Source organism: Marmota monax, unplaced genomic scaffold (assembly GCF_021218885.2).
Source record: "Marmota monax isolate L192 unplaced genomic scaffold, Marmota_monax_Labrador192_F-V1.1 WCK01_AAM20220418_F8-fsc00020, whole genome shotgun sequence".
NCBI classification, from domain to species: Eukaryota; Metazoa; Chordata; class Mammalia; order Rodentia; family Sciuridae; genus Marmota; species Marmota monax.
Window position 1 is genome coordinate 16,110,837 of NW_026692912.1, and position 72,089 is coordinate 16,182,925.

The window sequence follows — 72,089 nt, forward strand, 5'->3', positions numbered from 1 at the left end:
CTGTCCCTTGTCTTTACTCCCCTAAAGGACTTTTAGGAAAACCTTCTCAATTTCATTTAAAATTCCATTTGGATCATATTAAAAATGTACAAGCTTAACTGATTTGAGAAGAATTGGCATTTGTGCATATAGAATTTTATTTTTCAGGAATATTGTATCTCCCTTTCTTCAGACCATCTTTGTATTCTGTTATGTGTTATTCAAAGAGTCCTGGCTTCTTTTTTGTTTTTTGTTTTTTTAATTTTCTTTTTCTTTTTAAAATTTGTTTTCGGGGGTGTGGGATTTTTTTTAGTTTGGTTTTTGTCCTTCAGGTTTATTCCCAACATTCTTCAGCCTTTCTTCCCATTTTTAAACATTTCTCCCAGTACTTTTTCTCATACAGGAGAATATTAATGTTGTGAGGTTTATCTTATACCTAATCACTTGGATGGAATCTTCATAGGTTTTAAAAGGTTTTCAGGTGCTTAATTGGATTTCCTTAGTACACAATCTTATCACTTAAAAAGAATAGCAAATCCATCCTTTATAGGAGGTCTACCTTCTATTTCTTTCATTTTCTTTTTCACTGTTTAGCCACCATCGAAACAATATGGTTAATACAAGACATGGGGCTGTCCTTGCTATATCTTTTCCATGCTATTGTTGGGAGTGGAACTCTAACATTCTAAAGTTCATAATCCTATACTATTTGAATACTTAGATTGAGGACATCATATAGTTTGGTCATCAAAAAAAATACTGTATCTTCGGAACTTATTAACATAGGCTACTCCTAGGAGTGCTGAGGGCCTCTCTGAAACAAAATTTTATAAAATATCCAGATACTATTATTCAAACACAAATGTTTAAATATATATTAAGCAAGTTGTGGTCTGAAGTCAAAGAGGTTCTCATCTGAATTCTGTATCAAAAAGCATTAATTCTTCTGCTCATTACTATACTATCCCCACTAGCAGCACCATCTCCAGGACTATGGAAAGAAGACTCTGAATGAGAGGACCTCGTTCCTGGGAACCCCAACTGATACTAGACAGACTCAGCATCTCTGTCTCTAAAGGAGGAGGAGGAGGAGGAGGAGAAGGAGGAGAATTGGTTAAGAAACAATCTAAAAAGAACTTTTAAAAGGGAAATGACAAGAATTCAAACAAATCACCCCACATAGATGTTCCAAAAAACACATGGAAAACCATCATTTTCAAATTTAGTAAGAATCTTGGAGTGTTCAGATTTGATCCCTGATCAATTTTACTTATTTGTCTTGAATTCCATAAAATGAACATATTTTTAAATGACTAAAAATTGGCACTGGGCTGTGTTTATAGGCCTGAGGTCAGGGGAGAAGCAGTCCTGAGAGGTTGCCCTGCGCATCTGTCCCACGACTCCTCCAAATCCTGTCCAGAGACATGGAGTTAAAGAACCAGAGCAGCAGCACCTCGGGCTTCATCCTCCTGGGCCTCTCCTCCAACCCGCACCTGCAGAAGCCCCTCTTCGCCATCTTCCTCAGCATGTACCTGGTCACCCTCGTGGGGAACATGCTCATCATCCTGGCCATCCGCTCTGACTCCAGGCTCCACACACCCATGTACTTTTTTCTCAGCAACTTGTCCTTCATGGACATCTGCTTCACAACAGTCGTTGTGCCCAAGATGCTGGCGAATTTGCTGTCAGAGACAAAGGGCATCTCCTATGTAGGCTGCCTGGTCCAGATGTATTTCTTCATGGCCTTTGGGAACACTGACAGCTACCTGCTGGCTGCCATGGCTATCGACCGGCTGGTGGCCATCTGCAACCCCTTCCTCTATGATGTGGCCATGCGCCCACGTCGCTGCCTCCTCATGCTGCTGGGTTCTTGCACCATCTCCCACCTGCACTCCCTCTTCCGGGTGCTACTCATGTCTCGCCTCTCTTTCTGTGCCTCCCATGTCATTAAGCACTTTTTCTGTGACACCCAGCCTGTGCTAAAGCTGTCCTGCTCTGATACATCCTCCAGCCAGACTGTGATCATGGTTGAGACCCTGGCTGTCATCTCAACCCCCTGCCTTTGCATCCTCTTCTCTTATCTGCGAATCATTGTGACTGTGCTCAGAATCCCCTCTGCAGCCGGCAAGTGGAAAGCTTTCTCTACCTGTGGCTCCCACCTCACTGTAGTGGCCCTGTTCTATGGGAGTGTCATCTATGTCTATTTTAGGCCCGTATCCATGTACTCAGTGGAGGACCAAGTAGCCACTGTCATGTACACAGTAGTGACTCCTATGCTGAACCCTTTCATCTACAGCCTGAGGAACAAAGATATGAAGAGAGGCTTAAGGAAATTAAGGGAGAGAATACACTCATAGAAAGAATGAAATGATACAATAGCACAATTGGAAGATGACCTAAAAGATGATCAGGTTATCTTTCCTCCTAACCATTTTCCACAAGGTCATGAGTGGTGGTGATGCTGGATACCAGTGAGGATACTGGATGGGAACAAAACACTTGGTTTCTGTCCATAACATTGACCAAAAACACTCAATACCAAGATAGGTGTTACTGGAAATCTATATGTCAGGAAAACAGTTTTTGCAATCCTCTATAGACTAGTAACTAAACAAAGGAATAATGTATCTCCCAATAACTCTTCTCAAGGAGTTGTAAATCCTGTTTGTTTTCAGAAGAAGAGATTACATGGACCTGGTAAGAATTTGAAAAGGCATCTTGGGTGAATGACCTAAGGCCCCTGAAAACTGGACCGAACACTGACAGAGGAAGCTTCAAAAGATAAGGAAATGGCCACAAGCAATGACACACACCTGTAATCCCAGTGGCTTGGGAGGCTGAGGCAGAACGATCATGAATTCAAAGACAGGCTCAGCAATTTAGTGAGAACTTAAGCAACTCTGCAAGGTCTGGTCTCTAAGTAAAATATTTAAAAAGGGACTGGAAATGTAGTGCAGTGGTTAAATGCCTCTGGGTTCAACCCCAATACAAAAAAAAAAAAAGGATAAAGAAGTGGGCAGAGCATTTCAAATATCGGAAACCAACCTATCTCGCAGAGACAACAAACATAGTATTCTGTTTGAGTGACAGGGAAAAGCCCTGTGAGGTGTGAGACTTCTTTGGTTTAAAGGAAAGAGAAAGACAGAAGAAACTGCAAACATATTTACCCTTCTCACTCACACTGAGATATCATGACAGGTGGATCCTTGGCCATGAGAATCAGTCCTTCTCCCAGCCCCCTTAACTCTTCCTTTGTCCTCACGTCCAGCATCCACTAAGCTGTCCTTCCATGTGCTTTAAAAAGCAATATCTATCAGGCAGCCTCAGCTCAGTTGTGCTATGGAAATAGTAACTTCAAAACCTTAGGACCACAAAGCCAAAGCTTTACTTCTCATTTACACTAAATGTCACCATAGAATAATGTAAGGGTGCTGTTCATTTTAAACACTCAGGGACACAAGACTACGGGTCAGCCACCATTATAAACATTAGTCTTCCCTTTGTCAGAAGCTGAGAAATGCTGCTGAAGAATTTACATGTCCAGATAAATACTCTATCCCAAGAGTGACCCACATGACTTCTGACTAGAACTCATTGTCCGTAAATAACCTCATGACCCCACCCAAACACTGCGAGCCAGAAGGCATGACCCACCATGTACCTGCAATATCAAGAGCCAGAGAGTTTGATGAACAGAATTCATGATGACTACACATCTAGAACAACATTCAAACACCTCAGTGTACTAGTTGCTTCATAAAGTCTTTTGACTATGCTACTGTCAATAACAATAGTAATGCAAAACTGACACTCTCTCTAGGTCCTTCTTCCTCAAACATTTCATCACATTCTCTCACTCAAATGGTAAAACACTGACTGCAAACTCATCCTTACCTATGATTTTCTGGAAATCTTCAGTGCTTCCCAAAGTGTTCTTGGTGCTTCCCACAATGTCTAACTGAAATTCTAACAGTGCAGAACTCACTGAAGTCATCAATTACCTTGAATATACACAACCCAGGAAGAAGAGTCACTCAACAAATTGGAAACCAGTACACCTGACAGGAAGGAATGATCTGAGACCACATTTCATGTGGGAGGTGGGAGCAGAGCATATGAGGGGACCAGAGAGGTAAAGAGAAGTGGGGAGAAATGTAGAGACCTGGAGGAGATCATTTCAGCAGAGAGATGAAGAGTCAGCCCTCAAAATCAAAAAAGGAACTATCCCAAGCCCTCTTCTAGTTTCAGTGATTCTGCATTCTTCCACAACCCAGAACTGCTAGTCTCTGGTTGCTCTGAGAACGAGTCTTTCCCAAGGTTAATCCGGTCAAGCGTCACATCGGGAGATGCATCCTGGATGAAAGAGAGATGCTGAGGTCTGAGGAAGCTGGATGGTACACTATCTTGGTTCCAGTGAAAATTGAGTCCTTTCATGAATGATACAGTTTGCACTTTGGGCCCCATTGAGGGGTCTTAATTCAATTTACCATACAGGAATAGCATTGTAGAATATCTGATAAATGACTGTTATCCAAATGTCCATAGAAGATTTTTAGCTTTAATAGTAAGAAACAAACAACCGAATTGAAAAATTGGCAAAAGCTGAAACACATACCTCACCAAAGAAAACACACTGATGGAGAGTAAGCATTTAAAAAATGTTCCATGTCATTTGTCATTAAGTAAATGCAACTTAAGACAACATTGAGATACCACTACACAGCTATTAGAATGGCCAAAATCCAGAACATTAATAATAATAACAAATGCTGGAGAGAACTCAAAACAGGAATTCTCTTTGTTAGTTGGAATGCAGCCCATCACAATCGTTTTGAAAGAGAATTTGACAATGTCTTCCAAACCTTAACATACTCTTACCAGACAATCTAGCAATTGTACCCCTTGCTATTTATTCAAGTGTGTTAAAAATTTATGTCCACACAAAAACCCGCACATAGATATTTGTAGCAGCTTTATTCATAATTGAGAAAACATAAAATAGAAGTAATCAATATCCCCCTTTATAAATAAACTTTGAACATGCAGACAATGAAGTCGTGTTTAGTGCTATAAAGAAGAATATTAAGCCATAAAAACATATGGGAACAGCTTAAATGTGTATTACTAGGCAAAAGAAGCCAATCTAAAAACCACTTATACTGTGTGAGTCTAACTATACTACACTTTGGAAAAGGCAAAACTATGCAGGCAGAAGCTAGGGGCAGGCAGGGGTGAACAGATGAAGCACATAGAAATTTTAGAAAAATAAAACAATTCTTTGTGGTAGTGTGGTGGCAGATACAGGTCCTTATATTTGTCCAAACCTACAGAATGTACAACACCAAGAGTGAATCCTAATGCAACTATGAACTTAGGTGATAATGATGTCTAAGTAAACGTTCATCAGTGGGAACAAATGTACCAGCTGTGGTGGGGATGTTGGTAGTGGTGATCTAGGAGCAGGGAGCAGATGGGAACTCTGTATTTTGTAATAAATTTTTTGTGCACGTAAAACTTCTCTAAAAAATAGAGTCTTCTTAAAAGGAAAATTGTTTTTTAAATCTATTTAAAACTGTGATTATGGTGCCATTTACAGATGAGGACACTATACATAAGTGAGGCTAAATAACTTGCCAAAATCCACCCATTCAAAATCGGGGGAACTGGGATTCCAGTATAAGCCATCTGCCCTGAGAAACTGAGGTAATAAAATGTTTTGGAAAGGCAGATGGAAAACAAAAGAAATATTGAGGCTCACAAAGGTTAAATATTCGTCAAAGCTACAAGCTTGTAAGACTCAGGAATCTCCTCAATCTGACTCCCAGGCCTACACTTTCAAACCTTTTCCCAAAACATTTTGGATGCAGAAACCCTTGGGGATATCAGGGGCCATTGCCTGTCCTTCCAGGTAGGTACACCTAAGCCTAAACACAGGTATGCACAAACAGAAACACACATGTACATAGAGAACACACGTGTCTAACACACCTCCACCCCTGTTGCTCCATGGTTCCAATTCCCTTCCCAGGTGTAAGAGGCTCACCTCTGGAGCCAGCTTCCCCAAGGTGATGTTCTCCCCTCCTGGGAAGACCACAGCCCAATCCCCACTCCTGCCCCCTGGGCTCTGGCATGCAGACAGGATAGGCCCCTGGGTCTCCCTTCCTATCACCAATTCCCACTGTTGGTAGGAAAAAATCAACACACTTCTGAGGTTAGATCAGCACCTCAAAAGGCCTCCTTCTTCAGAGATTTGGAGTCTGACTTTACACACCTTGCAAACCACAGCCTGTTCTGGACCCTGAATCTCCCCTTCATGCCCAGGTAGGTAACAGACTGAGGGTCTTTCGTAACTTGGACTGGGGGACCGACATCTTCATATGATTCTCCCACCTCTCCCTGATCCTATCTTCTCTCCTCCATCTCAAAACCCAGGAAACACCATCTCTCCCTCTATTTTGTCCTCTTTCTCAAACAGCAGGACTGTGAAGCACCTGCTCTGTGCAGGACACAGTCATAAGCACTGGCCCCTGTCTTGAAGGGTATAGCCCACATCCTGCAGCCCAAGACCCACAGACTGGTCTCCTCCAGGGAACTGGCTGAGCAGAGGACCAAGGGAACAGGACAGTGAGAAAGGTGCAGGGGTCAAGAGCACATGCTCCCCAGCTGGACTCCACCAGCCTCTGGCTATGTCCAGTGACTCAGTTCTCTGTACCTCAACTGTGTTACCTGTACATTAGGGTGTTGTACAGATGAAATCGCTTACTGTATGCAAAGCCCCTAGACAAGTGCCTGTCACATGTGAGCACTGTTTAAATAGCAGCTCTTATATCACCACAATTGAGAATATCCATAGGAAGGGGCTGCAATGAAGTGGGCATTTCCATACAAAAGGCATCTGGGTGAGGCACTGCCAGCTCAGCAGAGCAAGACACAAGATCGACTGCAGAAAGTCCCTTGCTAAGCACCTTCAGTTGATCAGACTCATATCAAAGGTTAGTTAAGGCAGAAGGAAGACAAGTATTCACAAAAGGAGTCTCAGGAGCATATGTTCATTGCCATTTGCCCTGGGGTGTAGGTTTTCACAGCTAGGAAAGGCCAGGGAGCTCATCTTAATCTTCCTGGCATGGCTACTAGGGAGGAGGCAAATTGCTCATGGCAGAGCTGGAACCAGGAACATGCTCCTGACTTTGGGTCCTATCCTCAACCCAACTGCCCCAGGGAAGCCCATTATGAAGTGTCCCACTAATTCCCAGAATCTATCCGTATTTATATATGAATATGTGTATTTATTTGTGTATATGTGTGTATATATGTGAATGTATGTGTGTATAAATGTGTATATGTATGAATATGTAAAGAATTTTTGATTTTTTATAAGTTGAATATATACATTAACAGGCATATAAATTATATATAACATATAATATATATATATATAATTTATACTATATATACACACACCTACTCACATATTGTAATAGTCTGTGTGTAAAAAAAAAGCATTGTGGATGATATGATCCTGATCCTGTATATAGTGTGCATATAAATCTATGCAGAAAATAAAAACACTCCAAAATATGTGTAATACCCTCATTCTGTGGGAAGTGAAATTATAGGGAAACTTCAAATTATAAAATTCATAGAAAGACTCATGCTCCCATTAGTTTGTTTTTTTAAAAGAGAGAGAGAGAGAATTTTTTAATATTTACTTTTTAGTTTTCAGTGGACACAATGTCTTTATTTTATTTTTTATGTGGTGCTGAAGATCGAACCCAGCACCCCACGCATGCCAGGCGAGCGCGCTACCGCTTGAGCCACATCTCCAGCCCCTCCCATTAGTTTTTAAATGCAAACAACACAATCCCACCACAAAAATAGTATGTAAGATACTACATATTAATTAGCTCTATTTAGCCATTCCATAATGCATACACAGTTCAAAATATCATGTTACATAACATAAAAATATAAGTTTTACACTTATTCTTTCAGTTAGATAAGAAAGAGAGTAAGAAGAAAAGAAAGGAAGGAAAGGGAAGAGAGGGGGAGATAAAACATAAAATATGGAAGTCACTCCTCACTCCAACTCTCTAAGGTCACTTCAAAAGGCAACAACATACACATAACCATAGCAACCATAACATATAAAAAAGATGTCTTCACTACAACAATGGGGGTATAGTACGTGCATTCTGTCACACTTGCTTTGGTACAGTAACAGTGGTAACACAGCTTAGCATTGAAAGGCTCCAGCCCTGTCACCCACGGCCTGAACTCAAATCCCAGCTCTGACACTAACTGCCAGAACAGGTAAGTCACTTACCTCCACTAAACCCTGATTTTTTATCTGTAAAATAAGGAAAATAATAGTAACCTCTTTCTTAGGATTTGGAGGGGAAATATGGTAAAAGACGTGCAAATGCCTACTTTAATGTGTGGCACGTTCTGTGCTAGCAAATGTTGGCTGACATTAGCCATCTTATTCCTTTAGACACAGGCGAGATTTGGTAAAACAATACACTAAAAGTTGTTGATGAGTTCAACTATATGTGCATATGTAGGTTATTTGTGGATTATTATTAGCTGTTGGTTTGATATTATAAGCAACACATAATAAAGATCGGGACGTCCCTGTCTTTGTGACACACATTAATGATTATTTCTAAAGGACAGATTTCTTTAAGCAGAATTATTGGATAAAGATGTGTAGATCTTCAATCCTGACAGAGATTACCAAAGGTCCATGCCTATTTGCCCTCTCATTCACAGCATGTGAAGATCTGTTTACTTTTGGGTATTAGAAAAGGAAATTATTGCCAATCTGATAAGTGAAAATTGTGTTTCAGTCTAATCTGTGTTTTCTGATTACCAAGTATGAACATCTTGCCATGCGTCTTCGTAATAACTGTGTTGCAGATATTTTCTGTGAGTCAAGAACTTATATTCTAGCTGCTGTTTTCTCCTTGCTGATCATCTCTTGGTGTTTCTTTCACAGTTTTCGAATCATTCTTCCTTCTGCATTTCACTTCTTGCTTGGAATGCTCTTCCCATCCTGACACCACAGAAATATGCCTCTTTAATTTTAGCTATTTATTTCAAAGTACCTAATTTTTTACTTCTAGATTTTTCCTTCGTCTGGGTTTTATTTCTGTGCCTGGGATATATAGAAAGTTTATTTTCTGGAAATGTTCCGGTTGTTATCAACCCAAACTGTCTTCATTGTGATTTAGTGAACTTTTATTATTTATTAGGGTCAACATAGATCAAAACACATGTATACAACATATGTACAAAGTTATTAATTTTTGTCCATTCTAGATTTTTATGTGTATGTGCCATTATTTTATTCTTTGGAATTATTCTGTGCTTTGGTTTGGGATTAGGAAACCTCCCATCACTATTATAACATTTTATAATTACCTTCTCTGTCCCTAGTCTTTACTCCCCTAAATGACTTTTAGGCAAACCTTCTCAATTTCATTTAAAATTCCATTAGGATCATATTAAAGATGTACAGGCTTTAACTGAACTGGCATCTGTACATATAGAATTTTATTTTTCAGGAATATTGTATCTCCCTTTCTTCAGACCATCATTTTGTATTCTGTTGTGTGTTATTTGAAGAGTCCTGACTTCTTTTATTTTTTTTATTTTCTTTTTCTTGCTTTTTAAAATTTGTTGTTGGGGGGTTGTGGTTTGTATTTGTCCTTCAGGTTTATTCCCAACATTCTTCAGCCTTTCTTCCCATTTTTAAACATTTCTCCCAGTACCTTTTCTCATACAGGAGAATATTAATGTTGTGAGGTTTATCTTATACCTAATCACTTGGATGGAATCTTCATAGGTTTTAAAAGGTTTTCAGGTGATTATCTTGGATTTCCTTAGTACACAATCTTATCACTTAAAAAGAATGGCAATTCCATCCTTTATAAGAGGTCTACCTTCTATTTCTTTCATTTTCTTTTTCACTGTTTATCCACCATCGAAACAATATGGTTAATGCAAGACATGGGGCTGTCCTTGCTATATCTTTTCCATGCTATTGTTGGGAATGGAACTCTAACATTCTAAAGTTCATAATATTTGAATGCTTAGAATGAGGACATCATATAGTTTGGTCATCAAAAACATATTGTATTTAAGGAACTCATTAACATAGGCTATTCATAGGAGTGCTCCTATTTTGTAGGCCTCTCTGAATCAAAATTTTATAAAATATCCAGATACTAGTATTCAAACACAGATGTTTACATATATATATAGTTCTGGTCTGAAGTCAAAGAAATTCTCGTCTAAATTCTGCATCAAAGAGCATTAATTAATTCTGCTGTTTATTACTATACTATCCCCAATAGTAGCACCACCTCCAGCCCCATGGAAAGAAGACTCTGAATGAGAGGACCTCATTCCTGGGAACCCCAACTGATACCAGAAAGACTCAGCGTCTCTGTCTCTTAAAAAGGAAGAAGAAGAAGAAGCAGCAGCAGCTATAAAGAATTGGTCAAGAAACAATCTAAAAAGAACTTCTAAAAGTGAAATGACAAGAATTCAGACAAATCAGCCCAAATAGATGTTCCAAAAAACACATGGAAACCATCATTTTCTAAATAGTAAGAATCTCGGAGTGTTCGAATTTGATCCCTGATCAATTTTACTTATTTGTCTTGAATGCCATAAAATGAACATATTTTTAAATGACTAACAAATGCCACTGGGCTGTGTTTATAGGCCTGAGGTCAGGGGAGAAGCAGTCCTGAGAGGTTGCCCTGCGCATCTGTCCCACGACTCCTCCAAATCCTGTCCAGACACATGGAGTTAAAGAACCAGAGCAGCAGCACCTCGGGCTTCATCCTCCTGGGCCTCTCCTCCAACCCGCACCTGCAGAAGCCCCTCTTCGCCATCTTCCTCAGCATGTACCTGGTCACCCTCGTGGGGAACATGCTCATCATCCTGGCCATCCGCTCTGACTCCAGGCTCCACACACCCATGTACTTTTTTCTCAGCAACTTGTCCTTCATGGACATCTGCTTCACAACAGTCGTTGTGCCCAAGATGCTGGTGAATTTGCTGTCAGAGACAAAGGGCATCTCCTATGTAGGCTGCCTGGTCCAGATGTATTTCTTCATGGCCTTTGGGAACACTCACAGCTACCTGCTGGCCGCCATGGCCATCGACCGGCTGGTGGCCATCTGCAACCCCTGCACTATGATGTGGCCATGCGCCCACGTCACTGCCTCCTCATGCTGCTAGGTTCTTGCACCATCTCCCACCTGCACGCCCTCTTCCGGGTGCTACTCATGTCTCGCCTCTCTTTCTGTGCCTCCCATGTCATTAAGCACTTTTTCTGTGACACCCAGCCTGTGCTAAAGCTGTCCTGCTCTGATACATCCTTCAGCCAGATAGTGGTCATGACTGAGACCCTGGCTGTCATTGTGACCCCTTTCTTGTGAATCCTCTTCTCCTACCTGAGAATCATTGTGACTGTGCTCAGAATCCCCTCTGCAGCCGGCAAGTGGAAAGCTTTCTCTACCTGTGGCTCCCACCTCACCGTAGTGGCCCTGTTCTATGGGAGTGTCATCTATGTCTATTTTAGGCCCTTGTCCATGTACTCAGTAGAGGACCAAGTACCCACTGTCATGTACACAGTAGTGACTCCTATGCTGAACCCTTTCATCTACAGCCTGAGGAACAGAGATATGAAGAGAGGCTTAAGGAAATTAAGGGACAGAATTCACTCATAGAAAGAATGAAATGATACAATATCATTATTGGGAGATGATCTAGAAGTTGAACAGGTTATCCTTCCTCCTAAACATTTTCCACAAGGCGCTCAAAGAGGTCATGAGTGGTGGTGATGCTGGCTACCAGTAAGGACACTGGATGGGAACAAAACACTTGGTTTCTGTCCGTGACATTGACCAAAGACACTCAATACCAGCTTAGGTGTTACTGGAAATCTATATGTCAGGAAAACAGTTTTTGCAATCCTCTATAGACTAGTAACTAAACAAAAGAATAATGTATCTCCCAATAACTCTTCTCAAGGAGTTGTAAATCCTGTTTGTTTACAGAAGAAGAAATTACATGGTCCTGGTAAGAATTTGAAAAGGCATCTTGGGTGAATGACCTAAGGCCCCTGAAGACTGGACTGAACACTGACAGAGAAAGCTTCAAAAGATAAGGAAATGGCCACAAGCAATGACACACACCTGTAATCCCAGTGGCTCGGGAGGCTGAGGCAGAACAATCATGAATTCAAACAGGCTCAGCAATTTAGTGAGAACTTAAGCAACTCTGCAAGGTCTGGTCTCTAAGTAAAATATTTAAAAAGGGGCTGGGAATGTAGTGCCGTGGTTAAATGCCTCTGGGTTCAACCCCAATACAAAAAAAAAGGATAAAGAAATGGGCAGAGCATTTCAAATATCGGAAACCAACCTATCTCGAAGAGACAACAAACATAGTATTCTGTTTGAGTGACAGGGAAAAGCCCTGTGAGGTGTGAGACTTCTTTGGTCTAAAGGAAAGAGAAAGACAGAAGAAACTGCAAACATACTTACCCTTCTCAACCACACTGAAGTGTCAAGACAGGTGGATCCTTGGCCATGAGAATCAGTCCTTCTCCCAGCCCCCTTAACTCTTCCTTTGTCCTCACGTCCAGCATCCACTAAGCTGTCCTTCCATGTGCTTTAAAAAGCAATATCTATCAGGCAGCCTCAGCTCAGTTGTGCTATGGAAATAGTAACTTCAAAACCTTAGGACCACAAAGCCAAAGCTTTACTTCTCATTTACACTAAATGTCACCATAGAATAATGTAAGGGTGCTGTTCATTTTAAACACTCAGGGACACAAGACTACGGGTCAGCCACCATTATAAACATTAGTCTTCCCTTTGTCAGAAGCTGAGAAATGCTGCTGAAGAATTTACATGTCCAGATAAATACTCTATCCCAAGAGTGACCCACACCACTTCTGACTAGAACTCATTGTCCGTAAATAACCTCATGACCTCACCCAAACACTGCGAGCCAGAAGGCATGACCTAACCATGTACCTGCAATATCAAGAGCCAGAGAGTTTGATGAACAGAATTCATGACGGCTACACATCTAGAACAACATTCAAACACCTCAGTGTACTAGTTGCTTCATAAAGTCTTTTGACTATGCTACTGTCAATAACAATAGTAATGCAAAACTGACACTCTCTCTAGGTCCTTCTTCCTCAAACATTTCATCACATTCTCTCACTCAAATGGTAAAACACTGACTGCAAACTCATCCTTACCTATGATTTTCTGGAAATCTTCAGTGCTTCCCAAAGTGTTCTTGGTGCTTCCCACAATGTCTAACTGAAATTCTAACAGTGCAGAACTCACTGAAGTCATCAATTACCTTGAATATACACAACCCAGGAAGAAGAGTCACTCAACAAATTGGAAACCAGTACACCTGACAGGAAGGAATGATCTGAGACCACATTTCATGTGGGAGGTGGGAGCAGAGCATGTGAGGGGACCAGAGAGGTAAAGAGAAGTGGGGAGAAATGTAGAGACCTGGAGGAGATCATTTCAGCAGAGAGATGGAGAGTCAGCCCTCAAAATCAAAAAGGAACAATCCCAAGCCCTCTTCTAGTTTCAGTGATTCTGCATTCTTCCTCAACCCGGAACTGCTAGTCTCTGGTTGCTCTGAGAACGAGTCTTTCCCAAGGTTAATCCGGTCAAGCGTCACATCGGGAGATGCATCCTGGATGAAAGAGAGATGCTGAGGTCTGAGGAAGCTGGATGGTACACTATCTTGGTTCCAGTGAAAATTGAGTCCTTTCATGAATGATACAGTTTGCACTTTGGGCCCTTTTGAGGGGTCTTAATTCAATTTACCATACAGGAATAGCATTGTAGAATATCTGATAAATGACTGTTATCCAAATGTCCATAGAAGATTTTTAGCTTTAATAGTAAGAAACAAACAACCGAATTGAAAAATTGGCAAAAGCTGAAACACATACCTCACCAAAGAAAACACAATGACGGAGAGTAAGCATTTAAAAAATGCTCCATGTCATTTGTCCTTAGGTAAATGCAACTTAAGACAACATTGAGATACCACTACACAGCTATTAGAATGGCCAAAATCCAGAACATTAATAATAATAACAAATGCTGGAGAGAACTCAAAACAGGAATTCTCTTTGTTGGTTGGAATGCAGCCCATCACAATCGTTTTGAAAGAGAATTTGACAATGTCTTCCAAACCTTAACATACTCTTACCAGACAATCTAGCAATTGTACCCCTTGCTATTTATTCAAGTGTGTTAAAAATTTATGTCCACACAAAAACCCACACATAGACATTTGTAGCAGCTTTATTCATAATTGACAAAACATAAAATAGAAGTAATCAATATCCCCCTTTATAAATAAACTTTGAACATGCAGACAATGAGTCGTGTTTAGTGCTATAAAGAAGAATATTAAGCCATAAAAACATATGGGAACAGCTTAAATGTGTATTACTAGGCGAAAGAAGCCAATCTAAAAACCACTTGTGTGAGTCTAACTATACTACACTTTGGAAAAGGCAAAACTATGCAGACAGAAGCTAGGGGCAGGCAGGGGTGAACAGATGAAGCACATAGAAATTTTAGAAAAATAAAACAATTCTTTGTGGTAGTGTGGTAGCAGATACAGGTCCTTATATTTGTCCAAACCTATAGAATGTACAATACCAAGAGTGAATCCTAATGCAACTATGGACTTAATTGATAATGTCTAAGTAAACGTTCATCAGTGGGAACAAATGTACCAGCTGTGGTGGGGATGTTGGTAGTGGTGATCTAGGAGCAGGGAGCAGATGGGAACTCTGTATTTTGTAATAAATTTTTTTGTGCATGTAAAACTTCTCTAAAAAATAGAGTCTTCTTAAAAGGAAAAATAATTTTAAAATCTATTTAAAACATGTGATTATGGTGCCATTTACAGATGAGGACACTATACATAAGTAAGGCTAAATAACTTGCCAAAATCCACCCATTCAAAATTGGGGGAACTGGGATTCCAATATAAGCCCTGAGAAACTGAGGTAATAAAATGTTTTGGAAAGGCAGATGGAAAACAAAAGAAATATTGAGGTTAAATATTTGTCAAAGCTACACAGCTTGTAAGACTCAGGAATCTCCTCAATCTGACTCCCAGGCCTACACTTTCAAACCTTTTCCCAAAACACTATACAGGATGCAGAACACAACCCTCGGGGATATCAGGGGCCATTGCCTGTCCTTCCAGGTAGGTACACCTAAGCCTAAACACAGGTATGCACAAACAGAAACACACATGTACATAGAGAACACACGTGTCTAACACACCTCCACCCCTGCTGCTCCATGGTTCCAATTCCCTTCCCAGGTGTAAGAGGCTCACCTCTGGAGCCAGCTTCCCCAAGGTGATGTTCTCCCCTCCTGGGAAGACCACAGCCCAATCCCCCCAGGGGCTATGCCATGCAGACAGGACAGGCCCCTGGGTCTCCCTTCCTATCACCAATTCCCACTGTTGGTAGGAAAAAATCAACACACTTCTGAGGCTAGAATAGCACCTCAAAAGATCTCCTTCTTCAGAGATTTGGAGTCTGATCTTACACACCTTGCAAACCACAGCCTACTCAGGACCCTGAATCTCCCCTTCTCGCCCAGGTAGGTAACAAGCTAAGGGTCTTTTGTAACTTGGACTGGGGGACCAACATCTTCATATGATCCTCCCACCCCTTTCTGATCCTATCTTCTCTCCTCCATCTCAAAACCCAGGAAACACCATCTCTCCCTCTATTTTGTCCTCTTTCTCCTTTGATCAAATAGCAGGACACAGTCGTGAGCACTGGCCCCTGTCTTGAAAGGCACAGCCCACATCCTGCAGCCCAAAACCCACAGACTGGTCTCCTCCAGGGAACTGGCTGAGCAGAGGACCAAGGGAACAGGACAGTGAGAAAGGTACAGGGGTCAAGAGCACATGCACCCCATCTGAACCCCATCAGCCTCTGGCTATGCCCTTGGTCCAGTCACTCAGTTCTCTGTCCCTCAACTGTGTTACTGTACATTAGGGTGTTGTTTAGATGAAATCGATTACTGTATGCAAAACCCTTAGAACAGTGCCTGACATCCTGTCATATGTGAGCGCCGTTTAATTAGTAGCTCTTATATCACCATAGTTGAAAATATCCATGGGAAGGGGCTGCAAGTGGGCATTTCCATACAAAAGGCATCTGGGTGAGGCACTGCCAGCTCAGCAGAGCAAGACAGAAGATCAGCTACAGAAAATCCCTTGTTAGCACCTTGAGTTGATCAGACACATACCGAAGGTAAGTTAAGGCAGAAGGAAGACAGGTATTCACAAAAGGAGTCTCAGGAGCATATGTTCAATGTCCATTTGCCCCTGAGTGTAGGTTTTCACAGCTAGGAAAGGCCAGGGAGCTCATCTTAATCTTCCTGGCATGGCTACTAGGGAGGAGGCAAATTGCTCATGGCAGAGCTGGAACCAGGAACATGCTCCTGACTTTGGGCCCTATCCTCAACACAAACAACACAGGGAAGCCCATTATGAAGTGTTCCATTAATTACTAGGATCAGAGATGGTCATGATATGACATGGAAGATGATTTCAGATTAGTAGAACCACAGGCATGGAGACCATTCAGGTAAAGAACAATTATATGAGGAGACAGAAAAGATTTGCAAGCTATTGGACAATTGTTCAGATATCTGAAGAAAAAGAAGACCTAAAAGCTAACAGGTGGATGAGATGACCTAGAGACTCACGCTCACATTTGTGTAGCACAATTAATTTAGAAAGTGTCTCATTTCTAACTTTCAATTAAATGAGATCAACTGGCCAGATGTTATAACCTTCTTAAAATGAATAAAATCAAGGCTCACACAGGCCAAATAATTATTGTAAGGCTTCTCAACAGCAAAATCAAAACCTGAACCTAGTTCTTCTGGCTCCAAGTCCAGGGATCTCTTCACAACTGTCGGACCTTTAAAATTGGAATTAGAGAGGGAAGAAAAATTTTAGGACAGTCTAAGTCTACTGTATTCTAAGACTTCAGGAAAGGAGGACACCGTGGTAGCAGTACTTGTCACATTGGTTAGCCCATTTCTGAAATCCATTGCTGGAGGTTGATTCTCTGCATCCCAGCTATCTTGTGTTCCATGACAAATACGATGGGTTCCCCAAGGCTGGTAGGCTCCTCAAAGATTTGTTGAATCTCTGAGGTGTTGTTTCCCTTCTTCCCTTATTTTGGAGTGAAAAGTGAGAACAATAATAAAGAGGGCGACCAGACAGTCTACCTCTACCATTTGGAGAAACTCACATGAAGTAGTGTCCATAAAAACAGCAGGTTAGACTGTCTGGACTATGTTTTGAGAGATGGAATTGGGCAACAAACCAGAGCTATAGAATGGCAAAAATAGAAAAACAAACTTCTCGTGAATTTTCTGAGTCATTCCAAAATAATTAGACCACCCTCCAGATATTGGAAGCTCCCTCTCAGGAATTGTGGAAATTGGACAACCACTTTTCTGAGGTGCTAAAAAGACGAGGTGAAAAGCACAGGGATCTAGAGACCTATGACTCCAAGTTAAGCCAATCTGTGTCTTCAGAACCCTTCCTATGGCTCAGGGGGACACAGTCTGTACTCCCTCTTTTAAGAGTTGCACTTATCAGTGCTGGCTGGACACAGCTAAGCGAGGTAGCAGGAGGTGCCGCAACTCAAAAAATTAAATTCTTGAATTATTGAGAAAGGCAGAGCCAGGTGTCCTGGAAACTACTTATTTCCAGTAGAAGAAATGTAGTTTAAAAAAAAGAGGGTCAGAAACTAGCTGAGAACAGCCTAGAGCTGGGTTTGATGAGAATCTGCCAAGAAAAACGTTGAACCTAAATAAAAATGAAATAAAAATTAGAGTCAAGAAACATAGAATGGAAAGCTGTAATCCAGCATAGGAGTAGAAACTAGACAGAGGGATTTCAGAGCTAAAAAGAGGACTCAGCCTATAAAGGACCCTGCAGAATCCCTAAGCAGAATGTGTCCCTTCCGGGGGACGTGCACCCTACATTGCTGATTTGGATAGGATAGACAGGGGGAGTAGGGTTGCTAAAATCTACAGCCCAGAAGGGACCCAAGGTCAGGTACCACTGCCCAAAAATAAGAGTTCAGCTCAAGATTCCAAAGAGCCAAAGTCACAAAGACCTGCAGTCTTTCCTCTCTGAAAGCAGGAAAAGAAGAGAACAAATGGCTTTGTGGACAGGAAGGAAGAAAAGGGAAAGGACCACAATGTGTGAGGCAAAGGCTGGAGTAGGAGGAATGGGTCAGCAAGGAGGAGCGAGGCCCTGTCAGTCACAGGACATTTGCTTACAGGGGACACCAGCTTAGTTCTCTACCTATTGTATGCCTTTAGGAAGTGTAGGGGGAGCAGTTTAAAACACAGACTTTGAGGTCCAGATTGGCTGGGTTTGAGTTAGTCAGATGCACCCCTCACCAGTTCTGGGACTTTCTGAACTTCAATCTCCCTATTTGTAAAAGGGGGGTCAAGAGTGCTACTTCCATAACAGTGCTACTGAGGAATAAATGAAGCTGGTGCTAAGCCACAGAGCCTGCCCAAAAAGAAAAATGTAAGCTGATGTTTCTTTTCCAATTGAGTCACTTTCCAAGTGTCCTTGCTCATTCAGGGGATCACTGCATGGATGACTGGGAACTCCCTCAGGTATTACTCACCCAGCATTGTTACCCCATTTGGAGAAAGAATTCTGTGTTTCTACTGTGTACCCTCTGGTTTCATGTGGGTCATTGGCTAGGAAGATGGCGCATAAGTGATGGGTAAGCAAGGAAAGGGAAACCAACCTGAGAGGACAAATGTCCACTATGTGAAAATCCCAATGGAGAAAGTTCAAAAGGATAGAAATATCGTATATTTCCCAAACATCCAGGAAGGGAATAAATACTTCCTAAGATGGCGTGGTGTAACTCAAAAGGCTTAGAAAGACTCCCAGTCTCACCCAGTCCTTCCCAATAAAACCCCATAACTAAAATGTCATTTATTCAGTTTATTGGTGACAAGACTAACCACCTCCTTGTGAATTTCCAAGTGACACAGGTAAGTGGGGTAGAAAGTGTGTACACACACACACACACACACACACATTTGTTATTGACAGATATACAAAAGTGAAATGACTTCCCCAAGGCATAAGGAAATATACAGTGCTGTCAGGTCCCACTAACTGGGAAGAGGCTAAGCTAGTGCCACTGAGAAACATCACACAGGTCCACGGATTCCAGATTTAAGCACGAAGGTAATCAAATACCCTATTGGCACCAGGGCAAACTGTCCCAGGAGAGAGGTAGAAAGACACAGTGAAAGAAAAGGGAAAGATTCCAGAGTCAGATGAATACCTTTACCAGGAGGAGTATAAAGGGAAGTGTCTCAGGTTGGAGGTATCAGCAAGGATTTTCAAGGTCATAAACTCCAACTTAGCACTCCTAATCTATATTAATATAATATATTATACTTAATATATTTTATTAATATATTTAATATATTTATACATACATGAATATCTATAAGATACTTTTCAATTTTATTTATTTATTTTTAAAAGTTTTTGTGTATATTAACATACTACATACACACACACACACACACACACACACCCCCCCTTATAATAGCCAGTTGTGGAAGAAAAGTATATAGACGGCATAATTCCATTCCTGTTTATAGTGTGCATATAACTTTATGCAGACAAAAACACACAACCCTCATTCTCTGGGAAATGCAATTATGAGAAACTTTTGAATTATAAAATTCATAGAAAGACTCATTAGTTTTTAAACGCAGACGCAAAATCAGACCACAAAAATAAGTATGTAAGATGCTACATAGTAATTAACTCTATTTTAGCCATTCCATAATTATATATATTTCTAAAAATTAAGTTGTACATCATAAATATACAAAATTAATTAAGATATATGTATACTATACAGAATATTTAAAATAAAATATATAAATATAAATATACATAATATATAAAATATATAAAATTATATACATATAATACATAAAATTATATTAGAAGAGAGGGAGAGGAAGAAAACATATATAATATAAAGATTAATATGGAAGTTACTCCTCATTCCAACCCGCCAACATCACTTTAAAAGGCAATAACATTCACATAAATAAAACCATACCAAACATAACATATAAAAAAAGAGCCAGATGCAGTAGCGCACACCTGTAATCCCAGTAGCTCAGGAGGCTGAAGCAGGAGGATCATGAGTTCAAAGCCAGCCTCAGCAAAAGCAAAACACTAAGCAACTCAGTAAGACCCGGTCTCTAAGTAAAATACAAAATAGAGCTGGGGATGTGGCTTAGTGATTGAGTGCTCCTGAGTTCAATCTCCAGTATCAAACAAAAAAGATCTTCATTACAAAAATGGATTTATGGTATATACATTATTTCACACTTGTTTTGATCACTGAACAAAACATCACAGGTGGTACAGTAACAGTGGTAACACAGCTTAGCAATGAAAAGCTCCAGCTCTGTCACCCACAGCCTGAACTCAAATCCCAGCTCTGACACTAACTGCCAGAAAAGGTAAGTCACTTAAGTGCACTAAACCCTGATTTTTTTTTTATCTATAAAATAAGAAAAATAATAGTAACCTATTCTTAGGATCTGGAGGGGAAATATGGTAAAAGACGTGCAAATGTCTACTTTAATGTATGGCATATTCGGTGCTAACAAATGTTGGCTGACATTAGCCATCTTATTCCTTTAGACACAGGGTGAGATTTGGTAAAACAATACACTAAAAGTTGTTGATAAGTTCAACTATATGTGCATATGTAGGTTATTTGTGGATTATTATTAGTTGTTGGTTTGGTATTATAAGCAACACATAATAAAGATCAGAACATCCTTGTCTTTGTGACACACATTAATGACTATTTCTAAAGGACAGATTTTTTAAGCTGAATTATTGGATAAAAATGTGTAGATTTTCAATCCTGACAGAGATTACCAAAGGTCCATGCCAATTTGCCCTCTCATTCACAGCATGTGAAGATCTGTTTACTTTTGGGTATTAGAAAAGGAAATTATTGCCAATCTGATAAGTGAAAATTGTGTTTCAGTCTAATCTGTGTTTTCTGATTACCAAGTATGAACATCTTGCCATGCGTCTTCGTAATAACTGTGTTGCAGATATTTTCTGTGAGTCAAGAGCTTATATTCTAGCTGCTGTTTTCTCCTTGCTGATCATCTCTTGGTGTTTCTTTCACAGTTTTCGAGTCATTCTTCCTTCTGCATTTCACTTCTTGCTTGGAATGCTCTTCCCATCCTGACACCACAGAAATACACCCCTTTAATTTTAGCTATTTATTTCAAAGTGCATATTTTTTCACTTCTAGATTTTTCCCTCATCTGGGTTTGAATTGGATAAAAATTTAGGTTTATTTTCTTGAAATGTTCCAATTGTTATAAATATCAACCAACAGACAAGACTGTCTCCAGTGTAATTTAATGAGCTTTATTATTTATTTAGTTCAACATAGATTATGATCAAAATACATGTATAAAACATAAAAATACATGTATAAAACATCTAAAAAGAAAGTTACTTATTTTTGTCCATTTTAGATTAAAATAATGGAATTATTTTATTGTTTGGAATTATTCTGTGCTTTGACTTAAGGTTAGGAAACTTCCCATCATTATTATAATACTTTATAATTACCTTCTTTGTCCCTAATCTTTACTCTTAATGAATTTTAGGTCTTACTTCCTTTTTTATTTTCTTTTTCTTGCTTTTTAAAATTTGTTTGGAGGGTTTTTGTTTGTTATGCTTTTTTATTTTGTTTTGTTTTGTTTCATCCCTCTGGTTTATTCTCAACAATTTTTAGACTTCCTTGCCATTTCAACTGAAATCTTATCTCATTACGTTTCCTAATACAGGATGAGTATCAATATTTTGAGATTTATCTTATATGCCTAACCACTTTGATGAAATCTTGATAAGTTTTAGAAGGCTTTCAGGTGATTATTATCTTGAATTTCCTTCGTACAAAATCATGTCATTTAAAAGATTAACAAGTTCATCTTTTCTAGTATGTATACTCTCTATTTTTTTCACCATTGAGCAATACAACTTAAAACAGGAAATGGGGCTATCCTTGCGGTATTTTTTCTATGATATTGTTGGGAATGGAACTCTAACATTCTAAAGTTCAGTATCCTGTACTACTTGAACATTTAGAGTGAGGATATCATAGTGTTTGATAACCAGAAACAATAACATATTTAAGGATCTCATTTAGTAACATGAGCTGTTCCTGGTAGTGTTCCTATTTTGAACACATCTCTGAACCAAAATTTTCAATTAGATTATTCACATACTATTATTCAAACACAAATATTTAAACAAACAATAAGAAAGTTATGCTCTGGAAGACAAAGGAAATACATGAATTCTATGGCTATCAAGAAGCATTAATTAATTCTGCTGTTCATTTCTATATTATCTCCACTAACAGCACTAACTCCAGCACTATGGAAAGAAGACTCTGAACGAGAGGACCTCATTCCTGGGAACCTCAACTGATACTAGAGAGACTCAGCATCTCTGTCTCTAAAATAAAGGGAAAAAAAGTTAAATATCAGTCAAGAAACAATCTAAAAAGAATTTTATGAAAGTGAAATGACGACAATTCAGACAAATCAGGCCACATAGAAGTTCCTAAAAACACATGGAAAACCATCTTTTTCTAACTTGGTAAGAATCTTGGAGTGTTCTGACTTGATCCCTGATTAATTTTACTTACCTGTCTTGAATTCCATAAAATGAACATATTTTTAATGCCTAACAAATGCCACTGGGCTATGTTTATAGGCCTGAGGTCAAGGGAGAAGCAGTCCTGAGAGGTTGCCCTGCGCATCTGTCCCACGACTCCTCCAAATCCTGTCCAGAGACATGGAGTTAAAGAACCAGAGCAGCAGCACCTCGGGCTTCATCCTCCTGGGCCTCTCCTCCAACCCGCACCTGCAGAAGCCCCTCTTCGCCATCTTCCTCAGCATGTACCTGGTCACCCTCGTGGGGAACATGCTCATCATCCTGGCCATCCGCTCTGACTCCAGGCTCCACACACCCATGTACTTTTTTCTCAGCAACTTGTCCTTCATGGACATCTGCTTCACAACAGTCATTGTGCCCAAGATGCTGGCGAATTTGCTGTCAGAGACAAAGGGCATCTCCTATGTAGGCTGCCTGGTCCAGATGTATTTCTTCATGGCTTTAGCAAACACTAACAGCTACCTGCTGGCCTCCTCCATGGCCATCGACCGGCTGGTGGCCATCTGCAACCCCTTGCACTATGATGTGGCCATGCGCCCACGTCACTGCCTCCTCATGCTGCTGGGTTCTTGCACTATCTCCCACCTGCACGCCCTCTTCCGGGTGCTACTCATGTCTCGCCTCTCTTTCTGTGCCTCTCATGTCATTAAGCACTTTTTCTGTGACACCCAGCCTGTGCTAAAGCTGTCCTGCTCTGATACATCCTCCAGCCAGATAGTGGTCATGACTGAGACCCTGGCTGTCATTGTGACTCCCTTCTTGTGCATCCTCTTCTCCTACCTAAGAATCATTGTGACAGTGTTCAGAATCCCCTCTGCAGCCGGCAAGTGGAAAGCTTTCTCTACCTGTGGCTCCCACCTCACCGTAGTGGCTCTGTTCTATGGGAGTGTCATCTATGTCTATTTTAGGCCCCTGTCCATGTACTCAGTGGTGAAAGACCGGGTAGCCACTGTCATGTACACAGTAGTGACTCCTATGCTGAACCCTTTCATCTACAGCCTGAGGAACAAAGATATGAAGAGAGGCTTAAGGAAATTAAGGGACAGAATTCACTCATAGAAAGAATGAAATGATACAATATCATTATTGGGAGATGACCTAAAAGTTGACCAGGTTATCCTTCCTCCTAACCATTTTCTACAAGGTGCTCAAAGAGGTCATGAGTGATGGAGATGCTGGCTACCAGTGAGGACACTGGATGGGAACAAAACACTTGGTTTCTGTCCATGACATTGACCAAAGACATATTCAATACCCAACTAGGTGTCACTAGTAATCCAGATGTCATGAAAATAGTTTTGAAATCCTCCACACATGGACTTAATGTATCTCCAAATAACTCTTTCAAGGAGTTGTGAATCTTGTTGGCTTCTAGAAATTAAATGGGTCTGATAGGGAACTGGAAAAGATATCTTGGATGAATCAGCCATTCTGAAGACTGGACTGAACACTGACAGAGGAAGCTTCAAAAGATGAGGAAATGGGCAGAATATCTCAAATACTGGAAATAAACCTAATATGCAGCGATAATAAACATAGCAATGTTTGAGTGACAGAGAAAAGCCCTGTGAGGCTTCTTCAATTTGAGAATAAGGTGAACTGGGTGCCATGGTGCATGGCTACATTCCCAACAGTTCAGAAACTGAGGCAGGAGGATCAAGAGTTCAAAGCTATCCTTAGCAAAAGTGAGTCTCTAAATAAAATGCAAAATCGGGCTGGGGATGTGGATCAGTGGATGAGTGTCCCTGAGTTTAATCCCTAGCACCCAAAAAAAAAATTATAGAGTAAGATGAATAAAGCTGGAAAGACAGAAAAAAACTGCAAACATGCTTACTCTTCTCATCCACATTTGAGTGTCACGACAGGTGGATCCTCAGTACCCAACTCCTCCCACCCCCCAACATTTCTTCCTTTTTCCACCCATCCAGCATCCTCACTCAGCTGCCCTTCCATAGCACAGCTAGGTCATGCTGTGCAAAGAGCAACTTCCAAACCTTAGGACCAAAAAGCCAAAGCTTTACTTCTCATTTATATGAAATGTCCACCATAGAAAAGTGTAAGGGTGCTGCTCATTTTAAGCACTCAGGGACCCAAGGTTATGGGGCAGCCACATTATAAACATTAGCCATCCCTTTGTTAGAAGCTGTTGAGGATTTTGCATTTCCATTTAAATACTCTGTCCCAGGAGTGACCCACACCACTTTTGACTAGAACTCTGTCGACAGCGAATCTCATGACCACAAACCCTGGGATCCAGGAGGCATGGCCCAACCATGTGCCCAAAAGAAAAGGGGCTAAGCAGGCTGGGGTTGTGGCTCAGTGGTAGAGCGCTTGCCTAGCATGCGTGAGGCACCTGTTTCGATTCTCAGCACCACATAAAATTAAAATAAAGGTATTGTGTCCACCTACAACTAAAACAAATTTTTTTAAAAATCTGTTTAAAAAGGGGGGGAGCTGAGATTGTGGCTCAGCGATAGAGCGCTCACCTAGCATGTGCGAGGCCCTGGGTTCGATCCTCAGCACCACTTAAAAATAAAGATATTGTGTCCAATTACATCTAAAAAAAATTTTAAAAAGAAAAGGAGCTAAGCATGTTTGGTGAACAGCATTAATGGCGACTGCACATCTAAAATAACATGCAAACACCTCAGCATGGTAGCTGCTTCATAAAGCCTCCCCAACTATTAATTCACATATTTGCAGCCAACTTATTTTTGACAAAGACATCAATAACATACATTGGAGAAAGGGCTGTCTCTTCCATAAATGGTGAGAAACTACACACACACACACACACACACGCACGCACGCACACACATGCACACACGCAAAAGAATGAAGCTAGACTCTCCATCTCTCACTATATACAAAAATCAACTCAAATGGATAAAGGGCCTCAGAGTAAGACCCCCAAATGTAAAACTATAGGGGAAAACACTTTAAGACATTGATATAGGCAGAAATTGAGGGTAAAATTACCCCATAAAATGTAACAATAGAAAAATGGGATTATATCATATTATAAAGCTTCTTCAGGGAGTGGGATTTAGCTCAGTGGGAGAGTACTTGCCTAGTACCCGCAAGGCCCTGAGTTTGATCCTCAGCCCTAAGGGGAGAATAAAGAAGTTTCTTCACAACAAAGGAAACAATCAGTATAGTGAAGAGACAACCATCAGAATGCCATATATGGTGACCCATGCCTGTAGTCCCAGTCACTCCAGTGGCTGAGGTAGAAGAATATCAAGTCTGAGGACTGTGTGGACAAGTTAGCAAGGCCATGTCTTAGAACTAAAAAATTTTCCAAAAAAGAGCTGGGAATATAGTTCAGTTGAAGAGCACCCCTGAGTTCAATCCCAGTACAATATATATATTTTTTTCAGCTATTCACTGGACAAGGGATTAATATCCAGAATATATAAGGAACTCAGAAAGCTCAACAACAACAAAATCAGATTTTAAAAATGAGAAAGTGATTTTGAACACATGCATATTTCTCAAGAGAAGAAGATCTATAAATGGCCAACAGGTGTTTGGAAAAAAATGTTCAGCACTAACCACCAGAGAAATGCAAATCAAAACCACAATGAAATATTATCTCACCTCACCTCAGTCAGAAAACAAATAATATACAGAAAGCAAAACATGACAAGTGCTGGTGAGAATGCAGAAATGGACTCTCAAACACCTTGTGGGACTGTAAATGAGTACAACCATTGTGGAACACAGAATGGTGCCTCCTCAAAATATACTAACCATAGAAATACTGGATGAGCCAGCTAACCCACTTCTGGTTCTGGGTCCAAAATAAATGAAATAATGATATCAAAATGATACCTGCATATTCATGTTTATTGTAGCAATATTCATAATAGTCAAAATATGAAATCAACCAACATGTCCATGAACTGGTGAATGGAAAAGGAAATATAGCAATGGACTATTATCCATCCATAAAAAGAATGAAATCCTATCCTTTGCAGCAATGTGGATATGTGGCACTAAAGGATTATTATGTTGAGTGAAGTAAGCCAGGTTAACACCACATGTTCTCACTCACATGGAAGCTAAAGGGTTATCTCACAGAAGAGAGTAGAGGGGAGAAACAGAAAAATACCAAAATGCACTTAGACAAGAGGAATAAGTTCTAATGTTCTGCAGCACAGTAGAGTGATTATAGTTGATGACAACTTGTTATACATTTTATAATAAACTATAAGAGAGGACTTGACTCCAAACACAAAGAAATGATAAATGTGTAAGGAAATGTTACTCACCCTGATGGGATAACCACACATTGTATACCTATTCGGGTGGTCATACTATACCCCTTAAAATGTACAATTATTATGTGTCAATTAAAAATAAATTTTAAACAGAAAAGGAAAGAAGCAAGTTGGAAAATATACTCCATTTAGAATGTGTCAATTGGAGGTGACCATGGGAATTTTGTGAAGTGTTGGTGGATCACTCCTGTGGAGCTCAGGAATGAGCCCTTACTCTGGAACCCTACAGTCCTGTCTCCATAGGAACACACGCAGTCCTCAAGAAACATCAGAACCCAGTCAACTAACTCCATAGAGCTCAATAGGGCAAAGTAGGGAATGAAAAATGGCAGGAATATGGATATCAAATGGCATAGAAACATTCAGACCATCATCATCATTATCATGAGTATCTCTTGATTGATAACTACATGCAAGAGACACAAAATTTTCAGGATTCAATGTACAACAAAAATGCGACATCCCTTATTCAAAAAGTAAACGAAGTTTAACACAGTGACAGTAGGGTACCAAGTTCTTCTGAGCACTGGGAGCACACCTATGAATTTGACCCTGGAGCCCGGCAATCTATTTAGGAAACAAAATTGTTTAATAAGATAATGAGGTAAGAATGGGTATTATCTCTGTTTCATAAATGGGCAAACTGAAGCATGCAACTATCTAGCAATTTGGCTATTATACCACTAGTGATCATCTAGACACAGACCTTCCACACTTCATAAAAGTTAACTCAATGAATCACAGACCTAAATTAAAAATGAAAAACTATAGAAGTCCTAGAAAATAATAGATAAGAAAACCTAGATGGGCTTGGAAATGGCATTAACTCCTTAGATAAAACACCAAAGACAAGATCAATGAAAAAATAATTCATGAGCTGAAATTCATTAAAAATAAAAGCTTCTGTTCTGAAAAGAGAATTGTCAAGAGAATGAGAAGACAAGCCATAAGCTGAGTGAAAATATTTACAAAAGGTGTATCTGATAAATGACTGTTACCCAGAATGTCCATAGAGAATTTTTAGCTTAACAATAAAGCCATTATACTGAAAAATTGACCAAAGACTGAAAGACATACCTCACTAAAGAAAATTCACTGATGGAGAATAAGCATATGAAAAGACACTGCATGTCATATGTCATGATAGGAAAATGCAACATAAAACAACACAGCTATTAGAATGGCCAAAATCCAGAACATCAACAATAACAAATGCTGAAGAGAACTTAGAACAGGAATTCTCCCTGATAGTTGGCTGGAATGCAACCCAGCACAATCTTTTTGGAAGAGAATTTGACAATGTCTTACAAACCTTAATGTTCTTTTACCAAACAATCTAGCAATTGTACCCTTTGGTATTTACTCAAGAGCATTAAAACTTATGTCCACATAAAAACCTGCACATAGACATTTGTAGCAGCTTTATTCATAATTTACAAAGCATAGTATGATCAATAAATAAACAAATAAACTTTGAACATCCAGACAATGGAATCATGTTGAGTGCTATAAAGAAAAGAATATCAAGCCATAAAAATATACAGAAACAGCTGAAATGTGTATTTAAACACCAAGAGTGAATCCTAATGCAACTATGGACTTAGGTGATAATGATGTCAAGTGAAACCACAGGCACCTCCGATAGAAAATTAATCTCCAAGATAAAGAACTCAAAAAACTTAACACCAAAAAAATCAAATAACCCAATCAATAAATGGGTAAAGGAACTGAACAGACACTTTACAGAAGAAATACAATTGATGAACAAAATGTTCAACATCTTTAGCAATTAGAGAGATGCAAATCAAAACTACTCTAAGATTTCATCTCACCCCAGTCAGAATGGCAATTATTAAGAATACAAGCAACAATAAGTGTTGGCGAGGATGTGGGGGAAAAGGCACACTCATACCTTGCTGGTAGGACTGCAAATTGGTGCAGCCAATATGGAAAGCAGTATGGAGATTCCTTGGAAAACTGGTAATGGAACCACCATTTGACCCAGCTATCCCACTCCTCAGTCTACCCAAAGGATTCAAAAAACAGGATACTACAGGGACACAGCCACATCAATGTTTATAACAGCACAATTCACAATAGCTAAACTGTGGAACCAAGCTAGATGTCCTTCAGTAGATGAATGGATAAATTTTTTATACACACACACACACACACACACACACTGGAATATTTTTCAGCAATAAAAGAGAATAAAATCATGGCATTTGCAGGTAAATGGATGGAGTTAGAGAAGATAATGCTAAATGAAGTTAGCCAATCCCAAAAAACAAATGCTGAATGTTTTCTCTGATATAAGGAGGCTGATTCATAATGGGGTTGGGGCAGGGGAGTATGGGAGGATTAGACAGACTCTAGATGGACAAAGGGGTGGGAGGGGAAGGGAGGGGCATGGGGGTAGAAAAGACGGTGGAATGAGACAGACATCAATATCCTAAGTACATGTATGAAGACACGAATGGTGTGACTATGTATTCAACCAGAGATATGAAAAATTGTGCTCTATATGTATAATATGAAATGTAATAAATTCTGCTGTCATATATAACAAATTAGAATAAAAAATAAATTTTAAAAAATAATGTACATAAAGACAATAGAATCTTTGTTTCATTCCTGACCCATTGAATCCACCTCTTTTCTAGTTTCCTCATGAAAGCTCTCCATTAATATTGATTTTTGTATATCATGTTTTGGTAGACAGTCTTTAAGATTGTCCCAATATTCCTTGTCTTCCAATATTTATGTCCCTTAGATTAGCCTCTTATCTTGAGTAGGGAGCAAACTTATCCATTCACTTTTGATAAATAGAATATGGCAAAAGAAACTAGATATCACTTCCAACAGTCAGCTCTGCAGAGGGACCCACATAAGTGAGCTTAGAAGTGGGTCTTCTGAGGTCAGTCAAAATCAGGTGAATAGGCTTAGAAGGAATTTTCTCAGGCCTGTCAGCATCCATATGAGTGAATTTGAAACACAACCCCCTTAGACCTTTGAGGTGGCTAGAACTCTGGGTGACATTTTGATATCAGCCTTTTGACAGACTCTGGGACAGAAACACCCAGTTAATCTACATTAAAAGTTTTGATTCACAGAAATTCTAATAATAAATATTAGTTGGTCTAAGTTGCCAAATTTTCAGGCAATAGGATTACTCATTCTTCAAGAAGATCTCTTGTTTTGTTACTTTGTTAAGCATTTCTAAAATCATCACTTAAAATGGTGTTTTCTTTTTCTTAATAATAACAGGGTAAAACTCACTGGCAATGAAACTTAATAACAATTAAGTTTGACTTACTATGGTGGCTAATCTTTAATATGGTACAAATCCTAGGTTTGTGAAGAGATGGGTAAACAATGAATAAAACTTGGACATCCCTGAGTCACCTGCTTAGCAATGCCAGTATAACTGCTGAAAATACAGGTTCTTTTTTTTAATTTTTATTGTTGGTTGTTCAAAACATTAAAAATGGGAGTTCATAACCCACTTGAATCAAAGTGTGAAATATGATATATCAAAATACAGTTTCTTTAAAAAACTCCCATGTGAGCTGTGCTACAGAGCCCTACCAGCTGGCAGTTCTCTTGTTGTATAACTATGGTTCAGAGCCAGCTGCAAAGAGGTAGGGCATGAAAAGAAACATTGAATGGGATAAACTAGTAATTATGTTTGTGCAATTTGCTAGGTGATTGGGTTCTTTAAATGAGAAAGTTACTACTTGGAAAGACACAGAAAAGAACCTGAATAGAGTGTGAAAACAATATTTGGTAGAATTTTTCTCCTCAGGACTTTAATTGTAATTTTAATTGTAATGACTTTAATTGTAATTTTAATAAGTATATATTAAAGGAGCAAATAATTTATATTTCACTATGAGCTCCAATAAATACGTCTGCATGTAAATTATCGTCGTTTTATGCCCATTTTTATTTCTTTGTTTGAACACTGTTTAGATGTATTTTGATGTTTTTTAGGCATGATGTGTGATTTTGAAAATACATATTTGAATGCAGTTTCTTCCTTGTGAATCTATAGTAATAAGTTAAAACAGAAAATACTGTTTTTCTTTAAAGCTTGGCCTCTCTAGGTCAAGTTACAAGCTCTTATCTCAGTGTTTTACTTTCAGGTTGTCTAAGCAAATTGGAAATAGTGCATTGAAGGCACTTTCACGTGTGATATCTGTTAAATGTCATTTACAATTTAGGTAGTCTTATGCAGAATTTTTCTTTCTATCTTTGGAGACTGATAAATAAAATTTCTTCCCTGCTTAAAAAAAAAAAAGAATACAAGCAACAATAAGTGTTGGTGAGGATGTGGGGGAAAAGGTACACTCATACATTGCTTGTGGGAATACAAATCGGTGCGACCATTATGGAAAGCAGTATGGGGAGTCCTCAGGAAACTTGGAATGAAACCATCATTTGACCCAGCTATCCCACTCTTCGATTTATAAGCAAAGGACTTAAAATCAGCATATTCCAATGATGCAGACACATCAATGTTTACAGCATCTCAACTCACAATAGCTAAACTGTGGAACCAACCTAGGTGCCCTTCAACAGACAAATGGATAAAGAAAGTGTGGTATATGTATATACAATAGAATGTTACTCAACCTTAAAGAAGAATGAAATTATGGCATTTGTAGATAAATGGATGGAGCTGAAAAATATCATGCAAAGCAAAATAATCCAATCCCAAAAAACCAAAAGCTGAATATTTTCTCTGATGTGTGGATGCTAATTCACAATAAGGGAGTGGGGAGTACTAGAGAAGAAAAGAGTTACTTTAGATTAGGTAGAAGAATAAATCAGACATTATTACCCTATGTACATATATAACTATATGACCGATAGGATTCTACATCATGTACAAACAGAAGAATGAGAAATTACACTCCATCTATGTATGATGTATCAAAGTACATTCTACTATCATGTATAACTAACTAGAACAAATAAAGTTAAAAAAAAAATCATCACTGCCAGCTCTGGTGGGGCTGTTGCTAGAGGGGATCTAAGAACAAGGAACTAAGGGGAACTCTGTATTTTGTAATAAATTTTGCTGTGAATCTAAAACTTCTCTAAAAAATGGTCTCCTTGAAAGGAAAAATAATTTTTAAATCTATTTTAAAATTATGATTATAGTGCCACTTAAAGTTGAGGACAATAAATAACTTGCCCAAATCCATTCATAATTGGGGGAACTAGGATTCAAATATAAGCCATTGGCCTTAAGAAATTGAGGTAATAAAATGTTTTGGAAATGCACATGGAAAACAAAAGAAATATTGAGGCTCAAAAAGGTAAAATATTTGTAAGACACAGGAATCTCCTCAGTCTGACTCCTAGGCCTTCAAACCTTTTCCCAAAACACTATACCAGATGCTGATACCAAACCTTGGGAATGTCAGGGGCCATCACCTATCCTTCCAGGTAGGCACACCTAAGCCTAAACATAGGCTTAAACACACAAGAAACAAACTGAAACGCACATGTCCATAGAGAACACACGTGTCTAACACGCCTCCACACCTGCTGCTCCATGGTTCCAACTCCCTTTCATGGTATAAGAGGTTACACCTCTGATCCGGCTTCCCCAAAGAGCACAGTGAGGGCATCTGTAATGTTCTCCCCTCCTGGGAAGACCACAGGCCAATCCCCCCTGGGCTCTGACATGCAGACAGGACAGGCCCCTGGGTCTCCCTTCCTATCACCAATTCCCACTGTTGGTAGGAAAATGTCAACACACTTCTAAGGCTAGATCAGCATCTCAAGAAGCCTCCTTCTTCAGAGATTCGGAGTCTGATCTTACACACCTGGCAAACCACAGCCTTCCCAGGACCCTGATCTCCCCTTCATGCCCAGGTAGGCAGCAGGCTGAGGGGTCTTTGGTAACTGGGACCAAGGGACCAAGCTTTTCATATGATCCTCTTCCCTCTTCCTGATCCTATCTTCTCTCCTCCATCTCAAAACCCAGGAAACACTATCTCTCTCTATTTTGTCCTCTTTCTCCTTTGATCAAACAGCAGGACTGTGAAGCACCTGCTCTGTGCAGGACACAGTCATGGGCACTGGCCCCGGCCTTGAAGGGCACAGCCCACATCCTGCAGCCCAAGACCCACAGACTAGTCTCCTCCAGGGAACTGTCTGAGCAGAGGACCAAGGGAACAGGACAGTGAGGGGACGGTGCAGGGGTCAAGAGCACACGCTCCCCAGCTGGACTCCACCAGCCTCTGGCTGTGCCCTTGGTCCAGTCACTTTAGTTCTCTGTACCTCAGTCTTGTTACCTATAAAATGGGGTGTTGTAAAGACTAATGACTGACTATAGTGAAGCTCTTAGAGCAGAGCCTGGCAAGAGTAGAGCAGCCAAATTTGGCTGATGGTGAAAATTTTTTCTAAGTCAGAGACTTTCCACATGTGCTGGGCAGCCTCCAATTAGTCTAAGCTCCCTATCTCTAGAATTGTGGGAATTAGACCATCACCTTCCTGAGATGTTAAAATGATGGAAGTGAATAGCACAGGGACCTAAAAACCTACGACTCCAAGTCAGGTGAAGCTCTCTGAGAATCCATAGCCTCCTTTCTAAGATCCAGGAGCCCAGTCTGTATGCTCTGTGTTTAACAATGGCCCTCAGGAATGCTGGCTGGTCACAGCTAAGCAAGGCACCAGGAGTAACCCACAACTTGAAAGCTTAGCTCCTTAAATTATTGAGAGAGGCAGAGTCAGGCATACTGAAAACTAGTGATTCTCAAAGAAGAAAGGCTGAAAGAAAACCAGAGGCAGGAGCTGAGAACAGCCTAGAGAGATCGATGAACTGGGAATCTGACGGTCTAACACTGCCCAGAATAAAATAGTAGAAAATTAAAATTAGAGTAAGATATCACCTTCTCTGGAGCCAAGATACATGAATAAAAGGCCTAATCTGACACAGGAATAAAACTAGAAAGACTTCAGCCTATAAAGGACCCTGCAGAATCCCTAAGCAGAATGTCTCCCTTCCAGGGGACCTTGCACCCTACATGGCTGATCTGTTTCTCTTGCAGTTGGCAGTGAGAATAGGTAGACAGGGGAGCTGGATTGCTAAATCCCAGGACCCAGGAGAGATCCTGAGGTCATGCATTGCTGCTGCAAAACAAGAGAGCTATTGTCTGCTCAGATAGAGGTGAGGTCAAAGTCGCCTCCAGTCTTTCCTCTCTGAAAGCAATGAAGAGAGGACAGCAGATGGCTTTGTGGGATGGGAGGCATACTAGGGATCAGGAAGAAAGGAAAGCAAAAGGACTGCATGGGTGGGGCAAAGGATGGAGTTGGAGGAGTGGGTCAGCAAGGACTCTTAAGACACCTGGCAGCCAGAGGACATCTGCTTACAGGGGGACACCAGCTTAGTTCTCTACACATGTGGATGGTTTGGGAAAGAGTAGGATGGGGTAGATTAAAACAGAGTTTGAAGTCATGATGGACTGTATTTAAATCAGTTAGATACACTCCTCACTAGCTTTGTGACTTTCTGAACTTTACATTATGATGGGATGGTGTTTCCATCATTATGTCATCGTGAGGCTTAAATAACACAAGTGCCAAACACAGAACCTGATGATCTCTTTCAGTATAATTTTCAAAGTTGTAGGTTACCATTTTTTCATTTTTACTCTACATTTCATTTCTGACTTGGATTGTTAACTGAATGTTTTTGCCAATACGTGCTCCCTGGTTTCATATGGGCCAGTGACTAGGAAAAGGACCATGGATTAGTGAAGGGTAAGTAAGGAAAGGAAAACCAACCTGAGATTACAATGACTACAAACTGAAGTTTGTATTTTTGTATTTTACAGTTTGTATTTTTTCCTTTAGTTTATTACAAACTGGAAAATTCCACTGAACAAAGTTAAGACAAATAAAAAATAGTCTGTATATTTCCAGTCTTTAAAAAGAGAGGATAAATATATCCTAAGATATGATGATAGATTTAAAAGACTTGGAAATGTACTCAGTCATTCTCAGTCTTTCCCAATCACTAACTGATACCAACACCCATCAATAAAATGTCATTGCTCTTGTTTGTTGTGTGAGTAATCATACTAACCACTTTTAGAGGGTTTGGATAAAGACTCACTGAACTGTCTTTTGAGTCTCCAAATGACAGAGATATGAGAGGCAGAAAGGAGCATAGGCACACACAACACACACACACACACACGCGCATACAAGTACCTACACACCCATACACACCATCACCTGTATGGAAGTGAAGGGACTTCCCCAGTGCACGAGGAAATCTACAATGGCACCAGATCCAGCTAAACAGGAAGGAGTCCAAGCCACTGGCCCTGAAAATTAACACACCAGTCTGGGGAATTCTGGTTCATGCCCAAAGGTGATCAGATTGTCTCTTAACACCAGGGCAAACCGTGTCTCAGGAGTGAGGCTGAAAGACACGTGAAAGAGAAAGGGGGAGTCCGAGGATGAATGAGAGTTGTCTCACATGGAGAATATCAAATTTCCAATGCTCCTGGTATTTTCTGGTTACCAATAAGGTTGAACACCTTGTCATCAGCTTTCATGGGCAACTGGGCTACAGGTACTTTCTATGAATTAGTAATTCATATTTTAGCTTTGCTGATGATCTCTTTCAGTATAATTTTCAAAGTTGTAGGTTTACCATTTTTTCATTTTTACTCTACATTTCATTTCTGACTTGGATTGATATTCCCACCCTAAAGCCCTAAAAAATATGCTGCATTATTTGGGGCTAGAATTTATTTTACAGTTTGTATTTTTTCCTTTAGTTTATTCATCTGGGTTTATTTATATGAATGGGAGAGATAGAAATCTAGCCTTATGTTTTCCAAATATTCGACCACTATTAATTTAATACTCCATCCTTTCTCAATTGCTACGAAATAAATCATTATTATACATTTAATTTCATCCAGATCACAATCTCCTTCATGCATAAATACAGATTACAGAATTCTTTTTCTGTATGCATACATTATCTTATTGTTTTTATTTGTTATGTGCTTTGACTTGGGGTAGGAAAGTTTTCTAACATCTTAATTTTTTCAAAATCATCTTGTCTGTCCTTAGCTATTTACCCCTCTAAATAAATTTTAGAATAATATTCTCAAATTCCACCAAAAATTCTCTTGGGATCTTCTTAGAGATGCACTGAATTTTGTTCATTTGAGGAGAACATATATTCATAAATATCAAGTCTTCCTTATCAGCAATAGAGTATCTCCATTTATTCAGAACATCATTTTGTGTTGTTATACTTTCTTCAGATAAGTCTTACTCATTTCTTTTTATCCCCCCCAAAAAAAATTATTTCTAAGTATTTTTAAACTTTCTTGCCATGGTCAAATGAAATATTTTTCAAATCACATTTTTGTAAAGCATGCAGAGTATTAAAGTTTTTAAATATATCCTGTATCTGGCCTTTTGGATGAATTCCTAAGTTTTAAAAGATTCAGATGGCTATCTTGGATTTTCTAGGTAGACAATCATGTCACCTGAAAAAAGAGAAAATTTCCTCTTTTCTAATATCCATGCCTCCCATTTCTTTGGTTTTCCTTTTTCCCTGCCTTGGTCTTTCATCTGAGTAAGGTAGCTCAGTATGAATAACAGGAGCCAGCACTGCCTTGTTTCCAAGGTGAAAGGGGGAATTGGACTCTTGAGCACTAAAGTTTCACATCACTGTAATATTTGAATGTGTTAAGACTTCAAAGTAGTTCTATAGTTGGGGAAAACAATATATTTAAAGAACTAATCTCAGCAGCATAAGCTCTTCCTTGTGGTACTCTTTTTGATGGCATTGTGGACCAAAGGCTTACAAATTAAAAGTGTCCAAATTATATTATCCAAATAAAAATATTTAAATGAACATTAAGCAGGTTTTATTCTGAAGATATAAGGAAGTCTCATCTGCATTCTGTGGACAGCAAAAAGCACTGAATAATTCTGACATTCATTTTTTCTGCTGTCCCCACTATAACCACCACCTCCAGATCTATGGGGAGAAGAGGACCTTTATGAGAGGACTCATTCAAGAGCACCCCCGGTATGAGAGCATCCTAATCCCAGATGAGACCCAGCAACTTCTTCCTCTGAGACAAAACAGAGAAAAAACACACTAAAGAGTAAATCAAGAAAAAAACCTAAGAAGAATACTTGGAAAAGAATTCAGATAAATTAGGTGACAAGAAGTTGCTAAACATACATGAAAAACTGTGGCTTTTCATTTAGGAGGTGATGTGGAATTCTTTCAAAGTTCCCTTGTAGAATATTACCTCTTGTTGCTCTATAATTTTGTAAATATCCTAAGAAATAGCAGTGGAGATATATATATTATATTATAAGCATATAATATAGAATTATATACTCCAGCAAGTGTGTACGTAGATAGGTAAATAGATAGAAAGACAGATAGGTACATTTGAGGTCAGGGGAGAAGCAGTCCTGAGAGGTTGTCCTGCGCATCTGTCCCACGACTCCTCCAAATCCTGTCCAGACACATGGAGTTAAAGAACCAGAGCAGCAGCACCTCGGGCTTCATCCTCCTGGGCCTCTCCTCCAACCCGCACCTGCAGAAGCCCCTCTTCGCCATCTTCCTCAGCATGTACCTGGTCACCCTCGTGGGGAACATGCTCATCATCCTGGCCATCCGCTCTGACTCCAGGCTCCACACACCTATGTACTTTTTTCTCAGCAACTTGTCCTTCATGGACATCTGCTTCACAACAGTCGTTGTGCCCAAGATGCTGGTGAATTTGCTGTCAGAGACAAAGGGCATCTCCTATGTAGGCTGCCTGGTCCAGATGTATTTCTTCATGGCCTTTGGGAACACTGACAGCTACCTGCTGGCTGCCATGGCCATCGACCGGCTGGTGGCCATCTGCAACCCCTTGCACTATGATGTGGCCATGCGCCCACGTCACTGCCTCCTCATGCTGCTGAGTTCTTGCACCATCTCCCACCTGCACGCCCTCTTCCGGGTGCTACTCATGTCTCGCCTCTCTTTCTGTGCCTCCCATGTCATTAAGCACTTTTTCTGTGACACCCAGCCTGTGCTAAAGCTGTCCTGCTCTGATACAACCTCCAGCCAGATAGTGGTCATGACTGAGACCCTGGCTGTCATTGTGACCCCCTTCTTGTGCATCCTCTTCTCCTACCTGAGAATCATTGGGACTGTGCTCAGAATCCCCTCTGCAGCTGGAAAGTGGAAAGCTTTCTCTACCTGTGGCTCCCACCTTACCATAGTGGCCCTGTTCTATGGGAGTGTCATCTATGTCTATTTTAGGCCCCTGTCCATGTACTCAGTGGTGAAGGACCGGGTAGCCACTGTCATGTACACAGTAGTGACTCCTATGCTGAACCCTTTCATCTACAGCCTGAGGAACAAAGATATGAAGAGAGGCTTAAGGAAATTAAGGGACAGAATTCACTCATAGAAAGAATGAAATGATACAATATCATTATTGGGAGATGACCTAAAAGTTGACCAGGTTATCCTTCCTCCTAATCATTTTCCACAAGGTGCTCAAAAAGATCATGAGTGGTGGAGATGCTGGCTACCAGTGAGGACACTGGATGGGAACAAAACACTTGGTTTCTGTCCATGACATTGACCAAAGACATATTCAATACCCAGCTAGGTGTCACTAGTAATCCAGGTGTCATGAAAATAGTTTTTACCATCCTCATGGACTGCCACCTATACGGTGGAATAAATATTTTTGTACAAATAACTTCTTTAAGCCTGGAAATGGACAGCAGTCAAAGAGGTAAAAAAATTTCCCATTTATTTTCAGAAGAGGAATCTATATGAATTTAATTAGGAATTTGTAAAAACTTTCATGTATTTGTGTGTGCATGTGTATGTGTGTGTGCATGTGTGTGTGTGTGTGTGTGAGAGAGAGAGAGAGAGAGAGAGAGAGAGAGAGAGAGAGAGAGACTGAGAATGCAAGAGAGACATGTTGGGGACTGAACCTAGGGCTTTGCTTATAATAGGCAAGTACTCTGCCACTGAGCTACATCCCCAGCCACAAAAAGTTCTTAAAGGAATGACCTGAGGTCATCCCCAAAAAATGGACTGAACAATTGACAGAGGACTCTTTAAGAAATGAGGAAATGGGCAGAGTACTTGAGTAGTGAAAAACACTCAAAGTAAGTCATTAAACACTGGAATATATTTGAGAGACAGAAAGAAGCACTGGGAAGCTTTGTTCAATTTAAGAGTAATGAGAATAAGCCTAGGAAGATAGGGAAACTACAAATATATATATATATATATATATATATATATATATATTTCATCATTAACACCCAAGGGCCAGAACTTGAACTCTCAGCACCAAATTCATTTTCCTTTACTTCTTAATTCTTTCTTTCTCCACATGTCCAGTACTTCAGTAAGCTGCCCATTATGTGCTAGAGAAAGCAATGTATCCGGCTGGATAAGCAAGGCTATGCTGTAGAAATAAACAATCTCAAAATCTTAGGACGTTAAAACTTTATTTCTCATTTATACAAAATGTCCACTATAGAGAAGTTTAAGGGTGTTTCTCATTTTGAATACTCAGGGACCCAAGATTTTGGAGCAGCCATCATTGTAAATACTAATCAGCATTCTGTCAGAAGCTGAGAATTACTCTCGAAGATATTACACTGCCAATTAAATACTGTGGTCCAAAAATGACCCACGCCAATTCTGACTAGAATTCATTGTCCACAACTAATCTTGACCTCACAGAAATACGGGAGCCAGAAGGCATCATCCAACCATGTACCTGCAAGACCAAGAGCCAGAAGTGTTTTGTGAACAGCATTAATGCCTGGTACACATCTAGAATGACACACAAACACATCAGTGTGGCAATTGTTTCATAAAGTAGGTAACTACTCTCAACAAAGTAGCAATGTAAAACCAACACTCTCTCTCTCTCTCCCTTCCTCCCTCTCCCTCTCCCTCCCTCCCTCCGCCCACTTTCCTCCTCAATTCTTTTACTTCAAACATTTCATCAAATTCTCATAACTACCAACTTTTTTGGAACACAGGTTGTTAGTGGCACACCCAAAGTTGCATAGAAGACTTAAAGACACCAAAAGAGGTATCTGGTATCCACAGAAACACACAGGTCCAACATCAAGGTTCCTGTCCTTGTCTTCACTTGTCCTCCTCCACTATCAGGAGCAACCAGCAAGCCAGGAAATAAACCCATTTTTCAGTAGTTCTCATTTTTTTACAATTACACCTAGTGTTTATCACTATTACCCACCTATCATTTGGTTTGGGAGATGATGACTTAGAAGATAGGTACCCTTTCCAGTTACTCTATATGTGCCATGGCTTTCTCATGCTCAATTCAGTACAATAAATCACTTAAGAATGTGAGTTAATCCTGGCATATATTAAATTAATCATAGCTTCTATTAACTTAAATTAAGTCCTTTGGTCCTGAGAACAGTGATTTTTTTTTAATTCTGATCTCAATCTTCCTTTAGCCCCAGATCTGTTTACCCAAACAAATGTATAACAATTTCAAAAAGTATTTTTTATGAACGGCCTTAGAGATATTCCCAAAAGTTCAAACTAAAGGAATATTCTAGATAACAAGTAACCACAAGAGCACATTTGGGGAATGAAAGGGTTCCCAGTCTGGCCCTTAAATGAAGAGTCAAACTAGGAACTCTTCTGAGATCTCGAGTGTTGTCTCTGACAAACATGAGGCCAGCCCTGCTAAGATATCTTGTTAGCCTTCAGGAGGAGTAGGCTGCAGTGAATAAATAGTATCTGAAGAGTTTTCGAACATATTTGCTACTCCAACAAGAGAGACCAGAAGTTAATCTTGAAAGTTGTAATGAGCATCAGGAAGAGGAAAGAAATGTCTTATGCAGGTAGATATCATCAGAGAAAAGGTCAAAGCCAGTTGCTAAATATCTTACCACACTGAGTGGAATGCTGCTACTTAGAACTTGAGAATAGACCAGGAATTTCCTTGTGTGTTAGTCAACCTTTAATATCTGTGACCAAAATACCTGACAACAACTTAGAGGAGTAAAAGTCTATTTTAGGTTCATGGTTCAAGAGCTAAGTCCATAGTCAGCTAGATCCATTGCTCTGGACCCAATGGCAGAAGGGCCTGTGGAGGAACACTGCTCAGCTCATGGAAATCAGAAAGCTGAGAAACAGAGAGGGGAGGGTGGGGAAGAGAGTGAGAAGCCAGGGGAACAAGATAAAATCCCCAAAGACACTTATACCCTACCTGCCTACAGTTACCACTCAGTATTACATCAAAACCATAAATCCAACAAATAGATTAATCCACTGATTAGTTTACAGCTGTCATAATCTAACCATTTTACCTCTGAACATTCTTGCACTTTTACATGAGCTTTATAAGAGATACCTCAAATCCAGACCATAATGACTCGTAGAAGAGTGGTTGAAAGGGGAATGATACCATAGATCTGCCATTTGATAAAGAAAAAAGCAAAGGAAAACATATTGGGCTCTTCTACTGAAAGCTTATTACATATATGTAAATATTGGAGATCAGTTTAATATTGAAATAAAGAAAATTTAGTTCATTTAACATATTTTTGCCTGTTGTCATGGTAAGTAACATCAGCTAGGAAGTGTGTATAGTGTGGCAACTGAGGAGAACTAGAGTGCAGAAAATTTCTGGCACTGAAGAGTTTGAGAAAGAATTAGCAAAGGAGACTTAAAATGAGTATTAAAGAATCCAAGAAAATAGGAAGTTGTAAGAGACAAAGCATCAAAATATGAGAGTTCAACAAAACAAACCTGGAATATTACCCATTGGATTTGGTGAAAAGGTGGCTGTTGATGACCTTGATGGATTTGTAAAGGAGGAAGGAGAGGGATCCAGACTGAAGCAGGGTAAGGAATGACTGAAGTGAGAATACAGAGATAATGATTATGATTTGTGTCAATCTTGTTCTATTTTCTTAATCTTGCCTTGTCTCTTAAGATAAATTGCCTACAATTCTTATCTCTGTTTCTCCTCTAGGTAAATAATCATTTTGCTCTAGCTGATTTTATTTTTGTAATTTAAAAATTTGACTCTAGTTTGACTCTGTAGAGATATATTTGTATTTATTCTGCTTGGAGCTCCTTGAGCCTTATGGATAGATATTTTTCTTCACCTTTGGAAATTTTAGTCCAGCATTTCTTCAAATATACTTTTTTTCCACAATCTCTCTTTCTTCTTTTTCTGAGGCTCTAATTGCATGGTTGTTGGTCATTAGGTGGAAGTTTAGATTTTGAATCCTCAAAGTAGCTTCATGAAAATAGAAAAAAAAAAGAATGATAAAACAAAAATGATTCAAAGATATAAACCATCCCCATACAACCAAAATAAGAAAGTCCCAACAGCTTTATGGCCCATGTGAGTCAGCAAAAAAGCAGAGACAACCAACAGTCTTTACCCAAGTTATAACAGCAGGGTAACTTATAACTTAGGTAAAGATCTATTGGCAGATCTATTAATCTGCAATCTGTAATTGAAATTTGTGGTGGGCCATTCTGAGAAAAAAAGCAAAGACTGAAAGGGTTTCGTCCATTCAACTGTCAATGCAGCGTCCATTCAACTGTCAATGCAACGGGGTCCTTAGTACAACCTGAGTAAGTTAGAGCAGTCTAGGTCTCATCCCCATTCTCAAAGCTAATCAAAGACTGGCACAGCAAGGAAGCCGGGGCCATTGCATCCACATGCTGGGCCATGCTGCAGAGCTGGGAGCTCTGGTGCTGTGTAGCGCAGGGCTTGGGGGCACCAGGAGCCCTACCTCAAGCCACTGGCCATGGGGTGGGGGCGCAGCAACGCATCTGGCTTCCAGATAGAGAAAAAAAAAATCAGTGATCTGTGTGAACAGCAAAATTGCAAGTGGGAAGATAACATGGCTGGAGTTCTTCTCCATACGACAGACATCGAGGTATTAATGGAGCCTGTACCCAAATGGAGAAATGCCCATGGCCACAATCCCCTGGGTCTGATGTCCCATAGGCCCATCAATAGGGTCTCCCGCTGCAGACATATGTGCAGCTCACCATGTTGGACCGGCACACTCATCCTCAGATGTCCTGTATGACTGATGGAGAGGTCATTTCACAGCACAAGACACATTTTTTGTGGAAAACCTGTACAGAAGAGGGAAGGTACCCGAAGTGGACAATGTGATTCTCTCTGAATGGTTTGACTGGATCCTGAGGAACACTGATGTGTCCATTGACCTGATAATGTATCTCTGGACCACTCCTGAGACCTGTTAGGAGAGATGAAAGACTGAGGTGCAGGCCAGAGGAGGAGGTCATTCCACTGCAGTACCTGGGTGCTCTTCACCAGCTCTGTGAGGAGTGGCTCGTCACAGGAAGCCTTTTCCCTGTGGCAGCCCCTGTTGTGGAGATTGAGGCTGACTACAACATGGAGGAAAATGCTAGAACTCTTTGAGTAAAACTGGCCCAGATATTAACTCCAGAGAATTGGAAGCATGGCCCACAGGTGGAGACATCTGTAGATCATGTCAGGAAAAACTCTTGTAGTGGCCAAGTTAGCTGTTAGCAACAATTTGGAAAAATCCACTCTCCAGATGGTCTTTTATCTGGCCAGATTTATTTTCCTAGTGGTCTCTTCTCCTAGTGTCTTCATCATGGGTAAATGATAAGTGGGACCAATGGTTTGTGTTTTGTAGCCTCACATCCTCCCTGAAGCCCTCAGGACAGCATTTGCCGTGTGCTGGGTGTCATGCTGGGCTCTGTACACGCAGACCACCAGGAGTGAAATAGCAGTCTTATATCCCAGCCCAGGAATTTGAAGCGGAGAGGTTAAGGGGCTCCCCAGGATCAAGCAGCCAATGTGCAGTAGAGCTGGCACCATTCAGACTATTAGCCCAGCCTGCCTTGTCCTAAGCCCTGTCCTTTCCTTGCCACAGACCTTTGCATCTTTATGAGGAGAGCTGGTAGTGAGTACAGCTGACCTCATCTTGTTACTGAAAGTTCTCAAGGACAATCAGCAGTTCTAGACTTTACATAGAATTGCACTTTTTTGGCTTGGTCCCAATGTTTGGAACACAGGTTTCCCAGCATGAGGCTGTGGTCCCTCAATCCCCTTGTCATCTGGACTTCCATGACCACAGAGGAATCATGTGTCATCTCCTGATCGGTGCCCAGTCTCCTCTCTGAACTGCTGCCAGTTCCACTTAGGGAAATAGCATTTGGGGCCTGGCCACTTTGCCCTGTTCTAAGGTGCGGCCAGGGACAGCCATCCCTGGCTTCAAGGCTCAGCCTCTCCCTCTTGTCCTTGTTGCCCTGGGAATTACTGAGCCTTTGTGGCCCAGGGAGAGAGACACAAGTGGCCTTGAGTCTTTTTTAAATGTTTTTCCACCCAAGGGGGCACTTTGGGCCATAGAGCATGAAAACACCTTCACTGATTCAGAAAATAACTTGGTCCAGCCGTGATGATGCACAGAAGGCACACCTGCCCCAAACCAAGTGGGAAGCAAAAGAAAGGACGAACATTCCCTTTGGGGCCAATCTGGACAGGAAAGTCAGGTTGGTGAACAAAGGCTCTTGAAACATTGCTGCTCCTGACTTTTGGGAGGTGGGTGGAGAGTGTCAGGAAACTGTATGAAGCATGTGTAAGGATTGTTGGAAACTCCAGAGAAATTCAGCAGCTGTTGGCCTCTGCCCCACCCCCCAGGATGAACACCTGTGCATGCGCACTCAGCCTCTCAACAGGTACCAGGTGATCTTCAATCAGTGCATCTCCCTCTGCTCAGTCATGTACTCCATAAATTTTAGCCCATTCACCACAAATGCCTTTGATTCCTCCTTTTCCCACATTTCAATCTGTGTCTTCAACTCCTCTTCCTGCTTAGGGAGTGTTATCTGGAGCTTGACTCATTACTTTTCTTCTTTTAGATTTCCTTCCCGCTTTGTAAATTGACTTGTATCTAAGCTTTCTCTCAAACTCTAGGAGAAGCCACCAGCTCTCTTCCCACCCCTGGACACCTTCAAACAGTTCTTTATGAACTTCACAGTAGTTTCTTAACTGCACAATCTCAGCATCATGCAGCTGAAGCAGGGTTTCTGTGTAGTCCTCAGCATAGTAAGGGGCAAAAGCTCATCTCTGCTCCTGGGTATAAAAACAAGTCCCTGCAATGAGCAGCTTCACTCAAATTGCCTCAATCATTTTCTTCATGTTTTGCATTTTCAGTCCTTCCAATGGATCCACTTTTTTTTTTAAAAGTCCAATCCACTTCCAATTGCAGTGCCTTCCTGACCTTGGTCTTAGACCCAGCCATAATTGTGGCCACAGCTTCTCTCTCTTCTTCAGGAAAAGGGCTAGCCCAGAACTCTCGACTTTGAGCATGTAGACCCTCACATGCTACTTCGTTTGATGATCTTCACATTTCTGGATGCTGCAGCAATTTTTATAGTGTTGCAGTATTCTCCAAAGACAAAAGGTGTCTTCATCTTCACACACCACATCTTTTTCCAAGTTTGTGTCTCCTGTGTGATCTAATTCTTCCATCTACAGTACGATCTGTCTCTTTATGTTGCCAAACTCCTCACATCTCGATGCCTTTGCTTCCCTCACTGTTGCCACATGTTGTCTGAACTGGTTCAGCTCTTCTAAGCGGGGAGCGGAGGTGCTGTCCATGTCACAGTGGGACATGCCAAGACATTCACCCAGTTCGTGGTCTCGTTCTTGAAATAGCTTCAGTTCCTGTTTTCTCTCCTTTTTCGGTCTTCACATCAGTTGCATCTGAGTGTGCAGACTTTTTCAAGATAGATGTTTCTCCTTCTTCCTGAAACGGGAATATGAAACTGACCTCACAGGGTGTCCGGATATGCTTTTGACAAATCTTTCCTTCAGGTTCTCTTCTTCAGCAATCATCATATCCAAGAGATCTTTGATACGCTTGACAACCTCAGTTCTTCACAACCACTGGTCCTCTGAAATCCCAGCCCATTTTCATATTTCCCGAATGTGATGTAGGGCCTTCTGGAGACCCACTGTGGATTCCTCTGCCAGGACCTCACTTCTCATGGCAATGCAGCCCCGGGAATCCAGACCCCCAACTCCTCCACTCGGATCCGAGCTCAACACCAGACAATGCTGTCTGATTTACTGGTGCCACTACACCTATGTTATAGATGAGAACCCTAAAATTCAAAGAGGCTACGAGTTCACCCAAAATCACAGCCACTTATTGGCTGACTAGAGCTCAGGAACCTTCACTCCCAGGATCATTTCCATGGCATCACACGTCCTCCCCTACATTCAAGGGACAGGCCCAGGCCCAAGTCTTCTCTACTTATCTACCTTGAACTCTTTCAAAATCACAAGGACAGCAAGTCATTAATTATCTGAGATTTGAAAAAAATTGTGAATAGTGAGATTCCACAGTCCCCACTCTTCTCCCAAGTCTCCCTTCTTAATGAGCTCCCTGGGGTGGTGGATGGAAAGACTGCTTGCCTCTCGAGGTGAGGTTACCTGAAGAGCAATCCCCTCCTTCCAAGTCCCCACGCTTCCTCACCATTTGATGAAACCTGAAGGGGCCACTGATGGTAGCTGGGGAGTGGGGAAAGCTGCATGTTCCTCATGCTTGGGACCTGTTTGCAGGATTCCTACCCTAAAGGAAGAGAGGGAGTGACTGACGTGACAATGGCACACCCGACTCCCAGGGTACAGTGAATCCTGTCACCTCCCACACCAAACCTGGGCCCTTTCCTCCCTTGCCTGCTTTGAGAGATCTGCCCTCCCCCTGCCCCCTCCCCTTCCTTCAGTCAATGATAGTGAGGAGAGGATGCCTGGACCCTCAAACAGCCATTCTGGAGGTCACCAATCCTTTTCTGAGTAAGTACTCTTATCTTTAATCCCATCACTATACCCAAGTCCTCAATCCTAGCATGTTAGAAATCAAGGGATTCTTTTGTATGACATACTCTTTTTGCAAGTGTGGATGGAATCTGAGGCTTCTGTGGCTGAGACTATAAACCAGGTCATCTGCCCATGCATCCTAAGCTTGAGGCACGCTGCCTTAGCTTTTAAAACCAGAGGCTTCACATTCCCTGGTTTCTCCTGCATTTACATAATATTAGCAGGTTAGACCCCAAGAAAAGGGGTTCTGTACTTGGAAGGGATAATTGTAGCTTCTGTTGGTCCAGCCTGGCTCCTGGTTGTCCCCAAAAGCCAAGACTGTGAAGGAAATCTTCAGATTCTGTGTTCTCACCTCAACCTCTGAAGATCTTCACAGCAGCAAGGACCGTAAGCTCACGCATGCGAGCCAGTAAGGGAAGAGAAACCTGGTGTGGCCTGGGTGCTCATACCACTCCCATTGACAACTTAGTTTATGGAATTGGGTAAATCACCCCCTCTGTGAGCCTCAGTTTTTCACAGTTAAGTATATTATTCCAATCACATTTTCATGCAACTTCTTATGCAGTTATTCAATATATAAATACCAAAATAGAATTTACCCAATTAGAGATCTAGAACCCCTCTATTACATTACCCTCAGCTTCCCAACCATTTTTTGATGGTGGTAAATCTCCCAAAGAACACAATTTGGAAAGCTATGAAATAGATAAGTTCGTATATGATTACTTCCATCCCAATAATGTAGAATTTCATAAATGACAGTTTGTCCCCCATGACTTCACATTATAAAAGAAATACTTAACCACCACACAGGGAGCTTCACCTGTGCCTGATGGTAGCTAACAAAATACTAAGGTAAGGATTAAAAGCAGCTAGGGAAATTTTACCTAGGAAAGAGGCCTTGGGACAGTCACTGTGTTCAAACATCAGAACAACTGTCATTGTATCTGATTTTTCTGTGTCCTTGGTGCTTAGGTTGTCTCCTAGAATTCGGTGAAAATTTATTGAGTGGGGCTGGGGATGTGGCTCAAGCGGTAACATGCTCACCTGGCATGCGCAGGGCGCTGGGTTCAATCCTCAGCACCACATAAAATGAAATAAAGATGTTGTGTCCACTAAAAACTGAAAAGTAAATATTTAAAAAATTCTCTCTCTCTCTCTCTCTCTCTCTCTCTCTCTCTCTCTCTCTCTCTCTCTCCTCTCTCTCTCTTTAAAAAAAAAGAAAATTTATTGAGTGAATTAACATGAGAAAGCAAAGTTCACTAACATCATTAGCAGTGACATCAACTGACAGAGGAGGCTGGTACTTCCAGGCTTAGTGGAATCCTTGGCTCATGAATCTCCCCTCAGGATATATACATTTATCAGTTGTGATTAAAAGGGTTCAAGAGTATGATTTAGGAGATGGACTCTCTTTACTGGCAATATTTCAGCTATATGACCTGGCATCTCCGTTCCTGATGGGCTCATGCTTTGAGGATCAGAATAAAGAAAAAGAAATCCCCTGAGTTCTACTTAAGACTTGATATCCTCTTAGTCACAGACTTCAAATACAAAGAGCTGAATGAACTACATGGCACATTACCATCACCTGGCCACTTTAATGTTTGCTTCCTCACTCCCCTGTGACCTTGTATGCTCATTCCCCACTCCCAGGACCTTCCTATTCTCATGTGCTTAAGGTTTCACTCTGTGTATGGATAACACTTGTTAGATTTTTTGCATTTTTATTTTACATAAAGTACATTGTCATAGATTTCCGTATACTCTTTTCACTCAAATTATGTTTTTAAAATCCATTGTTGTTGCTTCTAAACAGCCCCTTGGTACACCTCCATCATGTTTACCAGCCATTGATGGGCACCCGAATTCCCTCAGACTTCCCACTGCTGCAAATGACAGTGCAAAAATATCCTCATCCTTGAGCTTTTATATGTCTGCTTGGGAATCACTCAGAAATACACATCTAGGGGCAGGACTGTAGGGTCACAAATGCTGACAAGCGCTTTGTTCTTGAGGGTATCACACCAGTGTACATTCCTGCCTGCAGTGCCTAGAAGTCTCAACGTCCTCACATCCTTGCCAATGTTTTCCTTGTTCTCCTTTCTAATGTTTGCCAAGCTAACAAATAGAAAGTGAAATATCGCTTACTTTCTCATTTATTGGATAAGAGTCAATTTGACCATCTCTTCATACACTTAGCCCTTTGGCTTTCTTGAACTCTTCTTCACTGGAGTTCTTACACTTTTCTTATGGAAGTAAAAGTGGTCATTGCATATTCTAGTTATTAGTACCTCCTCTGTTAAATATTGCAAATATTACTTCCTAGTTTTTCATATGTCTGTTTTATTCATAATTATGATGTAACTGATTTAATATTTGCCTTTTAGCTTTTTTAATGTTGGGAATCTTGTTTAAGTTTTTCCCCTTTTAACTCATAGCCTCCTATAAATTTTTTTCTATTTTCTTGATGTCACATGTAAAACCATAATCCATCTGGAATCCACCTTTATACATGATGTGTAGCAATTAAATAGCAATTCTCTCAGGTTATGCTCCATATAATTAACCAGTCTTTCTAACACTTCCAAATATTCCATCTTTTCCTGCTTGGCTTTTAAGTGCCACCATTTTCCTGTAATAAGTTCTCATATAGATGTTGGTCTTGCTCTAAATCTTTAGGTTGTCTACTATTTTCCACCTACTGTCTGGTCTTGCACCAAAACCACACTATTTCCTATTATTATTAGCTTTTATTATTCTTAATCTCTGAAAAGACAAGGACTCTCTTTTTACTCTTCATTTTCAAGTTTAACTGACTACTTCCAAATCTTTTTTTTTCCTAGTGATGACAGAACTCTTATTTGTAAAACAAAAAGTGTTCACAAACAATAAAATAAATCTGTTATTGTGTGCCATATGATAAATGAAAGAATGAACAATTTCAACAGAGCATTCCAACAATCTTGTCTCTGTGCCTGACACCAGGACTATTCAACCTGTTCTCTAGAAATATTCTATCATCAAACCTATCATTTACCCAATTTTCCACTGACCTTCATGTCAGGTGTTCTTTTTTTTCCAACAAAATCAATAATTAATTTAAATATAAATGAACTAGATATTGTACTTAAAAGGTATAAATGTTTAACATGTATAAAAAGCAAGCAATAACCATATGCTCTATACATATCACACTTTAAATATCAGTACACCAATAGGTTAAAAGCAAAAGATGGGGAAAGTAAGCATGAGAAATCTGAAGTAGAGCTTTAACATAGAATAAATTTCAAGAAAAAAGATTTTCAGAGCTAAATGGGAACAATTCATAACCATAATAGGGTAACTTCTTCAAGAAAGTATAACAATCCTAAATGTTTATGTACCTAATAATGAAATTTCAAAATACATGAAGTTAAAATTAAAAATAGACAATCCCCAATCATATTTTGAGATTTAAGCCCCCTCACTTTGCTGGAAGGAGTAATAATATAGAAGGCTTAACAACATTATCAGCCACCTTGCCCTACTTGTTATTTATAGAGAACTATACTCAAAAATGACAAGTAGAAAATTTAAGAAGTTTTGGAAAAGGGCTCAGCAGTAGCATACTTGCCTGGCATGTGTGAAGCACTGGGTTTGATTCTCAGCACTGCATATAAATAAATAAAGGTTCCTCAATGCTAAAATATATTTTTAAAGTGCTTTGAAGTAAGTGATAATAAAAGCTTAAAATATCAGAATCTCTGGGATGAAACAGTACTCAGATGAACACTTATAACTTAAAAGTACTTGTGTCAGAAGCTAGTTTAACAATCAAATTATTTTCAAATTAGGTAAGAGCAGAAATATATGAAATATAAAAGAAATAATACAGCTAAAAGTTGATACAAATCTAACAAGTCTAATCAAGAAAAAGCAAGAACACAAAAATTAATATCACTGGAAACAGAGCTATCAAAACAACCCTACAGATGCTAAAAAATATATTCAGTTAATATTACAATTGTATGCCAACATATGTGATAGCTTACTTAACATGCTATTTTAGAGAAGGATCTGTGTGTTGCTGAGAAGAAAGTGTATTCAGTCATTGATGAAAGAAATATCCTATACATGTTTGTTAAGTCTAAATTATAAATTGTATTTTTTAGTTCTATAGCTTCTTAGTTTTTGTTTGGAGGATCTATCCAGCAGTGAGAGAGGTGTGTTAAAGTCACCAAGTATTATTGTGTTGTAATCTATTTGATTCTTTAAGTTGGGAAGTGTTGTTCTGAGGTTGTGGCTCAGCAATAGAGCACTTGCTTCACACGTGTGAGGCACTGAGTTCAATCCTCAGCACCATATAAAAATAAATAAACAAAATAAAGGTATTATGTCCATTTACAACTAAAAAAACATTAAAAAAAGAAATTGAGAAGTGTTTGTTGGATGAATATGGATGCTCCATTGTTTGGGGCATAAATATTTACAATTGTTATGTCTTGTTGATATATAATTCCCTTAAGCAATATAAAATGACCTTCTTGGTCCCTTCTGATTAACTTTGGCTGGAATTCCACTTTATCTGATATGAGAATAAAAACCTCTTCTTGGTTACTTGATCCATGTGAATGATATTTTTCCCCATCCTTTTATCTTAAGTCTGTGGATGTCTTTGTCTATGAGGTGAGTCTCTTTGGAGACAGCATATTGTTGGGTCTTCTTTTTTAGTCCAATCTGCTAGTCTATGTATTTTGATTGATGTGATTAGGCCATTTACATTCACTGATATTATTGAGAAATGATTTTTATTCCCTGTAATTTTGATTTATTTCTGGTTTTTAATTTGAATTAATTTCTCTTTGATTGTACTGTATTTCCTCCCCTTGCTGGTTTTCACTTTTATTTTTCATTTCTTCTTCATGAAATATTCTATTGAGAATGTTTTGTAGTGCAGGCTTTCTAGTTGTGAATTCTTTTAACTTGGTTTACTGTAGAAGGTTTTTATTTTATCAGCAATTCTGAAGCTTAATTTTTCTGGGTATAATATTCTTGACTGGCATCCATTTTCTTTCAGAGCTTGGTATATATTATTCCAAAACCTCCTAGCTTTGAGGGTCTGAGATGAGAAATATGCTGAGATTAGATTGGTTTCATTCTAACTGTGACCTGTCATTTTTCTCTGGCAGACTTTAAAATTCTATCCTTATTCTTTATGATAGGCCTTTTCATAATAAAGTTCCTTGGTATGGGTCTGTTGTAATTTTGTCTATTTAGTGTCCTGTAAGCCTCCTTTATTTTCCATTTCACTCTTTAGGGTTGGGGAAATTTCTGATATTATTTCATTAAAAAGATTCTGCATTCCTTTAGTTTGTATCTCCAGGCTTTCATCTATCCTGATAAATCGTAAATTTGCTCTTTTCAGATTATTTCTTGGAAGTTCTGTTCATGGTTTCTTACCATATTCTCTGTGTGGCTGACTTTATTTTCAAGAGTATATATTTTATCTTTGCCTGAGGTTCTGTCTTCCAAGTGGTCTAGTCTGTTGGAGATACTTTCCATTGAATTTTTAATTTCATTTATTGTTTCCTTCATTTCAAGTATTTCTGTTGATTCTTTTTTTATAATCTCTGCCTCTTTATTGAAGTTATCTTTCACTTTCTTTATTTTCTTTCTGATTTTACTCCTTACAACATCCTTTACCTCACAGATCAGTTTGCGTACATTCTAAATTACTTCTCTGACATTTCTTCCACTGTGGTGTCATTGGATTCTGTTATTAAAGCATCCTGATTTATTTGGGGTGATTTGTTCTCTTGCTTTTTCATGTTTGTGTATCTACCCACCTAACAGTATAGATCTGAGGTAATAGAGTTTCTACCCTGTGGACTTGTAGTGTCCCTACAGGTTTCCAGTACCTTACCACTTAGGAGGAGACAAATAGTAACAACAACAATTGCAAACAATATATAGGATTAAACCAAATAGTTCCTGCTATGACATCTATAATGCTACTTGTCACAATAAATGATATGATCAATTAATGCCACAGTAAAAACAGTAAATTTTCAAAAGGGTTTGCAATGGTAGACTCTGAGAGAACAGAAGTGATGTAGAATGTGATGATTATGAGGAAGGAGGAAAGAAGACAGAAGTAAAAAAATTTAAAGGAAGAGTGAAAGAACAATAGAGATTGGCTGTTAGCAGAAAAAAAGAGAGAAGGAAAATCAAAGGAAACAGGTAAGTGAGAGAGAATATTTATATGGAGAGTAAAAATTTAAAAAATAAAAATAAGGGCTGGGGTTCGGTGGTACAGCACTCACCTAGCACATGTGAGGCACTGGGTTAGATCCTCAGTGCCACATAAAAAATAAGTAAAATGAAAATGTAAAAAATAAATAAAGATAAAATAATACAAAACAAGCTGAAATATACTAATCAAATATCCTAGTCCTCAAAATACTGATCCATGAAAAATAACTGGCTTTAAAAGTGCTAGAGATGGGGGAAAAAAACACAAATGTGTATAAATACCCATGAACCATTAAGGTCACAATAAAACAGAGAAAAGGGGGGGAAAAGATCTCAATGAAAAGTTAAAGAATTGTGTCCCTTGGAGTTCAAAAAATTCTCAGCTTCCCTTCTCAGCAGTCTTGGGTGGGGTTGCTAAAGTGAGAGAGGTAATCCTGTAGGCAGAACTCCTGGAAGTGGGGTGTAGGTTAGGTAGACTGAATGCCAATTGATCTGGAGACTTTAAATCAGCTCACCTCTAGAGCATAGCAATTGCCAGTCCACCTTGGAAGACTTCATCCCAAGGATCATCCCTGGGTTCCACTCATGTGGTGGAGGAACCAGTTCTTAGTCCACTACATAATTTGCAGACCCCACATTTCCCGGTCTCGGGTTCAGTATCCAAACTCAATCATTCAGGCCCCTGCCATTTCAAATTCCCCCTCCAGGTGCATTTCTCCCAGTCCTGCAAGCAGCCAGGTTGGAGGGGGAAGGGGAGAACCAGGTAGGTTTCCATGACCAGTAGTCACCCATGTAAACCTCTCTCCACATTTGATTTTCTCCTGGTCATTTAAGCACACTTTATGTTATGTAGTATGGGTTTGCTAGGTCCATATTTTGGGGCAAACTTGGGTTTTCCAGGAATCACCTTCCCCAGCTGCTGGCCTAAATTCCACAGCTACAAAATGCTTCCTTCCTCCATCCTCTGCATGCAGCCTGGAGAGATGGCAGCTTATTTCCCACACAAGGATATTGTGCAGCATGCCTTTTAGTGTCTTTGATCTTTAAACTCTCCATACCAGACATAACACAGACCTCCTAAAAATGTGAGTTCCAATGAGCCAATCCCAAAAAAACCAAAGGACAAATGTTTTCTCTGATAAGCAGATGCTGACCCATAGTGGGGCAGGGGTTAGAGAAGAATGAAGGAACTTTGGATTGTACAGAGGGGAATAAAGGGAGAGGAGGGGTTGTGGGGATGGGAAGTACAGTAGAATGAGATGGACATTATTACCCTATATACATGTATGATTACACTACTGGAGTGACTCTTCACAGCCAGAGGAAAGAGAAGTTGTTCTCCACTTGTGTACAATGTGTCAAAATGCATTCTAGTATCATGTATAACTAATTAGAACAAATTTAAACTTTTTTAATTTTTAAAAAATAAAATATTCCAAGGCCTGGGGATATAGCTCAGTTAGTAGAGTGCTTGCCTCACATGCACAAGGCCCTAGGTTCAATCCCCAGTACCACAAAAAAATAAAAATAAATAAAATATTCCAAAGCTCATTTGTTTTAATATTTTAAAAAGTTCATTTCTTTAACTCCCTTGTCCCTCCACTTTGCCCCTAGAGGGACTGCTCTAGCTGGTGTGTTGGGAATTTCTTCCTTGTTTTATTATATCCAACTTCCTGAGTCTCTGATCTGCTTTGAATTTTCAATATTAAATTCCAATAAAGTCCCCCCCCTTTTTTGTTGTTTACCCACCTTGCTGAGAAGCTACCTGTTGGCTTTCTTGGTTTCATATCATGGATCAGAAAAGCAACCTTCTCTATTCTGCCATTTTGAAACTTTCCTCCAAATATTTATTATTATATGTATATTTGAGAATAAATTTATTAAAGGCTTCAAAAAATACAAAAGATCTTTTAACTGAGATTGAATTAAATTTATAGACTAATATGGGAAACATTTTTTGTAATGTTACTCATTCTACGCAAGAAGATGAAATTTCTCCCCATTTATTCTAATCATCTTATTTGCCATTTTGTTGGATTTTAAAACATTTCCACATAGTAGTTTTTCTATTCTTGGATAAATTAATTCCTTGAGCTTTAGAGTTTCTGCTGCAACAAAGGATAGCATCTTATTTATTATTATATATTCCAGTGAATTATTTTTAATTTAGAGAAATGACATTGAATTTGATTTCTAGGATACTCATGTGTCCAGAAATCCCACCACATTCATTTATTGGTTCTAATAGTTCATCAATTGATTTTTCTCTTTTTTCCCAGATGAGTCTATCTTCTTTGTTGATAGGGTCCTATCATACTACCATTTGTGGTGATAATGGATGTCCCAACCCATTTCTTATCTTTATAAGGAATGCATCTGAGGTTTCCCCATTTAGTATGGTATATTTCATAGGGTTTGGGTAAACACAGCTTTTCCAAATTGAGAAAATTCTAGGAGCTGGGATTGTAGTTCACTAGTACAGTGCTTGCCTAGCACATGTGATGCCCTGGATTCGATCCTCAGCACCACATAAAAATAAATAAAATATAGGTATTGTGTCCAACTCCAACTAAAAAATAAATATTTTTTTAAAAAGCAGGTATTGAACTTTCAAAAATGGTTGTTCTGCTTCAATTAAAATTATCATATAATTTTTTCTTTTATTTCATTAATGTGGAAAAGTATATTAATGATTTTTTTCAATTTTTTTCAAATTTAGGATTTTTTTAATGTTGAGTGGTCCTTGCATTACTGGGATCAATCTGTTTATTCCTGCTGTATTATTTTAATGCTATGTGAACTTTGCATCATATTCACAAACAAAATGGGCATATAATTTTATTTTCTTCATTTATTTCTGGCTCTGAAATCAGAATTAAACTAATCTTGCAACATGAGTTGAGAAAGTCCTCCCTTCTCTCTACCCCCATTTTCTGGTTACTGGCACAACTTGTATACAATAAAAGTATTTTGACAGTTTAATAGAGTCTACCTTAAAACTATCTGGGCATGAGGTTCATTTTGTTTTATTTTGGTTTTTAGAAGTTTTTGACTACCATTTCTAATTTTTTTTGCATGGATTAGCCTATTTTAGTAATTCCTAAATGCTTTATGTTTATATATGTTTATCCATTTTATCCAGATTTTCTGGTTTAGTTCATAAGACTTTTATTATTTTATCTTTGTATATCTGAAATAATTTCTTGATTATGTTTACATGCATTTCTTTATTTTCTTAATATGTCTTGCGAGGTCTATTTCATTAATTTTTTATAGGACACATGTATTAATTTCCTAAGGGTGCTATAACAAAGTATCACAAATTTGGTGACTTAAAAACAGAAGAAATTTATTATTTCACAGTTCTGGAGTCCCGAAAACTAACATCAGTTTCACTGGGGCTTCACTGAACTTCTGGTGTCAGCAGGCCATGCTCCTCTAGAAGCTCAAGGGAAGAATGCACTCCTTGCCTCTCCCAGCTTCCTGGGCTGCCAACACTCCTCGACTTGGGATCACATCACTCCAATCTTGAAAGCCACAAGTACCTTCTTTATGATTCTGCTTCCCTTTACTTCTGCCACGTGACTGCCTTCTCTTTGTATATCAAATCTCTCTCTCTTTCTCTGCTACAAGGACAGTTTATATAAGCACCACCTGGATAATCCAGAACAATTTCCCGTCAGATAATTCTTAACTTGCTGGTCATGGTGGCACATTCCTGTAATTCCAGCTACTAGGGAGATCAAGGCAGGGGGATAGCAAGTTTGAGGGTCTGCCTCAAATCTCTTTCTACCTAAAGTGACATTTACAGGTTCAAGAGACTGGAATATCACGTTCCTGATATTTTGCAGAGCCATTGTTTTGCGTACTACAAAACAATCTTGGTAAATTAATATTTTTATTTGTTTGTTCTATGAGTCATTGAATTTTGCTCTTTATTCTTTTCTGTTGCCATCTTGTAACTACTATTATTTATTTTGTCATCCATTTATATTCTTCTATTATGATTCTTCTATTAGAGTTTTCTATCTTTTTTTAATTTTTAATTGACAACTAAGAATTGTGTGTATTTGTGGAATATAATGTGATATTTTGCTCAATATATGGATCATAGAAAAATTCAACATAATGGGCTAACTATCAGGCCCATCACCTCAACCATTTACCATTTTTTCTTCAGTGAGAATGTTAAAAAATATATGTTAGTAATTTTGAAATGTACGATATATTGTTATCAACTGTAGCACAACAGATCACTAAAACTTACTCGTTCTTTGAGTTGTTAAATAACGCCTTCCAATATCTTGGTGTTGTTTTAGTTTTGTTGATTTCTGCAAATATCTGAAGCTAAAAAATTCTTCTATGTTAGCACACTCATAGTAGTCCACACTATTTCCTAATTTCCTTTTTGATTTTCTTTTTAACCAGGTTATTTGGTAATATATTGTTTGGTTTCTAAATCTTGAACTGTAATGCATATGTTCTCACTTCTTTTTCTTTGATCCATAGATGTGTGTTTGTGTGTGTGTGTGTGTGTAGTTTTTTGGTTTTGTGCAAAAAAATACATTTTATTAAAGTATTTGGTAATGCCCATTTTCAATCTTTCATGCCATTCCCCTGGATGGTTTTTTGTTTTGTTTTGTTTTGTTTTGTTTTTACTCAAAAGCTTTCTCCAAAATTCTTTCAACTTGGATCTTTGTGTAAGGAGCCTTCTGATGCTTGTAAGCCTGTTAATTTCTGTGTCAGACTCTCAGACTTGAATCACAAGTCTGGATATACAATTCTAATTTTATTGTTACTTTTTTCACCACCCCATCTCCCCATGCACTTACTTGCATAAGGACACAAATTCTCATTTATGGCTCATTCCTTTACCCTGCCCTCTGTATGTGCTCTCCACACACACACTACTACTACTTCCTCCGAAGCTACCTCCCCCTCCCCCTCTTCCTCCTCCTCCCCCTCCTCCTCCACTTCCTCCCCCTCCTCCTCCTCTTTCTCTCCCCCACCCAACACTTCTCTCTCTTTTCCTATTGGTTCAGCCCACACATAGTTCACTTTAGAACCCAGAACATTTCATAATATCTAGTGAAATGATGGCAAATAATGCACCTTTTGAACAAGTCAGAAATGATGCACCTTTTGGAATAAGTCAGAAACTATTGGAATAAGAGAGCACTGTGGTAAGGGTGAAATGCTCAGAACCACCAGAGAATGTCATCCATTGACAGTTCATGGAAACAGCTGTCAAGAACTTAGATCCCTGAATTTCCTCATCATTTTGTGGTAGATAAAACAATAGCCTCCTGAAGATATCCACATCCTGATGCCTAAAACCAATGAATATATCATGCTACCTGGCAAAGGAGAATTAAGTTTTCAGGTAGAATTAGGGTTGCTGATCAACTGACCTTAAATTAGATCATTCTGGATAATCCAAGTGAACCCAAGGTCCTTAAATGTAGAAGAGGGAAATAAGAAATGAGAACTAGAGAGATGGCAGCATGAGAATTCCCTCAACATTGCTGGACTTGCAGATGGACAAAGGGGATGACTAGCCAAGAAATATGGACAGGCACAAGAAGCTAGAAGGGGCAAGAAACTGGGTTCTTCTGTGGAACCACAAGAAAGGAATACAGCCTGTCAACACCTTGATTTTTAGACCAATAATACCCATATCAGACCTCTGATCTATGCAACGCAAGGTAACAAACTTGGGCTTTGCTAAGCCACTGTTAATGGTAATTTATTGCAGCAGTCAGAGACCACTTAAACACACCCCTGTAAGAACTGTCCTAAGGAACAGAAAATCCTTGACGACTTTTGTCCTTTTCCTTCTCTTCCTGGGAAAATCCAGTGTATCCCAGGTCTGCAGCATGTTTCTCTATTGCCCTCTTCAGCCTGGATGCTGCACTCCTTCCAATGACTGTTTCAATCTCCTCCTTGCAACCGTTTTCAAACACATTAGCCTCTTTTACTGCTACCTGGTTTCCTTTAGATTTCATCCACTATTTTTCAGTTGCACACAATTAAGTTTAGCTAAATAATAAGAAATCTTATTGTTTGTACAAGTAATATTCATATAGAACATTGTGGACTTCAACACATAAGATACAAATGCGTGTCTTATTTTAACAATAAACTTCTCAAGATGATGTTTTAATTTCCCTATTTTTCAGCTAAGAAAAAAAATAGAAGCATAAAGATTTTTCTCCCATGGGTAAACAGCTAAAAAAAATATTTGAACCGGAACACAAAACTCACATCCCCTGGCAGAACTCATGAACTTTTCCCATTGGCTTTGCTGATTCTAGGAGTTTAGTCTCCCAGTTACTTATGTAAAAACTCATAATTTTCAAAGTCCTATTAAAGGAGATATATCTGCTTCAATCTGTCCATTGGTGTTTTTTTTTTAATGCAACTATTATGTGTCAGGTACCATGGAAGGAACTGGAAAACAGTGATGAGCAAAGCAGACTCTGCCTTTGCAGAATTTTCATCATGTGCCACTCCAGATGTTGTCCACATCTTAGAAGCCCCTCTCCTAAAGTGGAAGGATCCAAAATAGACCAGCACCAAGCATCTCAGAGAGAAAAGATGTTTCAGCAAAAGTACTGTGATGCAAATTCTTGGTAAAGTTTTAAAAGAGAAAAGGCCTGGGTTCTCCTGAGCAGAGCAATGAGTTTAAGATCACTGAGGTTTAGAAACACACTGCTATGTATTTTGGATATTAATCCCCTGTCAGAGAAATATCTGGCAAAGATTTCTCCCATTTTCTAGGCTTTCCCTTCATGCTCTTGTTTCCTTTGCTGTGCTAAAGCTTTTTAACTTGGTGCCATCCCACTTACTAATTCTTGTTTATATTTCTTGAGCTTTAAGGGTCTTGCTAAGGAAGGTGGTACCTGTGTCAACATGTTGGAGTACTGATCCTATGTTTTCTCCCAGCAGTTGCAAAGTTTCTGGTCTGATTCCTAGGTCTTTGATCCACTTTGAATTGACTTTTGTGCAGGGTGAGATAGGGATCTAGTTTCATTCTTCTACATGTGGATATCCAGTTTTCCCAGCAATAGGAGTGAGACCCTGGAGTACAGCCTGAACTTATTAGAAAGTGTCCTTTTAAAGGTACCACCCTCAAATTCATCACCACAAACACCCATCTCCCAACTTTTTTCCATGCCCACCCCCAATAACCTAAATAAAGCACCCTATGTACACCATAAACTGCCATAGAATTTCATTTCTACTAAAACTATAATTTTTTTCTAATTCCAATTTAGTTTTAAATATTTGAAAAAGCCAGATGGGGCTCACAGATGTTATTAAGGAAAACATTTAATTTCCTGTTTCAGACTGTGTGTTTGATATAAGCATTTAATTAAATACTTGAGTAGCATTAAAGACCATTTCTTTGGTGGGGCGGGGGGAATAAAAACACACACTATAATTTGGGTTTGCTTTTGACTCATTGTCAAAAGTACCAAAAAGATGAGTAGGAGACAGAAAGTATAGGATGTGGACTTTAATTGAGAACCTGCCTCCCTAACTCTGCCCTCATTTATTTGAGGTTACCACACCACCACTTATATGATCCCTTTTCCATTCTCTCTTCTCCAAAGCCAGTCCTGTTCCTTGGTGAGTAGTCATAAAGAGGATGTCGTCTTAATATCAACCCGGTGGGTTCCTGGTTTGTTCTAACATTACGCCCTGATGGCTTTCTGGTCTTTTTTTCTCTACTTAGGCAGACGGGTAACTAGTGATTCAATTTCTGCCAGATTGGAGCCTTGACCTATTCTCCCTGGTCTTGTATCTTCTATGGAGATGAGGAACCAATTCCTGAACTCAGGACCCTCCTATTCTCACCTCTTGCTGTATTTTGCTATAATATATAGTAACTTCTCACATTTCCCACACTTCTGCCTTTTAGTCTCTTCTTGCTCATGAGGGCATGCATCTCTTAGTTCCTCTGTGTCTTCCTTAATTCCACCCACCTGTGTGAAACACCAAGCCCAATGTTGGGTAAGTAGACTAACTTCTTCCAGAAGTAGATCTCCAACCTCCCACCCACCCTAGACAGTTTCACACCCTGAGGGACATGCCAAATGTCCAGGTCCCAGCCTCTCCAAGTGTGACCTTTCTACACATGATTAAACTCCCAAAGAAGTACACCTCTTCCAAGATGGTTTTGATCCAGGAATACAATCCCTACAAATGTTTGTGTGATTTCTGCAGGAAAAACTTAGGATACCCCACCTGTTCTTACAGAGGAAGAGAAGAAAGAAGGCAGAAGGATCAGGTAAAGACTGCACAGAGAAGAAGCAACTGCATCAACATAGAGGAAAAATTATGTGTCATATATACAACACCTTTGGAAACTGAGCAAAATAATTACTTTCTGAATACCTTTCCGTAATCTTTACCATTTGTCTCCAAAATAGCCAAAGAATGTGAATGTCATAAGTTTTGTCTTTTGGACGAGGAACAAGAGCTCGAGTGCTCAAGTTTGCACAATTAGTTGCAAAACTGGAAGTGAAATCAAAGTATGCCAGCACCAATGCTATGAAGCTGTATCATTGACTAACTGGTGGTCTACATGAATGGCTCCCTGATGCTCTAACATCCCTTCACATTTTTTACTTGTAGGACAACAATGCTGAGGGCGAACCAGAGCCATGTGACTGAATTCCTCCTTCTAGGACTGACCACTGATGCCAGACAACAAGTATGGCTTTTTTCCAGCTTCTTCGCCATGTACCTGGTCAATGTGGTTGGCAACTCAGTCATCATTGCAGCCATCTGGGGGGATGCTCACCTACACACCCCCATGTACTTTTTCCTCTCCAACCTGTCCCTGGTGGACATCTGCTTCACCACTGTCATTGTGCCACAGATGTTAGTGAGCATGCTAACACAGAGAAAGACCATCCTCTTTGCCCATTGCCTAACCCAGATGTATTTTTTTGTGGCCTTTGGTATCACTGACAGTTTTCTCCTGGCTGCCATGGCCGTTGACCGCTACGTCGCCATCTGTAACCCACTGCATTACGCTACAACCATGAGCCCCAGGTGCTGTCTCCTGCTGGTGACTGCATCGTGGGTGGTGTCCCACCTCCACTCACTTGCCCACACAATTCTCATGGGCCGCCTTTCCTTCTGTGGCCCCAATGTCATCCATCGCTTCTTTTGTGATGTCCAGCCACTGCTGACCCTCTCCTGCTCTGACACCTCTGTCAATGAACTTTTGGCCTTCACAGAGGGCTCCTTTGTGATCATGAGTCCTTTCATTTTCATTATTGTCTCATATGTCTACATCACCCGTGCTGTTCTGAGGGTCCCTTCAGGGGGAGGCAGGTACAAGGTCTTCTCCACCTGTGGATCCCACCTCACAGTTGTGGCACTATTTTATGGGACCATAATATCTGTGTACATTCGTCCCTCATTTACCTACTCAGTGACAAAGGACCGTGTGGTCACTGTCATCTATACAATAGTTACTCCCATGCTGAACCCTTTCATCTACAGCCTTCGAAACAAGGATATAAAACAGGCTTTGAGAAAGTTGGCTAGAAGAACAGAATAGAATGTATATGCTTTACCATCTCTAGAAGCTTCATTGTTGACTCAACAACCAATCACCACAGTGTGCCCTGGTGTCACATTTACACAGGCTGCTCCTGGACAGTCATTGGGCATTGCAGAGGCACCAAGGCAGGCCCATTCCAGAGAAACAGGGGACTCTTCAGATGGATAACTTTGATTCTAGGATGCACCATTGGCCAGAACTTTCTTGGTACTTCATTGCAATCCAAGACTTTCTTCCTACCCCAATCTCCCTTCATTTTCTCTGTTCTTCAAACCAAATATGAGAGATTTCTCCTGCTCCCTCCCCACATTTGTGGAGGCTGATTTTTAACGCCTCAATTTGACTGAGTTAACGGATGCCCGATGTATCTCTAAAGCTCTTTCCAGAGAGGTTATCATTTGACTTGTGTGTAGCCTTGAGTGTAGAAGATCACCCTCACTGATGCATGTGGGTACCATCCAATCTACTCAGGGACCAAACTGAACAAAAAAGAGGAAGAAAGGTGAATTTACTCTTGAGCTATGACATCCACCTTTTTCCACCCTTGCACTTTGGCTCTGTTGGTTCTCAGTCTTTCAAATTTGGACTGGGACTGACACTACTGGCTTCCTGGGTTCTGGGGTCTGTAAGCTTGAACTGTACTCCTGACTTTCCTGGGTAAGCACAGGACTTCTTAGCCTCCATAATCATGTCAGACAATCCCTCCCAATAATAACTTTCTTTCTGTATATCTATAAATATCCTATTTGATCTTTTCCTCGGGAGACTAATACATACATCTAATCACATCTTGACATCTGCTTCTCAGAAAACCTTGAACTAATGCACTAAGCAATGATCCAGTGGACATTTCTCTGTAGTTTGATTCAAACTATAGAGACTTTTAAGCAGGTGCACCAGAAAACCGTACAACATGTTTATGGCATAACTTTGAAATGGAAAAACATTATATTCTGGCTTTATTATGGTTTTATTTTCTCACTTATAAAAAAATCTAACTTAATTTAAGATAAGACTAAAAGGGAACAAAATATACATTTTCTGGCCATTTTTATTGAAATAATAAGTCTTGAGCACTCATTAAAATATCAATAACAGAACAAAGAACTGATTTATTGTTATTATCATCATTATTATTGATATTTTCTTTAGAAGAGGTAGTCTCAAAATGTTTCTCCTATTTGCATGGGGACATTTTTTTGAGAAGAAATAAACAATATAGAAGGCCAGGTTCCACTTATTTAAATGCCATTTCTGCATTTTTTTAGACTTCACTTCTTATGGGTTTTTTTCTTGTTTTTTATGGTTGTATTTTTATAAGATAAGAAGGAGTTCTAAATTTATTATCACAACTGAGATAATAAACTGTTTAAATAATGGCAAAAACATGACAACCAGCCCAAATGTTCATCAACATCCAAACATTCAAATAGATACATTATGGTAATAATCTCACAAAGGAATGGAAGCCCACATCCATTTGCTACAATCCTGGAATCCAAAAATCAATGAAAGTGGGCTGGGGTTGTAACTCAGTGGTAAAGTGCTTGCTTAGCAAGTTCTAGGTTCTATCTTCAGCACCACATAAAAATAAATTCATAAAATAAAGATTTTTTTTAAATCAATGAAAGAGTTTCAGCAAACTTATTTTGTAGCAAAACCTGACCCAGATTGGTATGTGTCCTTTTATCTAGCTTGATATGAGCATTTATTTGCCAAAATATTACTGTGTTTTATTATAATGCACAACCTCAGAACCTACTATGGATACCATATAACAGATGATATACGCACAATATTCTTTTCTAAAGTTGAAACATTCTGCATTCCAAAGCAAAAATTCCCTAATAGTAGAGAGAAGTATAATATGAACCTGAATTACAGGTATCAACATGAATATCGAAAACTTCAGATTGAACTGGGCACTGTGGTGCACTGTAATCCTAGTGACTCAGAGGGCTGAGGCAGGAAGAGCGTAAGTTTGAGGCCAGACTGGGCAACTTAGCAAGTCCCTGTCTCAAAATAAAAACAAAAAGGGGCTGGGGATATAGCTCAGTGCTTGCCTAGTATTTACAAGGCCCCTAAGTTCAATCCCTGGTACCATGCTGCGGGCAGGGGGACTCAACACATCATATTGACTGAAAGACGAGAAAGGATTCCATTCATGGAAAGGACAAACATAGGCAGACATAAATAGTGAATGATTTACGTATATATGATGGAAGGTAAAACCACAAGAAAATTATTCCTGCTTATCCTATATATTTTTGTTATCATTCTACTGTTTTAATTTTTTTCATAATCTTTCATGGAGAAGTGCCTATAACCTCTGCATATTTTATGTATGAGTCACATGTCTCTCCTCTGGAGTCACAGGGATCAAGTCTGTTTACTTTTTCTATATGATAGCTCTGTAGCCATCTGGACACAATGATTATGCTGCTATCCCATACCAGGTCTGTTCTACCTACTGATCATTACGTATTTGCTGGGAGGTGACAGGGTTTCTTCATGAGGATTGGAATCTGTTAGAATTTGAGGATTCCATGGCAAGTTAGGGTGGGAGAAGATGGAGCCTCCCACTGCTTTGCCTTAGGGAAGGAGCACCAGAGAAGTTGTCTCAGGATTCCCAGACCCTGAATCTGATGGAAAAATGCTCCTGATACTGTTAGGACTCAGGACTCCAGGCCCAGAGGGGACAGGTGGGAGGTTGGACCTCTGCCCCATCTTGTCTCTCACTAGGTCTGGGCTTGGGTCTCAGGAGACAACTGCATATGAAAAGCCCAAAGCTCTTCCCTGCTCCTGTTCCCGAGGACAGGTTGCTTCCTCACCCACCAAGTCTGGCTTCTACTAGTCCTCTTAAGGAGAAGCAGGGAGGCAGGTGAAACAGGAAGGCAGACCCAACACCCAGAGGTGGTGACAGGCTCTGAGGATGGCCACAACTTCCAGGTAAGAATCAGGCAAAGTTGGAAGACATTAGTCTCTTTTCTTCTCCTCTTCTCCTCCTCTTCTCTCTCTCATATACACACCTGCACACGCGCGCACATACACACAACTTCTCTTCCTTCCTCCTTTTCTTTCCCTTCCTCATTTTCAGCCAAATACAAGTGGATTTACTAATCTTCATGACTTAATTTAATATTCATGGCCTCCCTGGGAATCAGCCTAAAGTTAAGACAGATGAGCCATATCCAAGTTCCTGGCAATGCCAACACTTTGTAACTGTGTAATAATGGTACCCAGGCCCTGTGTGCTATGTACTAGAAAGATGTTTTGTCCACATAATCTCATTTGTTGGGTCTACATAGGAAAGAGAGAGTACATAATTCCATTATATCAAGAGTATCTGAGACTCAGCAATGACCCATCCTTGTAAATCATTACCTCTTCTCTCCCAAACGCCCCCCCCCCACACACACACACACCCCTCTTGATAATTTTCTAGTAAATACACACTCCTATATATATCAGATTCAACTTTTGCAATCCTTCAAAACTGATAGTTTTCCTAATAAAAGAGAAAGAGGAGAGGGGAGACTGATTTAGAAAGGTTCTTCCTAGCCAAATTCCAGTTCAACCTCATTGAGGTCTACAGGACAACTTACTAGATAACTGAATACAAAACTCACTCCCAACAACATCTCCTTTATCATCTTACAGAATTCTTCCCTCTTGACATGTTTATATGCCTGGTACCAAGAGACACCAATGTATCTCTGTGATCTTTAAGAAAATCACAGAAAACAGATGAAAGGCCTTAAATACTACAAATTTTTGAAGTCTATACACATGTGACCAATGTTTTTCACAAATTGTTCTACTTTGAATGGAAGTAAAAAACCAAAGCTCCATCTCTGACTTCCTGCTCCTGGGCTTCTCTGAGCACCAGGAGCAGCAACCTCTCCTGTTTGGGCTCTTCCTGGGCATGTACCTGGTCACCCTGCTGGGCAACCTGCTCATCATCCTGGCCATTGGCTCTGACCCGCACCTCCACACACCTATGTACTTCTTCCTGGCCAACCTGTCCTTCGTGGATACCTGCTTCACCTGCACCATTGTCCCCAAGGTGCTGGTGAACATCCACACGCAGCAGCACACCATCTCCCACACTGGGTGCCTCCTGCAGATGTACTACTTCATGGCACTGGCCCTGCTGGATGACTTCCTGCTGGCCATCATGGCCTATGACCGCTACGTGGCCATCTGCCTGCCTCTGCACTACACCACTGTCATGTGTCCCCAGCTGCTGGTGGCCACGTCCTGGCTCTGCTCCAACCTCCTGGCCCTTTCCCTCACTCTCCAGATGGCTCAGCTCTCCTTCTGTGCCTCCCACTCCATCCCACACTTCTTCTGTGATGTACCCCCACTCCTCAAGCTTGCCTGTTCAGACACCCATACCTTTCAGGTCACAATGTTAACTGAAGCAATTCTCTCAGGTATTATACCTCTCACCTGCATCCTGGTCTCTTACGCCCACATCATGCACACCATCCTCAGGATTCCCTCTGCTGGGAGGAAGCACAAAGTCTTCTCCACCTGTGGCTCTCACCTGACAGTAGTCACCGTATTCTATGGAACCCTCTTCCTGGTGTATTTTCAGCCCTCATCCTCCTACTCAGCAGATTTTGGAGTGGTGGCATCTGTGATATACACAATGGTCACCCCCATGCTGAACCCCTTTATCTACAGCCTGAGGAACAGGCATGTGAAGGGGGCTTTGTGGAAACTGTTTAGCTTGGGAAAATGCTGTACTCAGGAAAGGGCACTTCCACAGAGTAGAAGCCTTGGCTCTTTAAAATGTATTTATAACTGAACCCCTCTATTACAATCTTTGAAGAACTCAAATTCAAGGCAGGATTGATGCTCAGCATCACAAACAGGTTTAACCAGTGAGGGATGCCAGATTGGCAAACCTGGAATAAGATCAACTGATCAAGGAGAGAGCTACATCCTGGAGAGAAGGAGGCCAGCAATCCCTTCACGGTGACTTAATTGATGGATTCAGGTATCCAATCAGATTCAAATCAGAGGGTGGGAACCACCAAAAGAATGGAACCAGACAGAATTTAGGTTGTAGAAGGAAGCTCAGTTAACAACTCAGTCCATGATGGAAGTCTCACCAAGAGATAAGGAATGCTGACAAAATCTGACACGTGTCAAGTGTTCTGAGTTTTGGGAGCTACTTCTAAGTCCAGCTGTGGAAGTAGCTCACTCACAGATTAACCACAAAAAGGACAAAGCTGAATCAAGAAGACACACTGTAACTGAGAACAAGAATAATTCTAGAATAATCTAGGCACAAATAGATCAGGGTACCCATCCAAATCGCCCAACTGGGATTAGACTAAAAACACTAACAGTAAGTGATTATTAGTTCGGGGCACAAGTCCTTGATTCTTTAGTTTTTAAACTCTGATTTATTTTATTGCTTATACTATAATGTACATATCATTATAGTAAATTTGTCAAACATAAACAAATAGAAAAAAGAAAAAACATGCATCCTTCCATTTAAAGACAACTGCTGGGGTTGGAGTTATGGCTCAGTGGCAGAGTGCTTGCCTAGCACATGTAAGGCACTGGGTTCAATACTTAGCACCACATAAAAATATATAAGGGTATTGTGTCCATCTACAACTAAAAAAAAAATTTTAAATAAATAAAGAAAGAAAACCACTGGTAATATAGTACTCATTTCTCTTCTATTTCTAAATATTTTTCTCTTTTACTTTGTTGAGAAAAATAATTGCAATTATATATACTTTTCCACTTAGTCTTAAAAGTTATCTCTGTATTATTATTATTAACTTCCCAAAAAGCTGTTCAAGTGACATTAGAACACAGATCCATGATTTATGTAATATTTCATTATTGCTGCATGATTGGGGGGTTTCTAAACTTTCAGTATTACAAATAACAATGAAATGAAAATCTCTAAAAAGATTTTGTATTTATAATTTCTCTATTTTGTATTTATAATTTATTACCTCTGATATGTTCAGAAGTAGAATGTCTAAGTAAAACATTCTTAGAGCTCTTTATTCATTTTGCCAAAATGATCAAATAAGAATGACTTTTATTTACATCTTTTAAAATGTTGATGTTTGATGTTCACATTTTCTCCTTAATATCAATTAATTTGATAGCCAAATAAGCGATGGCAACCTCTTGCTTAGTTTGTTTCTGTTTTTTTGTTTTGTTTTGTTTTGTTTTTGTTTTTTCTGTTTGTTTTGTTTTGTTGTTTGTTTGTTTTTGGTACTGAGGATTTAATCCAGGGCACTTTTTCTCTGAGCTACATACAGAATCTTTTTTATTTTTGTTTTGAGATTTTGATTTTTAGTTTTGGAGGGGTGTTTGTTTGTTTATTTGTTTGTCTATTTGTTTTTGAGAAAGGCCTTCGCTAGTTTGTCCAGGCTGGCTTCAAATTTGCAATCCTCCTGTTCCAGTCTCCTGAGTTGCTGAGATGACAGATGTGCACCAAGGCATCCAGCTCAATATATTATTTTTTATCTCATAGTGGAATGTATTGTTTTCTAATGTAACCATGCATTACTTTAGCATGAAATCATATAGTTGAAGTAGTTCCGTCTCAACACATCCCTTTCACTTTCTGTAAATCATTCCCCTGCATTCTGTTGTACATTTATTAATAATTACAAGTACTAACTGTCTCTGAGTAGGGATCTGAAGAGGAACCTGGAGCACTGCTCATGATCTGGGTGTGTTGATGTGAGTGTGCGCCCTTTGAAAAATTCCAATTCGCTATGCATGTATGTTTTTGTGCATTTTCTGTATACTTTAACAAATATTTGTTTGGTAAAATGTTCACTCAATGTATTACATTTAAAAAAGATTGAAATTAAACAGTTGAAAAATAATATGTTGGGCTGGGACTGAGGCTCAGTTGCAGAGAACTTGCCTAGCATGTGTGAGGCACTGGGTTTGATTCTCAGCACCTCATATAAATAAATAAATAAAATAAAGGTCCATCCACAACTAATAAAAAAAAAGAAAAAAGAAAAATAATATGCTGTTAAAATATTGTTATGGCTTATTATTATTACCAACCAAATAGACTTCCAGGTATTCTTACAAATATAAAGGTAAATGTAATAAGAATGAAATCTTCCATTAAGTAGGGAAATATAGCATTTCCATTAATATTTTTTAAGCAATAAAGAAGCCACAAATAATCACAAGGAAAAATTTATAGAACAACAAATAGACAAATCCATTCTTTTATGTTTTTTTTCTCCTTTTTGGTACCAGGGATTGAAATCAGGGGTATTTAAGCACTGAGCCACAGCCCTAGTCCTTTTTATATTTTTATTTAGAGACAGGGTCTCACTGAGTTGCTTAGGTCCTCATTAAGTTGCTGAGGCTGGCTTTGAACTCACAATCCTCCTGCCTCAGCCTCCCAAATCGCTGGGATTACAGGCGTGGGTCAAATCCATTCTTATTGAGAGATTTTTAACACATACGTTGTAACTGATTGAACAAATTCCTTTAAATTCAGAACTTAATACTTGAAAAGTACAACTAACAATATCAACCTAAAGGACATGTATACAGCATCACCAAGAATATATCATCTTTGAGAACTGAAGAAAATTTTCCAAGACTTGTTCACTTACTGAGTCATAACATAAAGCAACTTCAGTAAAGGTCAAAGGGTTGAAATCCTACAAACCATATGCAACTAAGCTAAAAGTCATAACAAAGATATAACTATAAATCCCCACATGTTTGAGAATTGGAAACTCATCTAGGAATAATCTAGGAGTAAAAGAAGAAACCAAAATGACTATTAGAAAAATCTTTTTATCATGTATCTCATAAAAATAGAAAGGAGACCAGCACGTAAAAGAAAGGGATCAGGGGAAGTCAGGAGGGGAGGTACTAGAGAGTGAAACTGACAAACTTATGCACAAGTACAAATAGACCACAATGAAATCCACAATTCTGTATATAGTATTCATCAATAAAGATGGAAAGTATTTTTATCTAAATGTAGACCAACATAAAACATTATTTATAAGAAATTCATTACATTACATGTAAATGCTACAAAAGAAACAAAGGATGCAAAATAATGAGCTAAGCATCTATCTTGAGACATTATGAAAAGAACTTTAAAATCAGTTCAAGGGGGCTGGGGATGTGGCTCAAGCAGTATCGCGCTCGCCTGGCACGCATGCGGCCCGGGTTTGATCCTCAGCACCACGTACAAAGATATTGTGTCCGCCAAAAACTAAAAAATAAATATTAAAAATTCTCTCTCTCTCTAAAAAAAAATCCTAAAAAAAAAATCAGTTCAAGGAGGATAAAAGAGACAAAACAGATGAAAGGAAAACGTAACAAAATAGAATAAGACAGAAGAGACAAATGGAGATAAAAGATTATTTCTTGAAAACACAATTTACATCTTCTGATGAAAATTATTCTATGGGGAAAATACCAGTAACCAATATCAGAAATGAAAAAATGACATCATCTCTGATATTAAAGTAAAGAGAATATTATCAATAATGTTAAGCAAATTAATTTTAATTAAATAAACAAATGTCTAGAAAAATGTAACTCATCAAGACTAACTTAAGACATAAAGAAAAATCTGAATAAACATGCAGCCATTGAAAGGGTTAAATTCGTAACCAAAACTCTTTCCTCAAAAAAAAAAATTCCAGGCCCAAATGACTGACAGTGAATTCTATAACCAATTCAAGAAATAAATCATTTCTGGCCTGCAAAACTCTTTCAAGAACAGAGAATACTCACCAATTGCCTTTTAAGAACACCACCATGCCTACCTGGATACCCAAAGCTGATGGGGAAAAAAAAAAAAACACTGCAAAGGAGTAAAACAGGCAAATGTACCAACTCTAAGTAAAATACTAGCAGTTCAATGACAATAATGCAAAAGAACATACAGTGTATCATGACCAAGTTGGGTTTTCCCAGGATTGCAAGGCTGATAAAATATTCAGAAATTATTTAAAGTCAATCAACATAAATGAAAAATGAACAAAACTTGTAGGACTATTTCAATAAATGCATTTAAAAAATGTTTGCTACAATTCAACATCCACTTGTAAAAGTCCTTTTAGCAAAATGGGGATAGAGAAAAATCTGAAGAAACCTGTCTTTTTTCAAGCATACAGCGTACATAATGTGTCATGGTGATATATTTAA

General features: G+C 39.4%; 5 protein-coding genes and 3 pseudogenes across 5 annotated transcripts; 7 read left to right on the plus strand and 1 right to left on the minus strand.

The window, feature by feature from the left end:
- The first annotated feature begins 1,311 nt into the window (after positions 1–1,311).
- On the plus strand, positions 1,312–2,336 carry LOC124097490 (olfactory receptor 1L4-like). The gene has a single exon (XM_046452017.1). It carries the CDS (start codon positions 1,404–1,406, stop codon positions 2,334–2,336), a length of 933 nt encoding a protein of 310 aa, XP_046307973.1. The 5' UTR covers positions 1,312–1,403.
- Positions 2,337–10,696: 8,360 nt separating this feature from the next.
- LOC124097495 (olfactory receptor 1L6-like) lies at positions 10,697–11,720 on the plus strand (annotated as a pseudogene).
- An 11,263-nt stretch (positions 11,721–22,983) lies between these two features.
- On the plus strand, positions 22,984–24,023 carry LOC124097487 (olfactory receptor 1L6-like). Its single transcript, XM_046452015.2, has one exon. The coding sequence runs from the start codon at positions 22,999–23,001 to the stop codon at positions 23,935–23,937; it is 939 nt and encodes a 312-aa protein (XP_046307971.1). The 5' UTR covers positions 22,984–22,998; the 3' UTR covers positions 23,938–24,023.
- Positions 24,024–37,663: 13,640 nt separating this feature from the next.
- Positions 37,664–38,629, plus strand: LOC124097489 (olfactory receptor 1L6). Its single transcript, XM_046452016.1, has one exon. It carries the CDS (start codon positions 37,694–37,696, stop codon positions 38,627–38,629), a length of 936 nt encoding a protein of 311 aa, XP_046307972.1. The 5' UTR covers positions 37,664–37,693.
- Positions 38,630–40,823: 2,194 nt separating this feature from the next.
- On the minus strand, positions 40,824–46,893 carry LOC131424436 (protein regulator of cytokinesis 1-like; annotated as a pseudogene).
- LOC124097332 (thymidine kinase 2, mitochondrial-like) lies at positions 42,923–43,648 on the plus strand (annotated as a pseudogene).
- A 15,071-nt stretch (positions 46,894–61,964) lies between the features above and the next one.
- On the plus strand, positions 61,965–62,894 carry LOC124097505 (olfactory receptor 1L6-like). The gene has a single exon (XM_046452031.1). It carries the CDS (start codon positions 61,965–61,967, stop codon positions 62,892–62,894), a length of 930 nt encoding a protein of 309 aa, XP_046307987.1.
- Positions 62,895–66,723: 3,829 nt separating this feature from the next.
- LOC124097334 (olfactory receptor 1G1-like) lies at positions 66,724–67,710 on the plus strand. Its single transcript, XM_046451767.1, has one exon. It carries the CDS (start codon positions 66,724–66,726, stop codon positions 67,708–67,710), a length of 987 nt encoding a protein of 328 aa, XP_046307723.1.
- Positions 67,711–72,089: the final 4,379 nt, after the last annotated feature.

Coding starts and splice junctions, on each gene's coding strand:
- LOC124097490 (XM_046452017.1), top strand. CDS start 1,404: ATGGAGTTAAAGAACCAGAGCAGCAGCACCTCGGGCTTCATCCTCCTG.
- LOC124097487 (XM_046452015.2), top strand. CDS start 22,999: ATGGAGTTAAAGAACCAGAGCAGCAGCACCTCGGGCTTCATCCTCCTG.
- LOC124097489 (XM_046452016.1), top strand. CDS start 37,694: ATGGAGTTAAAGAACCAGAGCAGCAGCACCTCGGGCTTCATCCTCCTG.
- LOC124097505 (XM_046452031.1), top strand. CDS start 61,965: ATGCTGAGGGCGAACCAGAGCCATGTGACTGAATTCCTCCTTCTAGGA.
- LOC124097334 (XM_046451767.1), top strand. CDS start 66,724: ATGGAAGTAAAAAACCAAAGCTCCATCTCTGACTTCCTGCTCCTGGGC.